Below are 72,089 nucleotides of genomic sequence, written 5' to 3' on the forward strand. Positions count from 1 at the left end.
AGGAGGGGTTTCATCAATCACATGCATTCCTCTAGGATTTTCAAATGGTTGAGCGGGAAGCTTACCCTTGTCTTTTTGAAGAAGTTGGTTCACTTGGTTAGCTATTTGTCCCATTTGATTTTCGAGCCTAGCTATGGATTGAGTATGGGAGTGAACCATTTGGAGAGTAGGTTGCAAGGATGTCAAGAGATGCTTGTTGGAATCTATGATTTGCTTGTTTAATGATTCCATCATTTGCACATTTAATGATTCCATCATTTGCTTGTTTGCAGCCACTATCTCATCAATTGGATTCACAGGAGGTTGAGTGGAGACATTTGGATTGTATGGAGGTTGGTAGCTTGAAGAGGCTTGGAAAGGCCTACCTTGATATTGAGAAGAGGGCTGATTTTGAGGCCCTTGATTTTGAAGTTGGGAATTTTGTGGGGCTTGTTGCCTCCACAAAAAATTCGGATGGTCTCGCCAACCCGGATTGTAGGTGTTGGAATATGGATTGTTCCCGGGCCGTGAGAACATGGCATTAGCTTGCTCTTGGTTGGGATTGGGAAATTGCTCCGGTGTGGGGCAATCTTCCGAGAGATGAAATGGACTATTACATGAGGCACAAACCGAACTTGCCGAATTTTGAGACACTGAAGGAGGAAGATGTGGTGCCATCAATTGGTAGAATTTATGAGCTATGGCATCCACTTGAGATGATTCCTCCCTTATTGATTTTTGTTGACAAGGATTGGTGTTCTTTGGAGTGGTTGAGGTCGGAGCCCTACGAGAATTGTGTTGAAGTGAATTTTCACTCAAATTCTCAAGTAAGGTCCAAGCCTCATCCGCATTCTTGGACATGAACATCCCACCACAAGAAGAGTCAACCATAAATCTATGGGTGTCGGTCAAACCGGCATAGAAAGCTTGCACTAATTGCCATTTTGGGATCAAATGATGAGGACATTTCCGAAGAAGATCTTGTAGCCTTTCCCAAGTCTCATGGAGTTGTTCTCCATCAATTTGAGAAAAGCTTAGAATGGAACGCCTCATTTGGTTGGTTTTACTCACCGGATAATACTTCTTAAGGAATTCTTGTTGCAATTGAGCCCAAGAAGTAATAGAGTTGGGAGCGAGGGAGTTCAACCAATATTTTGCCCTATCCTTTAGGGAGAATGGGAAAAGATGGAGATGAAGTGCATTGTCCGGAAAACCTCTCAACCGGATGGTCGAACAGATTTCAAGGAACTCATCAAGATGCTTATATGGATCTTCATTATCAAAGCCATGAAATGATGGAAGCATTTGAATGGTACTAGACTTGATCTCATATTGAGCGGCATCGATGTTTGGCATCACTATGCAAGATGGAGAAGCATAGGTGGTAGGGATGAAATGATCTCTAAGAGTCATTGGCTCGATATTAGGAATTTCAGCCCTTTCATTCCCCGGATTTCCTACGTTATCCCCCATTATATTGAATTCAGTTCCAAGGTCCCTTATAAGAGTGGGTTCCCTAAGGTTCCGTCTAAGAGTTCTTTCAAGAGAGTTAATATCAATGGGAGAATCGATTGTGGGTAAGGAAAGTGACCTACGACCGAACATCAACAACAAAGCATATACTCAACAAAGCAATTCATCAACCACAACTCCATATACGATGTTCCCTTTCTCCTCAATTATCAAGACAGAAAATGTAAATGGCCACGACAAGGACCGATGCTTGAATACAAAATATAAACAAGTTAAGAGCCTCGACAAGGGCTTCACAACTAAATTAAACACATACACAATATTCACAATGCGAAACTAGAAGTCAAGAGACTTACCTGGGGTCCTCTAGACTTACAATTTGCTAGCAATCCCACGGCGAGCTTCGAGTCCCTAGAATCTTACAACACGAAGATGATCAAAACATACAAGGAATATTCACAAGACACAATATGCACAATCAGACTAAATTTAACCCTAAACTTTGGTTGCTAAACCGTTTGCAGTCCCCGGCAACGGCGCCAAAAATTGATCGGTTGATCAACTATACATCAACCTTCGCAATAGCACGAATCATTGTAAACTAGGGCTATTGGTCGGGTAAGTCGAACCACTGGGACTGCGCTAGTCTTAAGACAACCTAAGTGTCTAAAGTCATTTTAGAGTGATAAGGGGTGTTCATAGAGGGTTTGTTTTATGGTCACTAAACTAGGAATTCAAAGTGCATAAAATAATAGTGTTAGTAAATGAGAGTTAGAGATAATAAAAGGGGAAACTAGAGAAGTGAATCCACCTACGCCCTAAATACATGCTAGATTAGGTCTAAATTTGGGGATAAATAGCATATATGCAATGGTCAAGAATTATGTAGCAACACATAGTTGCTTCATAACCAATAAGAAGTTCATGAGATTAAAACAAGAATGGTCTATCAAAAGACAACACATTTGGACTACCTAGACTAGGGTGTAGTATCAAATACATTAACTTAAGCAAAAGACCATCAAGCATTCAATCAAATGATGAAGCACATGAAGGTAAGAATCAAGCATAATCCATCAAAGGAGGTACCTAAGCAATGGAATATCAAGTTTCAAAATCAACATGGCTTGAAAACCATTCATAGTTAATATCTTCATTGTCACTATGAAAATAAAAGCAATAAGACTAATGTAAGAATCATCAAGACAAGCTAAATAACTCACATCAATCATTTAAACATGAATATTCATTACAAGAAGTAATAAGCTCTTAAACTATGAAAAGACCAAAGTTTATACATTATAATCCCCAAAATAGAACCTAATCTAGAACATGAACAAAAGGGGAGGCTTCATCACCTCCCTAGATGAGGTTTAGTTACCCATGAGTGAGCTAGAAGAAGGAAGAAGCTTGCCCTTTTCCTCCATTTTCGAGCTCCCTTCCTTTTGCTCCAAGAACCCTCTTCTTCTTGCTCTCTTCTCTCTCCTCTATCTTGTAGAATATAGCATAATGATATGTGTGGCCTTCCTTGCCTTATCTCCTTCAACAAAGCTCTCTCTCTCCTCCAAAAAAAACATCCCCAACCACCTCATAAAGAAGTAAGTAGAAAATGAGGAAACCAATGCACAAGTGGCTGCCAAAATGAGAATTCCCGAAGGCAATTCTGCCCCAAATTCGAGCACTCTAAGCAAGGCCTCGAGCGCTCGAATTTAGTGTAAAAATGCCCATGCTTCACTTGCTCCGCCCAGACCTACTTTGGTTAAACAGCCATAACTTTGCGCTCCGAACTCCGAATGACAAACCGTTTAAAGATTTGGAGAGCTGATTCAGAGCTTTAAAAACTTCATGTTTTGATCAAGACCCAAATCTCAAGTCTGGTTGGTCGAAAATGGGGAGAAAGGCAGTACTTCAGTGCTGCCAGGCAGTTCTGCGCACCTCTGGTAACAAGGCCATAACTCTCTGCTCCGAGCTCCGAATGATGAACCGTTTGAAGATTTAGAAAGCTAATTCAGAGCTCTAAATCTTTCATGTTATGATGGAAGTCCAGTTCTCGAGCTTTCTGGGTCAAAATGGCGAGCAAAGTCGTAACTCCACTGCTGATCTCGTGAAGCAATCTGCCCTAATTTCGAGCACTCGAAATTAGGCCTCGAGCACTCGAAAATTGGCCAGAATGCCCTATGCTTGGTTTGCTCATCCCGGACCTACTTTGGTAAAATGGTCATAACTTTGTGCTCTAAACTCCAAATGATGAACCGTTTGAAGATTTAGAAAGCTAATTCAGAGCTCTAAAAACTTCATGTTTTGGTGGAGATCCAATTCTCAAGGATGATTGGTCGAAAATGAAGATCAAGGCAGAATTTCATTGCTGCCAGGCAGTTCTGCGCACCTCTGGTAACAAGGCCATAACTCTCTGGTCCGAGCTCCGAATGACGAACTTATTGAAGATTTGGAAAGCTGATTCAGAGCTCTAAATATTCCATTTTATAATGGAAGTCCAGTTCTCGAGTTTGCAAGCTCAAAATGGTGAGCAAAGTCCTGACTCCACTGCTGCCAGAAATTCAGAATTGTGCCTTTTGATGGCCAAAACTCCACAAAGCCTTGATTTTGCTCCTTTTTTGGCAAATGGACCTGAAAATGCATAAAAACATAAAAATGAAGATAATCTACATAAATTAACATACAACGGACTTTACTAATGCAATTTAGGGCGCTTGAATATATAATATTCGGCGCTTATCAAAGCCCTAAGCTATGGATTAACAAATTTCTCATAAACTATGCCATTAAAACCATTTCATAATCTCATTTCCATTGTCACTATGAGAATGCTAGCCATACAACCATGAGAACAAATAATCTAAGACAAGATAATTGATTCAACATGATCATTTATAAGAAATAATATTCATTACACATTGTAAAATACTCTAGATTATGAAACTTAGCCCATACATACATTACATTCCCCAAAATAAGTCAAAATTAAAGCATGCTTACAAGGATGAGCTTCATCACCTCCCTAAATAGGGAGTCAGTTACCCATAGGAGCAATGGAGGAAGGAGAAGAGATGAGGAGGCCCTCCATTTTCGCACCTAGGAGCCACCCACAAGCCAAGCTCTCAAGAACACTCCTTTCTCTCTCTAGAACCTTACAAAAATGAGAGATGATCTTTTACCATCTATCCCCCCTCTATTATATCAAACTTAGCCTTCTATCTACCCCAAATTTGTTGTCCTAAAGTCCCTAGACCATTGTAGAGCAATCCCCTAATTAAGGGGATAACATTTGGTGAAGAAAAGTGAAGCCCATGCCTTCTTGTCTGCAGATCGGCGGGCGCCCGCGGGTTCTTGGCGGGCGCCCGCGGGTGTTCCTCAACTCTGTGCACCTTTGGTAAAACGGCCATAACTCCCTGCTCCAAACTCCAAATGACGAACCATTTGATGATTTGGAAAGCTAACTCAAAGCTCTAAGTACGTCATGTTTTAATGGAAGTCCAGTTCTCAAGTTTGGTAGGTCTAAAATGAATAGCAAAGTCGAACTTCACTGCTGCCAGACTGTTCTATGCACCTTTGGTTAAAAGGCTATAACTCTCTGCTCCGAACTCCAAATGAAGAACCGTTTGATGATTTGGAAAGCTAATTCAAAGCTCTAAGTATGACATGTTTTAATGGAAGTCCAGTTCTTAAGTTTGTTGGGTCAAAACTGACGAGCAAAATCAAACTCCACTGCTGCCAGGCTATAAACTTCAGCATTGCACACTTCGATATTCAAGAACTCGTCAAAACATCATTTTTATTCCTTTTTGGAAAACAAACTTGAAAATATATAAAAACATGCAAATGAAGATAATCTATATAAAATAATCAAATAATGGACTTAACTAATGCAAATAAGGGTGTTTGAATATGCAATATTCGGCACTTATCAGCAAACTCGGGAATTCTGAAATTCCTTGGATATTCAATTTCATCAACAAACTTTGGGTAAGCCTTCTTATAAGCTAGCCTTCCACCCTTCCGTGCGAGGACAAACTCTTGTCGGAGAAATTTTGCAAATTGGCCTCTATCAAACATCATGGGTTATGAAGGGTTATTGTCTGGCAACCCTTGCTGTTGATTGGCCCCTTGATGCTCCCTACTTGCCATTGGCAGTGGGTTGGGATCTGGAAGGTTTTTCCTCCAATAGATTCTTCCTCCTTGATCAGGAAGTGGATCCCTTAGAAAAGGTTACCCCCAACCGCAATAGGAATGGTCATGTGTGGCCTTGTAGGTGTAGCCGCTGCTGGCTGAGTGTTTATAAATAGAACATTTTACTGTCCTTGAGGAATGTGGTATGGAAACAACTGACCAGGCTGATCATGCCAAGTTTGTTGTGGAAACACCATAGGTGGAGGGTTCTGGACTTGCTAGAGGACAGGCATGGGCACTGATTGTGGAACGAACATCAGTGCCAATGGAGAGAACAGAGGTGCTACGGGAATGTGGATCTATGCCATTGGAACAGATTGCACCTGTTGCTAGTTTTGAAAGAATGGGTATGCATGTTATTGAGAGGTACTACCTTCAATAAATGTGCTCAGCTTATTGACTTGAAAGGACGATTGTTGAGTCCCTTTAGAATTATTTGGCCTAGAGGCCAAGTTTTGATTCAAACTTCTAAAAGACCATTCTATCATAGATTTAAACCTATGAGAAATTCAGTCTACCAAATCTTCTAACTTCTGCTCTTAAGAATGAACGGCTTTGCTTGATCCTGAGCATACCTATCTTGTTGGAAAGCCATCATGCGGAAGTTCTGACATCTGCCATGTGTCCATCACATCTTGATCCATTATTAACCATTTTTTAACCCACTCCCACTATTTTAGGGCCTGATAGTGTCCCATGAATCCATTTAATGGACCATTAAATCAATCATTAACCACCTGGTAGTTCTACTTTAAGCTACGTGTCAGTCTACCATTTGTAGCTTTCCCTAACTTCTTGCCTTTGACTGCCAAATGTACCACAATTTCTTATTTTGTAACTACAAACTAACACACCTCTTCTTTTATTACAACATTGTTATTCACATATGTAAGGATATTGTTTGTGCCTACTCTCCTCCTTAATTGTGGAAACTAATTCAACCCATTAGGGTCACCATTAGTCTTGAATTTAGGACTTGTTTGGCTCACTTTATGGTTGATTATACATACCTGAATTATATAGCCAACTAGTACTATACAATTCTGCCGCATGTGAACTTCTGTATTCTTCCTAGTGTCAGCTGAAATATTGCACCTCATCTGCTGCACCACACAAGTGTTGGGCCTTTAGATACCTTCAGCAAATGCCATGTGTCACCGTATTATTGGACCATAATTTGGCCCACTTGTCTCTCTTTCATTTGTCCACATAGATGCCAAAGTGGCTACCACTTAGGCTGTCATTTTTGTGTGTCCACGCTATATTAATCAAATTCTTTCTAATCGCTTAACCAAAAACATTGATTTCTTACATCATTTCAAGGATTTGCCAAGCACAATAAGAGCACTCTGAATCTCATAATATGAAAATGAAAGTGATTCAATTTGGGCGTAGAGCAAGAATGTACACAGCAATTGGAGATTGAGGCACAAAAAAAAAAAAAATTGAAATTAAAAGAGATCGAGGCATAACAACAAATTAAAAAGATTGAGATTCAACGGGAGCAAGTCGCTTGGGAAAGAAAAATGGTATAAAAAAAAAAAAAAAAAAATTCAAATGATGCTCTAACACCGGCGATCAAAATATGAATCCAGGATCAACAAAATACCAGCGGATCAAAGTATGAATCGAGGATCAACAAAATGCAATTATGTAGTGTTTCAGACAAAAGGGCAAACTATATGTAATGTCTAATATTTTATTTATATGTGGGAAAGCATTAATGTGTTTTTTTTTTTATACTTGTAGGAAGGAATTTAATGTACTTTTTCTTTATATAGAACACCCCCTCATTCTTGGTAGTTAAAAGCAGAAAATAAGCAAATTTGAAGGAAAAACAAAAACATAATTAACAAGCTCTACAAATACAATAAATAGAATATGTGTATGTGAATATATATAAGCTAAAGTACAACATGACACTAAAGTAAAGACACCAAATGCAACAAACCCAAAAGATAACATGGGACTTTTAAGTTACTTGATCGAATGGTCAACCATTTGTGTGTGTGTGTGATATTTTTTTTTTTTTTTTTTTTTTTTTTTTTTTTTTTTTTTGATATCAATAGACTACAAAGCTACCATGGACTGGCTTAGGTGAAATCTGCAGATAAATTTGTAAGCCAACAGTCAGTGCCTATCACTTAGTTGCATATAATTTGATTCTGAAACAACTTAGACATAATAAGAACTAAAAAGATTGAACCAATTCCAAGCAAACAAATTTATATAGTGAGAACTCGAATGTTGTGTTTGGCCGCATGAAATTGGAGCCTTGGAATTAAAATTGGTGGAATTAAAAAAAAAATGTATATATTAATTGAATTTTCTGAGTTGCTTTTTTTCAATTTTATCAATTCCATGCTCACCAAACATAGCGTTAAGGGTGTGTTCGGTTGTATGGAATTGAAGCCTTGGAATTGGTAAAATTTGAAAAAAAACACCTAAGAAAATTGAACCAACATTCTTTCAAATTCCACCAATTCCATGTAACCGAACACAACCTAAAGATAATTTAACCAAATTCTAAGCAAACAAATTTACATAATGATAACTCAAAAGATGATTTAACCAATTCCAAGCAAACAAATTTACATCATGAGAACTCAAAATATAATCTAACCAATTCCAAGCAAACAAATTTACATAATGAGAACTCAAAAGAATACTGATAAAGCCCCCCTTGTAATCCCTGCATGGCTACATTAGATGAGGGACTTCCTAATACATTCAAGATGCTCTCTGATCCCAGTTTTTCATACCTTGACATAGAGATCAACGCAAAGTAAAAATAACAAAATCTATTTAACAGAACAGATGAAACTCAGTGTGTCACGCAATAGTCAAAATAATCATAAACAATCCGAACAAAAGGACATACACAAATTGCCCACATGCAGGGTAGGGGTTCACCGACCCGCCGGAAACTCGCCAGAAACTCGAACAGTCAATAAATTATATTTCAATACAAGGTCCTCCATGTGCAGTTCACTAAATTAATCAACCTAATTATGCGCTAACTTAATGTTTTTTGTTCAACAAAGAAAACTTAGCAAGAAGTCATCATTATAATAAATATTTTCTGTTCCATAAAGAAGTCAGTCAAACTAGACCTGAGCCTTCACTCATGATCCAGAATCTAGAAATTAGATAACGATTCAGAATTTCAGATATCTTAAGCTTGAACCAAGAATGAGCAAAAGATTAGTAAACATGGCAAGAAAATCAAGAGTAATCGGATTCACATTGATTACCACAAGTGAAAGGACTTGCCGCATACCCTTGACACATACCTTCTGGCAAATGTTGAGTGATAATTCCTTCAGAGCTTCTAGTATTCAGGCAAAACATTCATGAAAATCACTTTACTACCATATAATATTCATCGATAAACAAAAGGGCACTTCAAATTGAGGCAGATATTTCAGGAATCGTAGTTTGTTATGAAAAGCTAACCAGATAATCAAAGATCAAAGCTCAACTGAACCTAAAATGCATCAAAATGTACTGAATCAAAAGGGCCTAAAAGAATGCTTGCATGCATGTGAAAATCAAAAGCCGTGTCTAGGATCAACTTGTGTAAAATTATGACAAGATCAGAGTCAATCAATTCAAGCAGCACATGGGAAGCAATCTAGAGATCAATCGACCAATAATTGTAAACAGGATCGCTTTAATGGGGGTTAAGATCTGAGACTAGCACTTATCAAAAACAAAAGAGATGAGACTAGCAATTCAGTCAAGAGAAAAAGATATAGCATGGGAGACGCTCTCACAGTGTAAGCGTCCCCTCAGCCGTTGGATTGAGAAAAGCTTCTTCAACCATCTCAATCCAACAGATGACGGGGCACTTTCACTGCTAATCTTACTCTTCAACTAGTATACTAGACTAGAACACAATTGTTTTAACATTTTAAATAAACAATTAAATAAGAGATTAAACATCTTGAAGCCATAAGGTGAAAACAATATACCCATACAAATATATATATATTAAAAGTGGGAAGATTCCCTTCAATTAGATACAAACACTAAACCAATATATAAAAATCTTCCCATCTCGTGTTAACATATATCAGACAAAATACAAACCAAGGTGCCCATTTTGGCCTGAATATGGGTGCAGAAATTTAAAAATATATAATAATAATAATAAATTTTTTGGAAGAATTATTGATCAATCTTCCATATCTCCGAGTATTAGGGAAAAATGTTCTTATCTTTCAAAAAATAGAACAGCATTCTTTAAAGAGTAATGGAAGATAAAATTAAACCATAAATTCAGGGAGAAACTTCAGGCATCTAAGTTGTAAAGGTCATAGAAAAGAGAGAGAAATTTAAAATTAACTTTGCCCAGCTTTCAGCAATATTAGCTGAACTTGAATGAAATTGCTCTTACACATTGCCAAATTAAAAACCACATGCACAATATCGTGCATAAATTACAACGAAATTGATTTGAAGAATCAATCAAGAAATGTATATTGGATCTTTAGTAAGACTCAAAAGATTAAGAAGATTATCTGGATGATATTTTCATGCTTAGAGCAAATCAGGACAGCATTATTAAGAATTTACAATCTTCAAGTCATAAGCCTATTGGGTCAGTGCCGGGGAAAAAGCAGTGGGAGATAGCTCCTCACTAATAAGCTACAACAAAAATAAAATATCCACCACCTCCTCTCTTATATACCAATATTTTTGTTACATCTCAAACCTACCACAGTACCACCACCCCAATTTTTCTCTCGAAAACAATTAAAAATTTTGAATCTATTTCTTGGATATTCTCCAGCTTATCTCTACGTTTTCATTAAAATCATTACAATTACTAATAATACATGTTTACACATTAATCCAAAAACTAGCTACTGAAAGTGTTCTACTTAGCTGTATTGTTAGTTTACCTATGGTCTTTGTTGCTGCTGTTCTTGGTGTGGTTGTTTCTTCTGTTGCTTCTGCGTATGTTTTATCAATTGAGCATACAGGAGCTCATTCCAAGTATCAGGAAGACCAGGAAGACACCAATGACTGCAATCCTGGAATCTCAATGGCGACCGTCTCTCCTCCTCTGTTAATTTCTGTTTCCTGTAAATTGATGGGTGTGCATCCTTGCGATAATCAGTCATTCTCGTAATGTTCAGGTAGAGAACTGGTGTCTGCATGCCTTTCATCACCCGCTCTAACGTTCTCATTTTCGGAGGATATTTTGCAAGATAAGTCTCATTTTTTATTGGCTCTGTCTCACTGTCACATTGCCCACCAGAATTCCAGCGTCCACCTCTGTAAATTGGAGATTTTGAAAGTTATAGAAAAAGGCAATTGTTTTTCAACTTTTATGCAACAAAGCTTCAGTTGACATGGAGTCCTAAGATTTATGAAACTTTGTTTCATTTGAATTACCTAAAATGAGAGACAGAGTAGCCCCTAAAGAACACCAGGGTCTTTACAGGATTTATATTGGCATCAATCCATCTTGCCCATGTTGTCAAAGCTTTCCGGAATGCCTCGACGACATTCAATTCACCATAAATATGGGAACCTTCTTGATAGTAACCCTTCCTACAATATATAATTAGCTTTATATGGGGAATCAAATTGGAAAATACTTGTATCAATGCAATCAAAGAGGCAGAATTATACCCTCTGGAAGTTTTCTCATGAGTCCACCAATGGCCAGTGTTAAAGACAAGGATATCTGCACTTTTGTATCGGTCAGATGACCTTTCAACCATATCAAGACGAAGCGTTTCCTTCTTCGATCCATTCGTGTCTGGCATTTCCCATTCTTGAACCAAAAATGGAGATCGAAAGAACTCAACTGAACAGTTGTAATCCTATTCAAATATCCATTTCAAAATTAGAAATGGATGTTTGTTATTTTGTTTAACAAAAGAAATCAAACTAATACAAAGTCTAAACTACTGTTTGGCTGGTGCATCTTTACTTTTAAATCTCAAGAGTTAAAATCAATACAATATTTGCTTTCAAAAACTAGATGAGTACTTCCACTTGTAAACTAAAAGATGACTGAAATAATGAAAACTAGAGGACGAAAAACCAAAACATACCTTAAATATAAAAGAGTATGAACCCTCAGTTCGAAATTCGCGTCTACCAGAGGCTTCAAAAACTTTGCTCTTATCTTCCACTGAATTTCTAAGTATACAAACCATTGATTCCCACATATTCCTATTCAGAGAATCACCCACATAAACTAACCGCTTTCCTCTCAATAGTTCCAGCATATCTTTGCCATTCAACCTACGAAACAAATTAAACTAAACCAAACTCAATTAAACAGAACCCACAAACTCAGACTAACAAATAAGTATAAACCAAACATACATGTAGGATACACCAAAAACCCAAATTGAAAAAATAATAATACTAATCTTGCAACATGCCTTGAAATGATACCTAACAAATATAAAACAGACATGTATATACACATTACCCAAGATGAAATAATACTAATTTTGCAACTCTCTTGGAATGCTGCCTAACAAATACATAAATCAGACACATATAAATATTAAAACTTGCTACATACCTTGGAATTCTGCAACCATTGGGTTGCCACCTGAACTTCTCATAACCATTATCACCCCTGCCATTGAGAAAACAATTGAATGGCTCATCAATGTGAGGACATGAGCCAGGCTTATATAGCGGATATGAATCATCCTTCACCCATTTCCCATTGAAAATATTACAATCACTCAACATATCCAACCAAGTCTCTGTTCTTTGTGTCACCATCAAAGACCCACTTGTTAAATTACTCTCTTTCTTCAACAAAACAGTATGATTCATCGTCGTGTTCTTCTCTATAACCCCTTTTAAGCTATCATTGTTCACATTTTGCAATGAGGAATTTAGTACCAAATGCTTATCCACATCCCCTTTTATACTAGCATTCGGTACCCTACTTGGCGAACTCTCATTGCCATGAAACTTAATAGAATCACCAATTGCCTTAGTTTCAGAACTTGGGTTTTCATAATGGGCTTCAGATGATGAATTACTACTGCCTTCAGATGGAGTGGGAATTTTCCCGGAAAACCCGTGATTTTCCTGGGAAAATTGGGAAGGGGAGATCTGGGATCTGGAAATAGAAGAGTTGTGAGAGGAGGTGTTGGTGGGGAAGAGGTGAGAGAAAATGGTGGTGAACTGAGATTTGTTCTTGAAGATGTTGGTGAACCATATGGAAGAGGAGGAGGTTGAAGGGGTGGTGAAGAAGAAGAAGATGGTGCAAGCGACGAATGCGAAGGTGAATGCGTAAGCAATGGCCATGAACCTCTGGGTTCCGAATGGAGGAGGAGAAGAAGATAGTGAGCTCTTCTTGTGGTCCCGTACTGTGTTAGTTTTTGTTGGAGAGTGCTTTGTTGTTGTTGATGTGGGTGAATCTGCCATGGTTGGAGTTGAGAGTTACTGAGATGTGAGAGGAAGAAAGAACCCTAGAGAGAGGAGAAGAGAGCAGAGGAAGTACCAGTTTTCGGGTCACGGGCACATGAGAAGGAGAGAAAGGAATAAAAAGAAAGGTAAATTACACTGCCTTCCCTAAGGTTTAGGCAATTTACATACACTAAAGCGTTTAACTTTTTCTTTTTCTTTTTCTTTTTCTTTTTTTGCTTTTTTTTTTTTGTTTTTTTTTTTTTTTAAGGATGGTAAGCGGTTGACTTTTATTATTTTAAGGGATTATTACTAATATATGGGTTTAAGGCCCAAATGTTACTCTAAAATAAAAACAAAGTCTTGATTTTCACTAAAATGATTGACCTTAGAGAATATTTCTATAAAATGGATTTCATTTTATGTTTTATACCACAAAAGAACTTATATTACTAAAATGACCCAAAGTAATGTTTTATTATAACAAAAAGCCTTAGATCATGAAATAAAATTATAGTAAGGTCTTTGAACAAAATATTAAATATATATTTTTTTCTTTTTAATTTTCTCACGGTAAAATAAAATTATACAGTAGTTTAATAAAGACTTATAGACTTCTTTAGACAAAAGATCGCATATATAAATTAAATTTACGAAACAGTATAGGCTCTAATACCAAAATTGAGTTGGATCCGACCGAAGATAGAAGCATGCAAAATAACATAAAATCAATTTAACAATTAGATCACAGAAATGACTGCCGAACCTGATATCGCTCTGATAACGTCTTGTAGAAACGCCTGAATACCGGCAAAGAACGGGCCAACAAGCCAACAGTTTGAGTCAACTCACAGAAGAAATTGCTAAATTAATACTAAGGCTGTTTGTACTGGTTGGATTCAAGAAAATTCTAGGATCTACACTGTCTGGCTAAATAATATCTATATATTGGATCTATTTGTCGACAGAAGTCTTTTGCCCGAAGGTACTGAAAATACTAAATAAGGGAAAAAAATTCGTTGAAAAAAAGCAAACTGGATAATTTATTTCATGGAAAATATATACATGGATACACACTGTTTATACATGGATACACTCTCACACTATATGTTACAAAGGAAATATACTGAAGGAAGTCACAAAAGAAAACACACTGAAAAACTGAAGGCTATGATGCTTGATGGTTAAAGACTTGATGGCTCTAAAACTCGATGATCTTCATTTGAGCAGAGAGGCTCCTTTTATAGCAGAAGAGAGGGATGAATCGGCGATTGAGATTGAAGATGCTGCATGGATGGTGGAGATTCAAGATGCTTTAGAGATAAGATGACATAAATTATTGTTGAACTGTTGATGTCTTCTTCTGGAGAATTATATCTACTTTTGCTGTTGAGAATCTGCTTTCGGTGGATCTGCTTTTGACTGTACACTGTTGAGAATCTACTTTTCTTGAATGCTGAAGCTTCTTTTTACTGTAGAGAAATTGTTTTTCACTAGAATTCTTGCATATTGGACAAATTTATGTCGGTAGTGCTATCTGTTGGACTGTCAACTCTTGCTCTGGCATACCTACGGGCCAGGTATTCATCAGTACTGTCTGGTGAGCTGGTTTTTTCATTTCTGTATGTAAGATTAAACTGTTCTAACAACATCTTTTCTTCATTTATTATTTCTTCAACTTCTGGGGATATCTCAATCTCTGGAGGAGACTTAATGACATGAGGAATTCTTGCTTTAACAAAAATTTCCATGTTGATATTATGATCATAGAGTCTGAAACCAGGATTGTAGCTTGGGTTGATTTGTTGATAGGCTTTATAGTACACCAAATGGTTGAAGGTGGCTGGTTCGATCTCATTGCGAAAGTTATTTACAAAATCAACATGTTGGGTAAGAATTTTGACTTCAGTAAGATCAGAATATATGTAAATTTGATGCTGTCCCAAAATTATAGCTCCATCATTTACCTATTCTAGGGGAGTACTATGAATTTGAAGGAGAATTGGACTTTCTGGCATAAAATTTTGGGTTAGTTTCTGTTCGAAGGCAATGGCTTAGTTTAAACGGTTGAGATAATTGCATAACGAATTTAGATATTCTAAGGGAGTATCCTTGGGTATGGTGATACTATAGATCATTTCTAGTTCTAACAGCTTACTTAAATAACAAATGGTTGTTTTGGTAGAGAAAAGGGTTTTTCTGGGTATTTAAAAAGGAATAAAGAAAATAGGGTGTACATCTAATAAGATAATGGCTATTGGTATGTCAGTGCCTGTTTGTATTAATTGTATGAAAGTATAGTTATAACGGGTGCCTTTGGGCAGACTGTTGTATCTAAGGTAATTTTGGATATCAACCAATTCCTTGAGCCCATCAGACTTAATTTCTTCAAGGATAAGATCTTTGATGTCATCTGGAAAGAGCTCAACTTGTTGTCTTAGGATTTCTCTGTATATGGGAGAAAATATGGGTAATAACTTGGCATACTTGGTTTGTACCTGCAAAAGTTGAACCTTCTGAAGATTTTCATCTTCATTAGTCCGTTGCTCAGAAATAGTTAGTTCTGTGGGATTTGCTGTCGTCTTTTGATAAGCTAAATTTAACTTTTTATAATGAGATATAAGCGTCTCATGTTCTTGTTGTAAATTCTGATACGCTTTATTAGATGATACGAAATATTCATATAAAGTGTTTAGATTTCTGACGAGGGTTCTATCGGGGTTGTTTCTAGAAAACCAAATATTATTTAAAATAAGTTTTTGGTCAGGAAAAAGATTATGTCTAGCGCGGAACTGTTGAGCTAGGTTTTGGATAATCAAAAGAGGATTAGAAGTGCTTAGTATAAGGCTATAGCTATTGTTGCTCTTGATTTCCATTCCTGCAAAAATTTAACAATCAATTAGTAAACGAGATAGAATATCTGCTAAATAATTGTCTTTTCCTTTAACATGTTCAAATATGGGCTTAAAACCTCTTCCAGTAATACAATCAATAAAGGAAATCCATCGTTTTGCAGACATCCGTTGTTGCTTTGCTTTATTTGCAAATTTTACTATGTTATCATAATCTGTTCTTATAAGAAATTCTTTATCAAGTAATATCTGAAATTTTTCAATAGAGTTGGTTATTCCTAAAATTTCTAAGTCCGTTGAGGATAAAATAGATTATGCTTTATTAAAAGTTCGACTAGCATGGCGACAAATTTGTTCTTCATCTTGAGAAGATTCTTTTGTTGGTCTTTGAAGAAGTAACCCTGCCCATCCTTGAGCTGATGCATCTGTTTGAATAATTTTATAACTTTTTTCAAGTAGGAGTTGTAAAGGTTCTAACTGAGAGACTAAAGATTTAATTTTCTTAACTAACTCTATATCTTGGGTATTGAAATACTTTTGACCATGTTTTCCTAGTTTTGAATATAAAGGTCTCACTAGTTGTCCTAATTTTGGAATAAAATTGCAACCATAGTTTAATAATCCTAAAAATGCTTGTAACAACTTGGTCTCTTCTAATTTTTCAGGAAAGTCTAAAATCTTTTTAACAATATGAGATTGTAATTCTACTTTTCCATCTTTTATGTATAAACCTAAGAATTCAATATCTTGTTTTTCTAATATCAACTTTTTACTACTTATAATGAGTCCTTGTGTTATAAACTCGTTGAATATAAGTTCAAGATATTTTCTATGCTTTTTTTTACTTTGACTAAAGACTAAGATATCATCGATGTAAACACAACAGAATTTTGAGTGTTTATTAAATATAGTATCCATTTTACGCTAAAATTCTTGTGGCGCATTTTTTAATCCAAAAGGCATAGCAAACCACTCATAATGTCCTTCAAGACATGTGAACGCTGTCCATTCAATGGATTCATCAGTCATACGAATTTGCCAAAATCCTGATTTACAGTCGAATTTAGAAAACCATTTTCTATCTTGGATTTGATTTATTAAAACATCTTTATTAGGGATTTTATAACTATCATCGTAAGTATTATCATTTAATCGTTTATAATTTATAACCATACGAGCCTTTCCTCTTTTTATTTCAGCATGGTTTCTAACCATAAAAGTTGGACTCCTATGTCTACTATTACTTTTTCTTATTACTTTTAGTAATAATAGCTCCTTAATTTGTCTTTGGAATTCCTCTTGATCGTCTAAGGTATGAGGATTATCTTGTGTCTTTATAGTTATAAAAGGATTTATTATATTTAATTTTGCTTCAATTTTATTTTTATACCAGTGTTTCTGAGGGTCTTCACCTAAGATTTCTGTGTTTTCAGCGAATCTTATAAGATTATCAATGTTTAGTTTGGGGTTTTTTAATATAGCTTTATTATTAAGGAAAATCTTTGATTTATCAAGATGACTAAGAAACATTAAGGCTTCAGATACGTCTTCTAAAAACTCGGATACATCAAATAAATTTTCCGTCGTTTCTTCTGTTATAGGTAAAGTATTAACTTATGTAATGGCTCCTTTTTCTTTTTGAGAAATATAAGGATCTCTAGATGAAATAAAAGTTCATTTATTAAAAAATTGTAAGCCGGTAGGGGTATACATAAATCCTCTGGTAAGTGAGTTTATAAAATTTAATCCTAAGATAAAATCATAGGTGCTAGGAATATTATTAACTACATAAGTCTGGGGTAAAACAAACTTTTCATTATTAATTAATATAGGAATGTTTTGAACACAATGGGTTATTGGAAGTTTTTCATTATTATACTGGCTTATGTTAACATTATAATTTAACTTTACTAAGGCTTCGTCTGGGACTAAATGTTTTTGAATTATACTTTTAGATGCTCCAGTATCAAGCATAGCTGAGGTTTGAACTAGTTTTTCTCTAAATTCTAATGTTACTGGAAATTGAATTAAACTAGATGGTTTATAAACTGAATTTATAGATTCAACTAAAATATCTTCCTGCTTATTTTTGTATTTTATATAACAATTATGACATAATAAAGTTTTACAATGATTTTCACAGTAATGACCTTTTTTAATAGATGTATTGCATTGTTTACAATTATAAGAAGAAAATTGAAAACTAACTACGTTATACTGATAAGATTGATTACTTATAGTATAAACGAAATCTTCTAGTGAATGAAGTCCTTATTCAAAGTCTTCATCATTATCTAAGCTCTCGATACTATATATACTTTCATTATCATCGTCAGAGTCATAAATACTTTCTAGTTCATATAATTCTTCTATCTGTTCTTCAATATCTTCAAGTATGTTGATATTTTCTTGTATCCTTTTAATAGGATTCTGTTTGTATCGATGAGGGCAATTTGGTCTAATGTGTCCAGGATCTCCACAAAAAAAATATTTGCAGTGTCTTTCTTTTGTCGATAAAGTGTTTACCTTATTATCCTTGTCTTTGTTGTCTTTCTTATCTTTATTTATCCTTTGCTTTTTATACCAAGGCCGCTTTCTGAATTGCCTAGGGTTAGTTCTGACATAAGGTTTTTTATTACGAAAGTTCTTGTAGGTTTTGCTTTTACGCAGATTATATTTTTTAGGTTTATTATGCTTATAATTGTAATTTTTCTGAGGCATACACCCATACTGGGGTGGAAAATCTATTTGTCTACACGTATAATAAAATTGTTTTTTGATTTGTTTAAACTCTTTACGTTGTTGGCATTCTGCTTTTAACATGGTATACACATGATTAACTCTGTCTCCTATGGTTAGCGTATCGCGTCTAGGGTTTTCTAACCATTTTTCCCATATTTTAGTTCCTACGCTTTCGGGTAACCTCTGAAGATAACGATTAAGTAATGTTTTATCAACTGTTTTACCAGTGGTTGCAAAATACTCAAAAAACTTATTGATATAGTTTTTTATGTATCTAAAATCACAAATCTGTAGTAATTCAAAATTACGTAAAGCTTCGTTTTGTTTTATTAAGGTGTCATCTAATAATCTTTCTTCACCAATTAATACCTTTTTAATGAGGCTTGTAAAGCCTTTAATGGTAAAATTATCACGTAAGATGGCATAATCATTTGGATAAATTACTTTATAAGGCTGCCACCAGTCATGAATGGTTCCTCTTAATAAGGTTTCACAATAGGTTAAGGCTTGAGTTCTATTGTCAAAATTGGTCAAAATAGATTGCCTAATACAATCTTGTTCCCAATTTTCGATTACCTTTGCCCAGTCTTGAGGATCGTGCCTTGCTATGTCTAATATTGTTCCTGATGATTGCGCTGGTATATTATCATATTGTCTATGATATTGTGTTAATGTGTACATATTTGGTATATTTCTATTTTCGACATAAGTTTCACGTGAGGGATTTAATCTTTGTCCAGTAGTAAAGTCATCACTTAAGGTATTACTACCTGAGGTGTTAGTCTTTCTTTGGTCACTCATTTCTTGGTCTATTGAATGAGATTATGATCCTTCTGGTGCTTTTCCTTCTCTATGCTCTATTACATTTAACTCTTCTTTTACTGTGTTTAATTCTAATGCTGTATAGAAAGATTCAAATCCGACACTTAGAATATTTTTCTTAATATCATCATTATTTCCTTGTCCTAAATAAATACTTTCGATAAGTTGGTATTTAGGTTCTGGATACTTGTCTTGCAACGCTTCAAATTCTAAATTATCAAAATCGTACATTATTTTATCTAGAATTTCATCTTCTAATCTATCATAAAGGACATTTATTTCTTCAGAAGATTCTATCTTTATTAGTGTAGTTAAGAAGTCTTCTTGAGTATCATCAACTAAATTGTCTTGTCTTTTATAATTACTAAACCTTATACTAGCATCTCCACTATTTGAAACATATATCATATTATTTTCAGTTATCTTTTTAGGTGTAGTAATAAATCATGGGTAATACTGCTTACTTTTCTGGCTTCTATTATCTGGACATATTTGCTGCTAAAAGGTTTAACTATTTCACTAAATTGGGCTTTAAATTTTAAGTTATTTTGATTAACTGCCTTTCCCATAAATAAAGTATTAACTAGTAGATTTTCAAATTGTCCCGTCATATTATATCCTTTTGTAGATATAGCTATCTTAATATGTTTACTGAATTCTCTAGTAGTCATTGTGTGATTGGGAATACATCCTACTATTGCGGCATTGTCGGCTAAGTCTATTTCGGCGCTAGCTATTTGTGCTTGTTGATGGTTATTCCATCAGTCATCATAAATATAAGCAAGTGCTCTAGTTCTGATTTTGGCTTTGTTTAATCCTCCTAATCCTATCATTATGACGCCTAAATGCATAAGTTCTAAATTATTATCATTTAATTCTTGGCATGCTTCTGGTGTTTTAAGGTCTAAAATAACTTGATTATTAACTGCACTTATTTTTCTCTGGCTAAAATGATTATATATCTTGCTCTCAAAATCTAATAAATTATTAGAATAAAGATTAATTTTATTTTTTACCTTCTTCATTCCTTGTTCTATATATTTTTTAGCATCATGTTCATTATCATATAAATCTTCTACTCTCATTATTTCTTTGGCTTTTCTAAGGATAATGTCCATTGTGGTATTTTCTTATGAGGTTGAGGTTGTAATAAATTTACACGCTTGGCTGTTATAGGAGAGGATTGATTATTGACTAACAATTTTATTTCTTTTATTTTATCTAATAATTCAGATAATTCTTTTGAAGATTCTCTGGGAATACTTTCTTGTATTACTTCTAATTTTTCTTCAAGTTTATTAACTTTATCAGATAACTGGAGTAATAACTGAATTAAAAAGTTATTTTGTCTAATATGTATATTAATTGATTGTACGTCTGTTTTAAAGCTTGCAAATTCTATGGGTTCTTTATCAATTTTGTAAAGTTCAGCTAACGCGGTTAAATAATCAGGACTACTGGTACTCATAAAACTATTGTAATAATTTTTGGATATCGGTTTTAAGGGATTTTAAAGAGTCTATGATTATTTTCTGGTTTTCAGCAATATTCTTAATATCACTATTGATATCTTTAATTGCGACTAATATTATCTTGTTATCTAAATTATTTAGACTAGAATTCTGTACTACTTGTTCTTTAATATAATCTAAATTTTCTCATAATCGTTTTATAGAAGTATCTAAATTATTAAAGTCAAGTCTATTCATAAACTAAAATTGTTGCCGTCTAGCTTCTAAAATATATTGTATTGATAGAATTCTAGATCTAAGTTCTTCAATTCTTCTTTGTAAACTACGTGTTGTGTCTCCTAATGCTAGCGCTATGTAGTAGTTCCTAAGTGCTGTTTGACAAAATTCTAATACTTGAATAAGTTGTTCCTTGGGTAAATTGTTCATAAATTAAACTTCTAGGGGTGAAAATATAAATTCAGCTTAATAAAGGGGCTAAAATAGGACTTGGTTCATGTATTTGTAAATATGCAAACTACGTTTGGCTATGGGAAATATACCTACACTAATACCACTTTATTGTAAAAGTCCCTTATTTTAACATATCTTAAGATATTTACACCTCCTACTATTAATGAAAATTTTAAAAATAAATTAAAAATCTTAAATAACCTTATATTTTGACATAAAATGATAAAATACTATTAAATACAAAGTATTAATTTTCTTACTAAATTTATATTATTAAATTTTACAAAAATAATTTTTTTATTATTGGTTAATGACATTTGATTATAATTATTTTTTAGGGTTTGATTAGGATTCATTTTTTAAAACAAAAATAAAATTAAAATTAAAAAACTAGGTAGGGTAATATAGTGTTTATAAGATTGGGGAAAAAAAAACGTAATAGAGTCTTTTGGTTTCACATATTGTTTTATTAAATTAGATAATGGTATTAAAGATATTTTACATTTGTAACGGAAGTCAAAGTAATAAATGTCAAATATGATTTGCTCTAACGGTCGGTATGTAATGTATTGGCTCGTTCGTAACCATTTTTCAAGTGTATGATATTGTTACACACATTTATGAACTGACCAGTTTACACCGATATTCGTCTAAATTCGTTACACCGCGACTGTGACTGATATCGTGATCGATACCTGACTGCGAACCATAAGTCAAATGCTGTATTCACATGTAATTTGTTCAAACCTCATCAAAGATCAATGTAATTTACCCTAAAAATGAGGGAATGAAATAGCAATTATTGTGTCAAATCCCACTGGGCTTTTGAGAATTCTCTTTTTAGGCTTTTGAATTATGATTTATGGGCTAATATTGCCTTCTTGAGTTATTCGTGGATCCAAGATCCGTTAAGTGTAGGATAATAGATTCACACAATTAAGAAAGGTAACTCATAATTTATTATAGGGTAAAATACAACTACACCCCTTGAGGTTTGTCAAAAAGACACACAGATGAAACGAAACTTAGCTTATTTTGGGACAAAGATACTCCCTCAAGTTTAATATAGTTACTAAAGACACCCCAATGGTAATAAATTGATATTTTTGCCCTTTGACTTTTAAATTGACCAATTTGAATGTTAAAATGACCTTTCTAACATTCCTAATCTATTTATTTCCTTCTCTCCTCTCCTCGGTTCTCTCTTCCTCCTCTTGCAACACCAATACACATATAGACACACACACATAACGGGGACGAGCTGTCGTCAAGGAAAATAACATCAATGAATTAAATGATGATGATGTTGACGGCGGCAAAGGCGGCGACAGTGGTTGCAACAGAGGTGGCGACAATTTTCAGATCCGCAAATCGCGTGAACTTCACGCGCCCACAATCGTCTTCTTCCTTCAATACCCACTGTAGCCGTCGCCGCCACAACACCCACCACCACAACCACCGTTTCTCCTATGCTTAGCTTTTTATCAAATTCTACTCTATCGCACCCACACCCTTATATACCATCATCATCACCGGACCACCACTCGTTTTAACACCATCCCACCTGAGAATTAACATCCAAAAGCCACACCCAATTTTCTTTTTCTGTGTTCATATATATATACCACTCGTTTCATATATATATACTAAAGAAATTTGTTGTGTTATTCTTTCTTGGTCTATTTTCTTTCTTTGTTCGGTGTGTGGCTGTGGCTGTGTATAGAGAGAGATAGACACGGTATTTTAAGAGAGGGGGCAAGGGTAATTTACTTATTTAATTATTTTAATATTTTATAATTAAAATTAATTAAATAGTGAATGGTAAAATTGACTTTTCATGTGATTTTAGGCTCTATTTGGATTGCAAATTTGATAAGAGGGTATCTTTGTCACAAAATAGGCTAAGTTTCATCTGAGTGTTATTTTGCCAAACCTCATGGAGTGTTAGTGTACTTTACCCTTTATTATATTACAAAATTATCCTCCCACTTCCTAATTTTATAATTATACATACAAAAGATTATATTAAAGCTACTCTTTGGGCAAGACTCCTCTATTGTGCAGTTTCAGAGAGTCATATGTACACAATCTTACCACCATATGAAGAAGTTGTTTTTTTATTATTATTATTTTGAAAGCATAACCTATGGGTCACAATAAGATAATCGATTGCGTCAAACTCCCACCCTTAAAAGAAAGATGACATTCAAATTCTAATTTTGTACCAATTTTTGTAGTAAATGAAATGACAAAATTACTTAGTAAAGTGTAAGTGCACTTTTTGTAGTAATTGTGTAGCGTGTATGTGTTTTTAGAGGATAATTATGTCATTTTATTTGTTATAAAATAAAACAAGAAAATTGAAGAAAAATGGATTATGAATAGTCAGAAGTGTGGGCTAAGGACCATACAGTGTAATGGTACCTCCTTATCTACTAAAATAAGGTTGAGAGTGCAAGTTCTTACAGGGACATATCAATTTGAAAGTTCCTACTGCTAAGAAATAATAATAAGAATAATAACAACAATTGAAAGGTTGAGAGTGCAAGTTCTTACAGGGACATATCAATTTATAAGTTCTTATTGCTAAGAAATAATAATAAGAATAATAACAACAATAGAAAAGGGAGTCTTTGCATACAAATGGAAAGGGAGTCTTTGCATACAAATTTAATATTTGGTTTCACTTGTGCAAAGTGATTACCCTCATGATTACATTCCAGCCCACATTTTTTTTTTTTTACTCTTAACAACTTGATCTTTTGTTATTATCACAAAAACGCTTACCACTTCAATATCTATATACCAAAATTTAAAATCCAACTAGAAAAGCATTTTATTTTTATTTTTATTTTTTTAGTCAAGATAAACATAATTCCTCCACTAGATCATCATCCACTAATATTGTAAAATGCTTTAGGCAACTAAGGGATTCTAAATTTCATCAATCATTGATAGATTCTAATGGGATTATGGTATTCTACACATAATTTTACATATCATAATTATTTTTTTAAAAATTCATAAAATTCTGATTAAAAAAGTAAAATTATTATTATAGCCTATGGTTACCATCCAACTCGAGAAATTTACAATATCATAATTATACCTAATCCTTAAAGCCTATCAACCGTGAATGATCTATCAAGTAAGTCTCTACTTCATATTCAACAGAAAATTTCAAAAGCATGTTACCCAAAGTATTGCAGGCATAATCGACGTTTGTGGTGGGACCATACCAAAAGGCCGTACAATTATTTATTTCAAGTTCAGTACAACAACGGCTAAAGAATTAGATGCCTTGGACTCCATTTGGACCTTTTTTTTAGTCTCACTAAAAATGCTGTCCACGTCTCTTTTGCTTTTGTTTGAGTTGGGTCCCACACAATACTTCTAGTAATGTAGCACTGGCACGCGGTTTTGAATCTTTTGTTTTTTAAGGAGGGAAAATCAAAGAACAAATTTGATAAAACGAGTTGATTGTCGAAGCCGGCGCAATGGGCCTGCTGATATATTTTATGAGCGGATTTTGAAGTGTTTAACTTTGACATGACATGAATTTTTTTTTTTTTACTGGAAACGGCAAAATGTTAGTACTGTTTAAGGCTCAAAATTGAGTTTTGCTGTCCCATAAAAATCCTACCGAATATTTCAAAATCTTACCAAAGGGTCTTTGGCCCAATGATATAACCTCCTCATCTTTAAAGCAGAGAAGAGAGATTCGAGTTCCAGCGTGAACCAAAAAGTGTGTGTGTTTACTTTATTATTCAAAAAAAAATTTTTAAATTTTTTTTAGTTGTCTAAACAAATTCCCTTCATATTTTATATTTAATTGTTTTATTTGATTAAGTTTCTTTCTAAACTCGCCCCTCCAAAATTCCCTAATCATTATCAAGGTTTTCATTGGAACTATCATGCGGTTCTGAAATGTACCATGTTTTGTTTTAGAGAGAGTGGAGGTGTGTTTTCAAAATATTTAATTTTTACCTATAAATTTGATGACAATGTTAATAAAGTGAAAATGGAACTTTTGAAAATAATTCTGAAGTAGTCAAAAGACCCTTCCTTGTGAGGTTCTCTCTCTAATATAGATAATTACTGTGTAAATTGGAATCTCAACCATAAAGCGGTTTTGTGATCAACAATGTACATTGTAGTACATTTGTAAAAAATAATTGAATTCATTGAAATCAGGTTATTTTTAGTTTTATCTTATGTCCTCCATGAATACCATTGAGAAAATTTAAACTTAGACCAAATAAAAGTAAGACACATCTTTTTATGTGTAATGTGGATGTCAGGTTTAAGTGTTTCCAATGGTCTGCAATGACTGATCAACAAAACAAGAGAAGCTATATATAATCCCATAACAAATGTATGTTTTCAAAATGCAAAACCCATTAGAAACCAATTAAACAAACTTATAGTTTTTATAATGTTTATGGACAGCCATAACGTAATAATGTTTGCTGAAAATGCCACCACCATAAGTAGATGGAAGTTGCCAGGATGCAAACTAACATACCGGGTGCAATAGTAAGAACACTTCACGGAACAAGAATCCATGTTTTCTTCTGTTCAAAAAATAGTGTTACCAGATCAAAAATTACTAATCTTTTAAGCAAGGTTTAGAGAAAATCAATATAGGCATAATACGAAATGAGGATACCTTTTGTCCAGAAATAAAATAGAGTATGCTCCAAAGTCTACCATTATATAAACTCCGAAAATATGGTTACACTGAAAATTAATTTTCGCACTTGTCGAACTCATAAGGGCAAAAGATAATTATGACTAATTCTAATAACATATTACAACAAAAAGATAATTATGACTAATTCTACTAACATATTACAAACATTTATAATTACATCGTGCTTCATCTAAGTTTAGACATTTTAGTTGGTGTTCCATCACACATAATTCTTGTGACTATCACCCTTGCCGCCGCCGCCGCCATGTTCGATGTGATATCAGACGGGACCTATGACTCTCAAAACTCTATCCATTTTTATAGAATTATCCCTTCAAAAAATGTATGGAATTTAAAAAATTCTCTCATATATTAAATATGAGAGAATTATCCCACGTTCACCCACCGTTACAGGAGCTACAAAAGAGAAGCCGAAAAAGAAGATGCTGAAAACTGCCGAGCAATTTCCAAGGCAACATGGGCCTCTGCATAATTCGATTGATCGAAGAGGGGTGTACGATCAATCGAAGATGACACTAAAAATGCAGGAAATGCATAAAATTGCTCGGAAACTTAAATGATCAACTTGAAACATAGATGAGGAGGCCCGAAATGACATGGGCCGGATATGACCCGCAAACACGACATCCGGTCCGTGCAGATGGGTCAAGCCCATAGAGAGACACTGCCATATGGGCCGAGCGCGAATAGCCCATCAAAGATGACCAAAACTAACAGAGGAACGGGCCTAGATCTAGCAGTACATTAATGTTTGTAAGTATCTATAAATAGGAGAAGTAATGGATAGAGGAGGAGGAGGAGAGATATTTTTCTGTTGAAGTGTAAGAGTTCTAGAGAGAGAAAGAAAAAACGAATTTCTTGCATCTTCAATTGGCGCCGTCTGTGGGGAGCGTGGAAGATTGATTGATCATTGATCAATATCGCGTGGATTCAGACCAATTCGTGGAAACGAAACTCGATCTTTGGGAGTTGGATCCAGATCTGAGCGATTGTGACCTACTCTGGAGGAATTTTAGTTCCTGTTGCTTTAGCGGAAGTGGCTTCAGATCTACGCAACAACTAGTTGTTCGAATTTGACGGATTTAGAATTCGGACAATTCAGATCTCGTCAACCGCAAGCATAATTCGGAGAATTCAAAACCAGATCTGAAAAATTCGCACTCACGAAGCTCAGATCTACTCACGAACTTGAGATTAATGCCTTTACTCCATTCAGGAATAATGATAGGTGAAAGCTCCAATCCGATGGAGGCTGTCCAGCAAACGAATCTTGAGGAGTTGATGAACTTGATCGAAGCTCTCAAAAAAGAGACTGCAGAATTGAAAGCTGGAATGCAACATCAGCAAATACCCGCGGTTTCGCGTCCACTTCCGGCCGGTGAAGGAGGTGTTCAATCTAATATCGCGCATCAAGGCGAGCAGGACGAGAACAATCACTCAGCTCTCCACCGTGATGAAAGGAGGATGGACGATTTGCCGCCAAATGTTCGTCGAGTTGAGGATCACGAAGGATCGACTCACGTTGATCCGCGACATGAGCAGATCAGACAGAACCAAGCCATGACCTTCGATCCGCATCGGGAAAGGTTCAACCGAGAGGAAGTGATAGAGGTTGATCGCCGCCGAGTTGTGTCGCCTTGGCAAAGAGAGCTCATAGAGGAACGGTCGTTCGATCCGTCTTACCGGCCCTCCATGGCTACAATCACTCATCGCGGTTCGGAGAGCAGAGCCGTAGCTCACAGAGCTACCACTGGGCTCTAGAGAGAGAATGAAGCACTCCGATCCGAGGCTCGGACGGTTGATTCACCATTCACTGACGAGATCCTGAATGCCCCGCATCCAAGGAAGTTTGCTATGCCAGTCTTTATTCTGTTTGACGGAACAACCGATCCGATCGATCATGTGTACCATATCCAGTTGAATATGGCCCTGAATACGGAAAACGACGCTTTAATGTGCAAATGTTTCCCTACAAGCCTAGCTGGACCGGCGCTCAGCTGGTTCAAGAACTTGCCTAGGAGCTCCATTGGTAGTTTCCGAAACCTGTGCGATCGGTTCATAAGCCAGTACTATGGGAACAAGCGTCTGTCGAAGGACATCTCGAGCCTATTCACAATGAGACAGCATAAAGATGAACGTCTCCAGGCTTTTCTCACCAGGTTTAATCTCACTAAGAGTATGGTGATCGAATGCCACCTTTCTACAGCGGTTCAAGCCTTCAAGTTAGCCATGACACGTGGCACTCCGTTCCATACCAGTCTGGTAGTGAACACGCCGACGACTATGGATGAACTCAATGAAAGAGCCGATGGCTTTGTGCGCCTAGAAGAAGAGGAGGCAGCCAATGCTCGGACAGCGTCGGTCGTGTCGACCGAGGAAAAGTCCAAGGCAAAGATCAGGCAGAAGCAGGCTCAGCCGCAACGCCAGACCTCCTGGAAGGCAGAAAAGAGGTCCAGGGAGGAAGAGCTGATCACTCCGCTGAAGGTCACTCTGGCGAGGCTATATCAGGAGAACAAAGATAAATTTCATCCACCACTGCCAATTAGGCAACCCCTCGAACAGAGGGATCAGACTAAACATTGTGCTTTCCATTCCGATTTCGGTCATCAGACTAACGAATGCAGGAATTTGAGAAGGCAAGTGGAGATGTTGATAGCTAGAGGGGAGTTCGCGAGTTATGTTCAAGGCTCGGCGATAGAGCAGAATCGACCGATGGAACAAGTAAAAAGGAGTCATAAACAAAGCTCCCACAATTCACAACCAGTTCGTATAATCAATGCTATCCACGGTCGACCCGAGCCCAGCGAAGATTCAGATGAGCTACTCCGAGCGCGCCTACGGCAGGCGCAGATGAAGAAAAGGGTCAGCAGTGTGAATACTCTGCACCAACAGATTACATCGATACAGATAAAGTTCGACAGGACAGACCTACAGCGTGTTCAAGTCCCCCATGAAGACCCGTTGGTAGTCAGCTTGACAGTGGCGGACTGCCTGGTGCGCAGAGTTCTGATCGATCCCGGAAGCAGTGCGAATGTCATGCCGAGGGACACATTTGATCGGCTCGAGATTAAACCAGAGAGGCTCAAGCCCACCGATGGCAAGAGGGTGGAGCCCGTCGGAATGGTGGAAGTAGAAGTTCAGGCTGCAGAACGAGTTCTTATGGAAACTTTTGTGGTTGTGGAGATTCACCCCTCGTACAATCTCCTGATGGGAAGAGGATGGATTCACAGAGTCCAAGGTGTACCCTCAACTCTGCATCAGGTCATGAGGTGCCTCGGACCCGATGGAAATAAGGTGATAGACATTCGTGGGGATCAGGTTGCAGCCAAAGAGTGTTATTCCGTCACACTAAAGTATGCTGGGAAAGGGAAGGCGCCCGTCCGATCGGCGAGCCCCAGATAGCAATTACAGGAACCTCCGCCTAAGCAGAATAGGGTAGAGGAGTCAGTTGACTTGACCGAAGAGCCCCTTTTGGATATGCAGATCGATCAGTTCAGGCCAGAGCGAACTACCAGAGTAGGAGTAAGACTGACCAGGGAAGAGCAGCAAGAGCTAATTGACTTCTTGTCTCATAATGCCGATGTATTTGCATGGAGTCACCTAGACATGCCTGGAATTAATCCCTCCGTATCCTGTCATTCCTTGAATGTCAATCCCAATTTCAAACCAATAAAACAGAAGCAACGAAGATTTGCTCCAGAACGTAACCAAATCATAGCCGAGGAAGTTGATAGGCTGCTTGATGCGGGATTCATCAGAGAAGTGCACTACCCTGATTGGTTGTCCAACGTTGTTGTCGTGCAGAAGAAGAATGGGAAATGGCGAGTATGCATTGATTTCACCAATTTGAACAAAGCCTGTCCGAAGGATAGCTTCCCGCTGCCAAAGATTGATCAAATGGTGGATGCCACCACCGAGTATGAGCGTTTAACCTTTCTGGACGCTTATTCAGGTTATAATCAGATCCCTATGGACCCGGCAGATGAAGAAAAAACTTCTTTTGTAACCGAGCGAGGGACATACTGCTACAAAGTTATGCCTTTCGGACTAAAGAACGCGGGAGCAACTTATCAAAGACTTGTTAGCAAAATTTTCAAGGATCAAATAGGAAAGATTGTGGAAGCCTATATTGATGATATGGTGGTAAAGAGTAGGAAGAAGGATGATCATCTGAAACATCTGCAAGATGTATTTGATGTGCTGAGGCGATATGGGATGAGGCTCAATCCAACCAAGTGCTCGTTCGGTGTGAGTTCCAGTCAGTTTTTGGGACACGTGGTCAACCGCAGAGGCATCGAAGTTAGCCCCGCTCAAGCAGAGGCTTTGATTAAGAATGCCGAGCCAAAGACGATCAGAGAGGTGCAAGCCCTCACAGGACGAATAGCTGCATTAAGTCGATTCATTTCTAAGTTGTCAAATCGCTGCAAGCCGTTCTTTGACACGATTCGGAGTCATGGAAGACAGGTCTGGGGAGATGAGCAACGACAAGCATTGACCCATTTGAAGGAATACATGCAGAATCCACCAGTCCTGTCAGCCCCGGATCCAGAAGAAAAGTTATTTCTATATCTTGGAGTATCTAGTGTTGCAAAAAGTGCCGTTCTGATTCGTTGCAAGGAAGGGGTGCAACACCCAGTATTTTATATCAGTAAAACAATGACCGAGGCAGAACGAAGATACTCGAAGGCCGAACGGGTGATACTTTCACTTGTAAACGCAAAAAGAAAGTTGAGGCATTATTTCAAATCCCACCCTATAGCTGTTCTAACAACTTTTCCAATCAGAGTACTTATGCACAAGCCAGAACTCTCGGGCAAAATGACAAAGTGGGCCATAGAGTTAAGTTCATTTGACATAACGTATGAGCCGAGAACAGCTGTCAAAGGACAAGCGGTAGCCGATTTCCTGCTATAATGTGACTCTGAGGATACGGAAGAAGACCTTAGGTGCGACTCTTGGAAACTTTATGTGGATGGCTCCTCTAACCAGATAGGGGCAGGAATTGGGGTTAAACTGCAAACCCCAGAGGGTACTTCTTTGAGTCAAGCACTCAGACTTGAGTTCCAAGCCACCAATAATGAAGCGGAATACGAGGCGTTGCTGAATGGGTTAAAGTTGGCCAGAGAGCTACAGGTCAGAAGTTTGACTGTTTATAGTGACTCACAGTTGATTGTTCGGCAGGTAAATGGTGAGTACGCGACCAAGGATGACACGATGGAGGCATATCGTTCTGCCGTTCTGCATAAAGCCAAGGACTTTGCAAAGATTGAATTCATACAGTTACCGAGGGAACAGAACGCAGAGGCGGACCGGTTAGCATGTAGTGCTTCGAGTTCTGGCGAGACATTGGCGAGGGTGATTCCAATAGGAATATTGACCCAGCCATCTATTTTCGAAGAACCTTTGGACTCTGACCCTTGGCAAGTCAATGTCATACCGTATGAACCGAGTTGGATTGACCCTATCATCACTTATATTCGAGATGGCGTTTTGCCTATGCAAAGGGTCATAGCTAGGAAAATCAAAAAGAATGCTGCAAAATACGCCATCGTGCATAACCAGCTGTACAGAAGGTCCTACTCTGGCCTATACTTGAAGTGTGTCACCCCCGCAGAGTCGCAGCAGGTGTTGCGAGCTATTCATGAAGGCGTATGTGGCAATCATTCTAGGGGAAGATCGTTAGCGCATAAAGCAATGACACAAGGGTATTTCTGGCCGAACATGTCAAGAGATGCAGAGGAGTTCTCTCGAAGGTGCGATAAATGCCAACGATATGGACCATTGATCCACCAACCACCTGAGGAATTGCACGTAATGGCCTCGCCATGGCCTTTCGCGCAATGGGGGATGGATGTGGTCGGTCCTCTGCCAACGGCAAGAGCTCAGAATAAGTATGTGCTACTGGCCACGGATTACTTCACTAAGTAGGTGGAAGCAGAACCATATCCAAGCGTGACTCAGACTCATGTGAGACGATTTATTTGGAGTAATATTATTTGCCGTTTCGGCGTTCCAAGGTCAATAGTCATGGATAATGGCACGAACCTCGACAGCAAACAAGTAAGAGAGCTGCTGGAGGAGTATGGAATTAATCAGAAGTTGGCTGCAGTAAGTCATCCCCAGGCCAATGGACAAGCAGAAATTACAAACAGAACAATTTTCGCCTGCATTAAGAAGAAGCTGGAGGACCATAAAGGGAAGTGGTTGGATGAGCTCCCGAACGTCCTATGGGCTTACAGAACCACCCCAAGGCGGCCGACTGGGGAGAGCCCGTTTGCAATGGCATATGGTACTGAGGCGGTTATACCGGTTAAGCACTTGGTCCCAACTATCAGAAGCTTAGCATGGAGTCGAAATCAGAACGACAGAATGTTAAGATTGAACCTCGATATGATAGACGAAAAGAGGGACGCTGCAGCAATAAGGTTAGCATCATACCAGCAAGTATTGGCGAATAGTCACAACAAAAGAGTGAAACACAGAGATTTTGCCCCTGGCGATCTGGTTTGGAAAAGAAAGGTAGGGATAGTCAAAAAAATGATGCCACCCTGGGAAGGCCTATACAGAATTGCAGAAGTCATAGGGAAGGGAGCATATACGTTAGAGACCATGGCGGGAAGATTGGTCAGCAAGCCCTGAAATGCTACGTCTCTGAAGAGGTACTACCAATAAAAGCTAAGTTTCGGCTTTATTGGGTGTTGTTTGTTGTCAATCAAGTACGTATGAATGTGCAAATTCCTGAAATTTATAAAAATAGCTTTCCTTTTCAAAGGGTTTTAAAAAAATGAAAAGCCAAGTGGCAAGCACTGCCAAAAACACGCACACGACAAAGTTAATATAAAAAATATATATATATATTGAAAATGGGTTTGAACAGAGCGTAGCACAAAGAAAAAAGAGAAAAAAGAGTTCTGTCATCTCATTTATAATAAGCATTGGAGTTACAAAAAGTGAAGTATTCAAGTCACATTGTTACAAAAGAGTATGGAATCGAAGAGTCTGGAGGAGTCCTAGCTAGCTGCCTCAGTACCGACAGCCTCCTGGTTGTGCTGATCCGCTTCCTCGGTCTCGTCAGCCATCTCACCCTCACGAGGTGGGGAATCAAGATGAATAACAGAGTCATTCTGCTGGGGGCCAACGTCAGCAGTGACTATAGGAGATACCACAGTTGACGAATGAAGAGCGGTTATAGGCTGAACGGTAGGAGGAGCTGTAGTGATCCTAGAGGAAGCAATCTCCTGACATTCATCAAATATGTGCTCGGCTTCGGTGGGTTCTGGGTCAACATAGACCCCCAGATGATCAATCCCCAAATCCTTATCAATCTCATCCGGAGTTGAGCTAGTCTGTCCCTCAGCCGGAACTCGGTCGGAGAAACCATCTCGGAATCCCTGAGTATATCTAAGAGCTCCGACTCTTGAGAATCGAGCATGAAGAGCCAGCATTCCACCATTCACTCTGCTGATGGTATCAATCAGAGCGTTGCGCTCGTCCAGAGCTCTTTTCTCAAAAGCCATCTGAGCAGACTGTTCATCAGCCAGAAGGCGCTGGAGCTCTGCCTTTTCGTCTCTGATTGAATCACGTTCAGTCTGCCAGACACTCTTCTCAAGCTGGAGGGCATCCTTCTCATCCTGAAGAGAGTCGTTTTCCTTCTTCAGTACATCTCTTTCTTTTTCGGTTTCTTCAAGCCGAGCCAATATCTCGGTATTCTTGCTGGCGAGAAGGTCGTTTTCCTTATTAGCCACATCCAGGCTATCAGAGAACTTACGGGCCCTGGCGTTCCCCATTTCCACCTGCTTCTGCATAGCCATCATACCGAACAAAGTCTGCATAGATATACATGAATACTAGTTAAACCGATAGCCTGGTCGGACGAAGGCAAGACCAAATAGTATGAGAGGATTCATGAGTTAGAAAATAAAAGTCACCTCCATGGCAGATTGGGGAAAGCGACTGAACACATCCTTTTGGGACAGACCATTCGCCGCCTCAAGGTCTTTCGGAGTCCACATGCTCCTATAATACGCCATGGCGGTCTGGCCATCCTTTAACATGGTCTCGTTCGGCTTCACGAACGTCCCATCCGTTCGGGTGTACCGAGGAGCCCATGGTGGTAAAACAGGAATAGAAGGAGAAGCTGAAGCAGAAGCAGAGGCACCAGCTGCAACAGGCCCGGAGGGGGCAGGAGCTCTGACTGGGCGATGCAAGAGAGCACTCGGCCCAGAGACTCGGGTCCTTCTTATAAGAGGTTCTTCCTCAAGGTTGACTCCACCGTCAGGATGAGGCCTTTTGCCTCGTTCTTTGTCCCGAGCACTGATCGGTTGGTCAATCATACATCAACCTTCGCAATAGCACGAATCATTGTAAAATAGGGCTATTGGTCGAGTAAGTCGAACCACTGGGACTGCGCTAGTCTAAGGCAACCTAAATGTCTAGAATCATTCTTAGAATGATAAGGGGTAATAAGGGTTTGTTTGTTTGTCACTAAACTAGAAATGTAAAGATGCATAAACTAGTAGATTGCAAGGAATGTAAAGAAGTGAGATACAAGTAGAAAAGACTAGGGAGATGAATCCATTACCTACTCTATTAACATGCTAGTATGTGGTTAACTTGGGAAACAAATTAGATATATGGCAATGATATGTAGCAATACAAAATTACTACACTATCTCCAAGAATTTCATAGAATCAAGATTTAAGCATAATCCCTCAAAGTTATACATGCTTGACTACCTAAATGAAATTGTAACTTCACATATTCACTAAGCTAGGGACTATCAAACCCCTCAATAACTATGATGATAGCACATGGAGCTAAGAATCAAGAATAAATCCATCAAAGGGGGACCCTAAGCTATGGACTAACAACATTCTCAAATACATGCCAATTAAAACACTTTCACAATCTTGTTTCCATTGTCACTATGGAAATGAAAGCAATACAACCATGAGAACATACACTCTAAGAGAAGATAATATATTCAACATGATCATTTATAAGAGTTTATGTTCATTACATCAAATACAAGCTCTAGACCATGGAAGTGCTATATATATACATATTTCCCAAGATTAAACCAAAACTAAGACATGCTTACAAAGTAGGGCTTCATCACCTCCCTAGATAGGGAGTTAGTTACCCATTGCCAAGCTAGAAGAAGGAAAAAGCTCCATCTTCATGGCCATTTTCGTGCAACCTTCTTGGAGCTTGAAAAACACCTTTCTTGCTCTCTTCTCTCTCGTCTATCTTCCCAAAAATGAAGCTTAATGTAAATGTATGGCTCTCCCCTCTTTATCTAGATAAGAAATCCACCCAAAAAGCCCTCTCTCCTCCAAGAAACATCCCCAACCAACTCATAAAGGAGGGCTTCCAAAGTAGGTAAAATCTGAGCACAAGTGGGCTGAGTCGTGTAGAATTCTGCCCTAATTTCGAGTGCTCGAAATAGGGCCTCGAGCACTCAAAAATTGGGCAGAATGCCCTATGCTTGGTTTGCTCCGCCCGGATCTACTTTGGTAAAATGGCCATAACTTTGCGCTCCGAACTCCGAATGATGAACCGTTTGAAGATTTAGAAAGCTGATTCAGAGCTCTAAATTCAGCCTTGTGCCTTTTGATGGTCTAAAATCCACAAAGTCTTATTTGTACTCCTTTTTGGCAAAAGGACCTGAAAATATATACAAACACACAAATGGGGATAATCTACATAAAATAAGCAAACAATGGACTTAAATAATGCAATTAAGGGCACTTGAATATGCAATATTTGGTGCTTATCACACCCCCAAGCTTACATTTTGCTAGTCCCTTAGCAAAACTAGAATGAAAAACTTAATGAAAAGACAACCATGGGCATGCTACTACAAAAATATCATCCATGGTAAAATGAGATATATATATAGCTCAAAAATAACTTGAAACAGAAAAAGAGCTGGAGATGGGGTCATTGGGAAGACTACCTTGCATATATGAAGCATTGATACTAAACACATTTCAACATGCATGCATCAACATCATAGTCCATATAAATAACTCAATTGTCATCTCTTAAATGGAAATCAACTCTAACTTCAGTGAAAGTGGATTGGATTCTCAACATGCAGCTTTTACTTTCTTTTCCAATTTCCAAGCACAAGTTTTCAAATCATTGAATTCCCCTTTAAATGAGGTCCCTAAGGCATGATTTTACTTACAAGACAACTTTTGTTGCTTGTTGACAATTTATTGCAACTCGTAAGCGAAACATAGAATGGTTGTGCAATGCTAAAGTCCCTTAAGCTTTCTAACCAACCTATGTAGCAAGCGTTAGGCTAACAACTCCCAAACCAGATGGCTTTAGGGTGTTAAGTGTAGAGACACTCCAAAGGGCTTAATAGCTCAAGTTGGAAAGGCTATGAACTCTAGCGAACTATGTTTATTACAATTTTTTTGAATGACCGTGCAATGTTTAAGTCCTTTAAGCTTTCTAACCAACCCTTGTAGCAAGCGTTAGGCCAACCACTCCCAAACCAGACGGCTTTAGAGTACTAAGTGTAGAGACACTCCTAGGGCTTAATAGCTCGAGTTGGAAAGGTTACGAACGTCAACTGGTCATTTTTTTCTTTCTTTCTCAGTGTTTTTTTTTTTTTTTTTTTTTTTTTTTTTTTTTTTTTTTCAACTTAAATCATGCCAAAGATATTCATCTATCAGGTTCATCAAATCAGATTAACTAGGCCAAGGTCAAGGTTGATCAAGTTGCATGCCTCACAGTTAAGTTTTTAATGTGCATCTGTGCATTGTGAAGCTTATAAGAGTGTAAATCCAGTAAAAATCTAATTGAGACATTTATACAGACTAATTTGAATCTACATGATCATTTCAACTCAAATTTTTCTTTATTTTCAAAAATGTCAATTGCTTCTATACACAAGGTATTAAACATATGCTTCATCTCCGACAAGTGTCAAGTTATACTATCATTGCTTAGCAAAAATTATGAAACCAAAAATGCATAAATGCACCCCAAAACTTAAATGTCACATTGTCCTCAATGTGAGAAGACAAGTAAATCAAAATAAGAGCAAAAAGGGGGGAAAGGAACAATAATACCAAGTGGAGTGACAAAGGCGAAGATGTTCAACTATGTGAGTGCGCAACTGCGTCCCCCAAACTTGGACATGAAGACCTATCAAAATACAACTAAAATATACATGTAAAAGCATAGGTCTCTTAAGAAAAACGGGAACAGAAAAAATAATATGAACATGAATGTTATTGAAAGATAGAAATCTATACAAAAACATAAATTGGCACACATTAGCCACAAGTTTAAAATGGATAGCAAAAGAATGCCAAAAGTATGCCATTTTACTCTTCTTCTTTTTTTTTTCACTTTTTTTTATTTTATTTATATGAAAACATGCATGAGGGTTGGATGTGTGGGGGGTTGTGGGGGGTGTTGGAGTGAGGATAGTTGATGGAGGAGTTGCCGAGAGTTGGTTGGGTTGGGGTGAGGATGGTTAAGGTTTTGGAGGAGGGTGGTGTGAACCGAGAGGAGTGATGGGGTTGGGTTGCTTGGTGTGGGTAGGTTGGTGGCAGGGTGGTGGTTAGTTGGCATGCAGGGGTGGTTGCATGCTTGGGTTGGCCTGGATGAGATGGCCGAGAGGAAGAGAATGCGATGAGGGTGAGGCAACGAGTGCTCGGGGCGTTGGCATGAGGTGTTCGAGCACTCGCTAGGGGGAGCTCGAGTGCTCGAAATGGAGCCAGTAGGTTCGGTATGTTGGGGTTGGCTATGGAGAGAGAAAGAAGGTGGAGTTCGAGCACTCCAAATAGGATCGACGAGTGCTCGAACTGAGAGCAGTGAGTTGGGTGGGTTGGTGCATGAAATTCGAGCACTCAAACTAGAATTTAGAGTGCTCAAAAATGGCTCAGTAGGCTAGGGGGTGAGCTCAGCTGTGAGAACTGAAATTTGGAGCAATCCAAATGGAATTTAGAGCGCTCTAAAATTGGGCAGTGGTGCATGCAAGATTGGTTCACAATTGGAGCACTCTAAAATGGAGCTAGATTGCTCGAAATGAAGGCAGTGACTTCGGCAAGTTGGTGTGGTAATTTGGAGTAATCCAAATAGAAGCTAGAGTGCTCCAAAAATGGGCAGTGAGCTTGGGATTGATGGTGAAGACATTTGGAACAATCCAAATGGAATTTAGAGTGCTCCAAAATGGGTAGTAGCTCATGGAATTTTGGTTAGATCATTCAAGCATTAGAATCTTGGCCCAATGAGCATTTTGAGTGGATGCAATTGCTGAAACAAATGTGTCAAACTTTGCAACATCTTGCTAATGCATGAATATAATTGGAAAAATTTTCAAAATGTAACACCTTTCCAATGCATGGATGATTTTGAGAAAATTTTCAAGCCTTGGAACATCTCTTCAATGCATGGATGGGATTTGGTCTCTTCAAATGCATGGATGAATGTAGGAGAAAATTTTTAAACCTTGCAAATTCATTCCATTCCAAAGCATGAAAAATTTTGGAGAACCATGATCCAACAATGCATTGAAAATGAGAGGTTGTACACATGAGTTGCATGCCAAAGATCCTATAAAATTGCTAGAAAGCGATGGAAATTTTCGGGAATGAAAATTAGAGCTGAGAAGGTCTAAGAGGCCAGTCTAAAATTGCGGAACACAACTGAAGACCATTTCAGAAAAATCAAATTTTTGGCTTTTCTAAACCATTTCCCAAAAAATTTCAAGGCACGAGCAATTTGAGAAGGTAGGGAAGCTTGGAACATCAAAAGAATTTCTTCCCTTGCTTTGCTAAATTTAATGTCGATAGCTAGACGAACCAGGATCGGGATCCATTGGAGAGATGGATCCTTAACGCTCCGTATGCAACTTGCCTTCTTCATATGGTCTCAAACTTGGATCAATGAATGGTGAGGGATATTGATCCTTCCGAAGAGAAACAAGTTTGGCCTTAGAGGATTTGAGCATATCAAGTTTCAAAATCAACATGCCTTGAAAAACATTCATAGTCTATATTTTCATTGTCACTATGAAAATAAAAGCAATAAGATTGATCCAATAATCATCAAAGATATGACAATGAACTTACATCAACCATTTACACATTAAAATTCATTACAAGAAGGAATATGCTCTTAAACTATGAAACTTCCACACATTATACATTATAGTCCCCAAAAGTATAGCCTAATCTAGAACATGATCAAAAGAGGAGGCTTCATCACCTCCCTAGATGGAGGTTTAGCTCTCCATTGATACAAAAATGGAAGAAGAAGAAGAAGAAGAATACCACTTCATTTTCGAGCTCTACTGTAGCACTCAAGAACACTCTCCTCCTTGCTCTCTTCTCTCTCCTCTAATCTTGTAGAATCAAGCTTAATGTAAATGTATGGCTCTCCCCTCTTTATCTAGATAAGAAATCCACCCAAAAAGCCCTTTCTCTCCTCCAAGAAACATCCCCAACCAACTCATAAAGGAGGGCTTCCAAAGTAGGTAAAATCTAAGCACAAGTGGGCTGAGTCGTGTAGAATTCTGCCCTAATTTCGAGTGCTCGAAATAGGGCCTCGAGCACTCAAAAATTGGGCAAAATGCCCTATGCTTGGTTTGCTCCGCCCGGATCTACTTTGGTAAAATGGCCATAACTTTGCGCTCCGAACTCCGAATGATGAACCGTTTGAAGATTTAAAAAGCTGATTCAGAGCTCTAAAAACTTCATGTTTTGGTGGAGATCCAAATCTCAAGGATGGTTGGTCGAAAATAAAGATCAAGGCAGAATTTCATTGCTGCCAGGCAGTTCTGCGCACCTCTGGTAAAAAGGCCATAACTCTCTGCTCCGAGCTCCGAATGACAAACCGTTTGAAGATTTAGAAAGTTGATTCAGAGCTCTAAATCTTTCATGTTATGAGGGAAGTCCAGTTCTTGAGTTTGCTAGGTCGAAATGGCGAGCAAAGTCCTGACTCCACTGCTGCCAGAAATTCAGCCTTGTACCTTTTGATGGTCTAAAATCCACAAAGTCTTATTTGTACTCCTTTTGGCAAAAGGACCTGAAAATATATACAAACACACAAATGGGGATAATCTACATAAAATAAGCAAATAATGGACTTAAATAATGCAATTAAGGGCGCTTAAATATGCAAATTTGGCGCTTATCAAGCACCCCCAGCGGCAGCAGGGGTAGTAGTGATTTGTGGAGACGTGCTCGGGTTGGTAACAGGGGTGCTGACAACAGGATCAATAGCCACCGTACTCGGGATGGTGTCAGAGATGGTGGCTGAGGAAGAGGCTGATGCAGGAGAGGAGGTTGCTCCAGCAGCAGAAGTGGCTGGGGGAGTATTTTTCCTCCTACCAAAGGAAGGAATCTGAAGCCTGCTCATGGTATAGCCGAGGGATGAGAGCGCTAGAAGGTTGTCTGAAGTGAGGAGGTCTGAGCAAGAAGAAATACGTGCTGGGGGAGTATTTTTCCTCCTACCAAAGGAAGGAATCTGAAGCCTGCTCATGGTATAGCCGAGGGATGAGAGCGCTAGAAGGTTGTCTGAAGTGAGGAGGTCTGAGCAAGAAGGAATATCGTTCAAAACGTATTTCTTCAAGTAATTACTCCTATCCCTGCAAACACTGTAGCTCAAGTCATCACAAGGTATGCCTAAGGAGCGACATAAGAAAGTACAAAAGCGAGGAACACATGTTTCGCAGGGACAATCGTTTTTATGAGATTTGAATTTCTTATATGAGGAGACAGAACAAATGCCAAAGGCGCTCGGGATTGGGTAATCCTCTGCAGCCGGCGAGGACCAAGCCCCACTAACACCCACAATGTTATCCCTCCAACCCTTTTCAGACTTGATTGTATCCATACATATGGACATCTTGTCGATCGGGTAGAGGTGGTAGAATGGCTCGTTAGTTCAAATCTTACTGACCTTATAGCAAAGAAGAAGATCTATGAGGTCAAGGTCCAGACTTCTGTCACGAATCAACAGTAGCATAACGAATATGATTCTAAAGAAATTGGGGTTTACCTGCAGGGGGGATATCCCCAGTCTATTGAAAACATAATTAAAGAAGGGATACAGAGGGAACCTAACGACATTCAGTTGAAGGTTTGTAAATAAAACCTCACCGGGAAGAAGGCCGGCACCGGTCATAATATTAACATCCTTAGGGCAAACCCTAACCTGGATGTTGTCAGGAAGTCTAAGTCTCATACGAAGAACATCTAGATCTACAACCATGGTGGAAGCGATTGAAGGATCTAAAAGGGTAAAAAGAAGTCTGCCGAAAGTAAAAAGGAATAAAACTAACCTCTGTGGTAGAAAGCAACAAAGAGCAATGCAAGATCGCTGGAAGAATGACTCTTGAAGAATTTCACCGGAAGAAATGTAGCACTGTTCTAAAAGGATGAGCGAGAGATTTGACTGATGATGGAGACGGTAAAAAGGCATGAAGTGGCATTCTAGAGCCTTATAAAGGCAAGGTGGACCCGAGGGCCGAAGCGTCAGGAAGGCGAGAAATTCATCGAGCCCCGGAACATTGATTCCAGATCTGACCGTCCGTTCCCCCATATGGGTTTCTCGAGCCGTCAACATCATGATGAGACGCCATCAATAATTACCCCCTTATTAAACAAGGGGTAATTATGGGGGCAGTTGAGGAGGCCCGAAGTGACATGGGCCGAATATGACCCGCAAACACGACATACGGTCCATGCAGATGGGTCAAGCCCATAAAGAGACACTGCCATATGGGCCGAGCACGAATAGCCCATCAAAGATGACCAAAACTCACAGAGGAACGAGCCTAGATATAACAGTATATTAATGTTTGTAAGTATTTATAAATAAGAGAAGTAATGGATAGAGGAGGAGGAGAGATATTTTTCTGAGAAGAAATAAATAAAACAATAATTAAATCAATGAGAGTTTTGAGTTAAACTTATTTGAGTCTATTGAATCTTTGAATGAAAATATCATTCTAACCACTTACAAGTTTTCAAAGGATATCGAATTTTGGTGGAAGTCGGTCACAAATTAAGATTGAAGAAATGAGTTGGGATTTTTTAACTCTAATGCAATTTCAGCTCAGGAGATTTGCAAAAGAAATAAAAATTTCATTGTACAGAGAAACAAGAGTTGAGGAGTAATCTTTGATTCCGGTAATAAACCCTGTAAGTATAGCAAACTCAACAATGGAGGGCAGAGTTGGCATTTGATGGAATAAATTAAACCCAAATGAAGCAGTAAATGGAACTACTACTATATTAGTAGTAGAAACAGGTGATAATGGGTTTGGACAGAGAATAGAAACAATACACGTACCTCTTGAAGACAACAAGCAAGTACCGGATCGAATCCTTGGCCCATCTGAAACCAAGATCCAACCGGTCAAAAGCTGATCTGGTAATACAAGAGCCTTTTGGGAGGAAATCATGGTATATTGATTGATTCTCTCAACTGGGTTAGGGGCAGATCAAGATCCGATTGCACAGTGAATCGAATACCGAATCATGAGTTTAAGCTTCGACTCCTATCGGATCTCTTTTCCCTTTGAAAGCTTTTTGACTTATAGCCGCCAAAAAGATATGCTACCAAAGGGTTACTGAGAAAAATACCGGAGGAAATAGAAACCCAGAGACATGAGAAAGAACGAGGAAGTTGCTACACCCCGTGTCCCTTTATATAGTCCAATTTTACATTTCAGTTTTTAAAGCAACATCTTTTATCATGCTTTATTAAATGAGCAAAGAATGCATTTTCAAAATTACCCTTCTTAACAAATTTTTAATTTTCATTTACCCTTTTTTTTAAAAAATTTTAGCTGAACAAAAAGTCATTATATTTAATAAGTCCACTTATTTTGAAAATAGTATGAAAAAATTATTTTTAATATGATCCACTTAGTTTGAAATTTTAATTAATTTAATTTTTTAGGAATAAATTAAGAATGTAATAAAAATAATGTATTGATTTTTGAATGTGACAACAAAAATAAGACAGCAAAAAAAAATAATGGACTATTAATATGCAACAGATGGAATATTTTATATATATATGGTTTGCATTTCTTCATGTAGCAGCTACACAAAATAATTTTTTTAATATTTTATTTATTTAGAGGCTACATTATTGTGATTGGTAGCTGAAATCTACAGTTTCTTTTGGGTACGGAGATAAGCCGAAACCTTCCTGAACAAGTGTAGATTCATGAACTGAACAGTTTCCAGGTACATCACCAGTTGGGCAATAGCCTAGCTGGTACAAACTTGGTCCCATTCGAAATTTTGTGGACTTGAGCAATATTTTTCTAATTTTGGTTTGAGCTCTGAATCAAGTGATTATTGAGTCTATCTTCGTTAATTTTTCGTTGTTTATCCAATGATGTGCTCGATAGCACCCATAATTTTTAAAAAATTACCATTTTACCCCATTCAATTTTAACAGATTTATATAAATCGAATTGGATTAAATTTAATGCATAATCTCGGAGTAATAATTGTGAGATTGGGAAAGCTAAGTCAAAAAGGTCAAATGATACCTTTGGACACTAATAACCTACGAATAATCATGAATTAGGTCAAACTAAGTCACGATCGCCATAAAACAGCTTATACAAAGTTTAAAACTTAAAATGGAAGCGGCACGCAAAACGAGACGAGACCAAAATAAATAAATCAAAAAAAAAATCAAAAAAACCTAGAAAATGATAAATAAATAAATAAAAAATCAAAAACGCTACATCTCATTTGGTTTGAAATAATGGGTTACAACCGGTTATAGTTGGTACCTCGGGTAGACAAGGTGGCTTGACCCACAATGATAGACACATGGAATACCACAAAGATAGGGGTCTGGCTTTATTGTTTATGTTTGAACAAAGTTGGGTATGAATTAGAGGATGAGACTTGAGGTTCAGCAACTAAATTTAACCTAAATTTGAATTTGAATAATATTATTATATATATATTTAATATATTATGTATAATATTTAAATTATAATCGTTCTTTTTCTTTTCAACTTTTCTTATTTAAATATTAATTTATTCTATATTAATGTTTTGGATAATTAATTTTTTAAGAATTTGTTTGTAATTTTTTAAAAATTTGTTACTTAAATTTATTTTCTAATCTAAAACTAATTAAACATCACTTTAAATTTTTAATGCCAAGATTGACCATATCAATAACCCACTTTCTAATCTAACATCTCAACCCAAGTTGAAAATTTCAAGTATAGGGTGGGCTTGGGTTAAACAGTTAATATTAGAGGTAGTGTTAATGTTAGTGTTGCATGCAATCTTTTTGGTTGAAAGATAGAAAGTAAAGTCGTCCAAAAAAACCTTTTCTTTATGTATTTTTCAGTAAAATAGACATTCCTTCCAATTATGCATTTTCTCCTTTTAAAATAATAAAACTCATCATTTTAAATTTAAATGTGTATTATTAAGTTGAGAGATTTTTTTAAAAGTTAAGAGTAATTATGAAAAGAATGCTTTTAATTTGTTTTAAAAGAGAAATGAGACAAATAATTTAGGACATCTTTAAATATATATATATATATATAGTAATATACTAATATGAATATGAAACAGAGCCATTATATACTTCGATATCCAGTTTGAACTCTCTACCATAATGTTTTTTTTTTTTCAATTATTATTATTATTATTATTTTTTTTTCAAGATCAACAAAGTGCTACATGATTGTAAATAATAATCGAATCCATTATATTCCTTTCATGGAGTTCATTGAAATCAGTTGTTTCTAATTTTATTTGATGCCCTCCTTGAAAACTATTAAGGACATTATAAATTATTATTTATAATTTTATTAAACAAGATAGTTATAATATTAATTAATTTTTAATATTTTTACTAAAATTTTACAAAAAAGTCTTGCAAACATTCTAGTAATATTTTGTGTCATTACTCTCCGTCCTTACATTAAAATTAAAGTTTTTTCATATAACAAGAATTATCATCACATGCTATGATATATGACTATATGTGTGTGTATATATATATAGAGTATTAATTTTTTTTTACCAAAAAAAAAAAATAAGGTTGGACTTAAGTCACACAATCCTTCTTAACATGTATCGCTCTCACGTTCCGCGCATGCTCTCGCTCAAATTATCACTACTTGTGACTCTCATACTCCAACTCTCGAATTTGCTCTCGCTTTCACAACCGTTTTATGTGACTTAGAGTTGGACGCTTTGATTTTTTTTTTTTTGGTTAATTACAATGACACCCCCTGAGGTTTGTCATATTGACAGCCATATACAACATAACCCATTTTTGAACAAAGACACCCCCTAAGTTTACAAACTTGAACAATGACACCCCATTTTAAAAAAACGGAGCCAAACACATCCTTAAGTGATATGAAATGTCTAATATGCCATACGATATATTTTAATCCTCACCTAAAATGACCAAACTACCCTCTCATCTCCTCTCTATCTGTCGTTTCTCTTTCTGTCCAACTTGACCAAACACAGCCTTATAATTGAATAAAATATTTGACAAAAAAATGTGCTCTATAGATGTCCACCCAAAATGCACGGATGGTGAGGATGGGCTGGTTCGGGCAAGGTGGTGCCGGCGATGGGCTGTGGGGAGGACTCAACCGTGATGGCAGCGGCGGTGGACTCGGTCGTAGATGATAGCGAAGGCGGCTTGCGGCTGTGGAGAAGGCGAGGACCGTGGAGCAGTCGGCCGTGAAGAAGAAGATCGGTTTTGATGGAGGCGGTTGCGAGCTTGGTTTTGATGGCAGCTGACTCGGATGGTGGGGAGATGGGGACGGCAGACAGTTGGGCCGTGGGCGACGGCCTGGTTCGACTCAGAATGGCGATGGGCTTGTGAACCTCGACGTAGAGATGGGCTGGCTGTGACGGCGATGGGTTGGTTGCGGCTTCGGCTGTGAGCTTGCGGATGATGGTAGCGAGCTCTCTCAAACCCTGTACTTTCTCTCTCTCTAGCCTCTCTATGCTCCAAGCAAACAACGGCAAGAATGGAATGCGCCGGAAAATATGGAGTTCTCTCTACCCATCCACCATCATCACCACACATGCACCACCCTGTTATCTTTTTTGCAATTTTTTTTTTCACCCAAACCCTAGCTCCATCTATCTTCAAATTGACTCAATAATCTACATGACACTAACTGAAATATTGGAGCTTTGTTTCTAATCATCAAATAGACCATATATGACTCAAGGAGGGTAATAGATTGCGGCTGTGGATGGCTCGGATGAGGGTGACAGCGGGATGGTGAGGAGCTCGGCTGTGGGCTATGCGGGCTTTGATGCTCGGTGGGGAAGAAAGGCTCACAGGAATGGGAAGATGGAAAATTTGGAAGAAGGGATTTTTTGATTGAGGGTAATTTGGTCATTTTACATGGTTAAAGGGTAAACATGTACTTTCATCATATTTGGGGTATCATTGTTTAAGTTTGCAAACTTGAGGGGTGTTTTTGTCTAAAAAACCGCTAAATTGTATATAACTATCAATAGGGCAAACCTCAGGGGTGTCGTTGTAATTAACCCTTTTTTTTTTTTTTTTTTTTTTTTTCAAGATTGGTATTTTGTTATAGAAGACTTGTACGGCAGATTTTTTTTAACAAACCCACCAAGCTGTATTCGATTTATATCATCTCAGTAATAACGGATTGAAGAATAAATTGTAATTATAAATCAAGCATTGAAATAAGGAAGACCCTTATGTAAACCGATTGAATTTTGATTCGAATTTAACTCAATAACTCAAGGATTTAGTTCAAATTGAATATAAATTATGACTAATTCAATCTGATATAATTTTATGTTATATAATATTTACATATTATTAAACTATTATCATCATTATTTTTTCTCTTCTTCCCTCTTTTTAAAGAGTGACAATTCGTGTTCACAAGTCATATTCATGCCATGTCATGACATGAGGTATTATGTTATATGAATACGATATGATTATTAATTATGTTAAAAAAAATTGATAAAAATACGGTATAATTATTACACGTGTAGCCCATTTAATAGATGGGTAAGATGTGACAAGACACAAAATGATACGGCAAGACATATTTTTAAGTCATTTTAAACATGAACAGAACACAGTCATTTTTAACACACAATTATTTGACATATTTAGTTAAAATGGGTTACTCCACATTTTGTTAAAACGGGTCACTCGGGTTATAAACTAATTGGTGAGTTAATCATGAACTGTTTAATTATTGTATCAATTTATGTCCCGTTCTAGTCGTATTAGCAAGCGGGTCAAATATTGCCATTACTAATTTTTTTTGATATCTGTTTACAAACTGCTCGGTAATCAGATCGTGATCGTCTTTGCAATCCTTTGTTTCCCTTGGGCCTGGATACTGGATTTTGCCTTTCTTTATATTCTTAACATATATATATATATATATATATATATATAACAAGATCCAATCTTTAGTTTGATTTCACATGAGTGCCAGGTCCGGAGGCATGCGTTAGATGTCACGTTGAGCACCCAGTCTGGAGGCATCCGAATGAGAACTCCCAAATAAGCAGGCCGACCAAACCACAACAAAACATTGCAAGTTCGACTAAAGGAAAATGTTATAAAAGGAAACTTGTCCCACATCAGATCCAAATGGATAATTGAATGAGTATAAAAATGCTTTAGATGTTAATCCTCCTTAATATTTTAAGCTTTTTGATTGGATCACAAAACACCCACCCATTCATCTTAAGGCTATGTTAGGACCAAAAACATTTCTCATTTCCATACAACCAAGCTCATACCAGAACACAGAAACTAGTATAGAGGAAGAAATTATATTTTCTTGTTTGATTACCATGGAAAATCAGAGGAAAAATATATCAAACAAAATAAGAAATTATTAGTTTACATGTGATTCCCTTTTTCTTTCTATTAGTTCTGAACCACCAATCAGAGTGTCTTAAATCCATACCGTCAAGCATATAGTCTTAAATCCATACCGTAGCAACAATAGTCACAACAACAATGTTACGGGCGCCATGACATTATGATACATATTAAAAGAAACTGTTTCTTCTATCTATTGTCTAGAAGAAGAGCAAACGATCATCTAATGTTTGCCGAAAATGCCACCACCATAAGCAGATCTGATCATATCCCAATGTTGGTGCAATAGTAAAAACACTTACTAGCAACAATCCATGCTTTCTTCGGTCAAAAACAAGGTAAAGTGTGGCTCCAAAGTCTGTCATCACTACTATGGAGAAGAGCAGAGTTAATCTTTTGCATAAAAGGAGGTGAGGATGCCTTCTGTCCAAAAATAAGGTATAGTATGGCTCCAAAATCTATCATTATAGATACTATGGCAATGAATAGGGTTACTAGACCAAAAATTAATCTTTTGAGCTAGCTGTAATTTCTGCAAAATGTCCATAGATACTATAGTAGTATCTATGGAGATGAATAGGAGAGAAAATCAATAATTAATTTTTTGGGTAAGGTATAAAAAAAATCAATCACTCAAAAAGTGGGTATGAACAAGAACATATAATAAAGACTTTCATATCGCAATAAATACTTTATCTCTGCATAAAGGCTTGCTTCAGAACCTCAATATTACGATGTTCATGGCATACTCATCTCATACCATATCGGAGATAAATATTTCATCGTATAGAGAAGAGGGGATTAAGATACAAAAATTGCATGGTCCGGAACGTAAAGGGTGAGGCTTTGGTTTTGGAGCAACAATTTCTAAAATTGCGGCAAATGGTTATCAGATCAGGTGCAAGTGAGCCCCGAATCAAAATTCTACATCCTGCCGGTCAAAAATGATAAAAATGAACATGAAAAGGGAGTTTTGAAACTAAAAATTATAAACTCATTGAAACCGAAGCCAAATTCGTCTTTATGAGTTTAAGGAAAATCCTGAGACTGCTCGGTCGGTCAAATAATTGAAGGACCGTGGCCTTAAAGCTTTATTCAAGCCATGCACCGCGTTCTATCCGCATATAGTCCGGCAGTTCTACTCTAACATGTTTTACTCATGCACGGAGCCGAAAGTGATTAAGACAACCAAGGAGCGATAGCAATTGCCGAGGCAAAAAGACAAAGATTATGCAAATATTAAAAATGAATTAGAGAAAACAGAGAAGGCGACAAAAAGAAACAGAGGAAGAAGGTTATACGGCGTGAAAAAAAGAAAAAAAAAAAAAAAAAAAAAAAGAGCAGAAGAAATCAAATATGAAATGATGAATGAGATAAAAGTTGAATATAAAAATAGCTTTTATATCTCAAGAAGTAACTCAAGACATTTCACTATACAGAGAAACAACAGTAACCTTTCATCCTCGCAATAAACCCAAGAAGTATAGCAAACTCAACAATTGAGGGCAGAGTTGGCATTCGATGGAATAAATTAAACCCAAATGAAGCTAGTAGCAGAAACAGGTGACAATGGGTTTAGACAGAGAACAGAAACAATACAAGTACCTCTTGAAGACAAGAAAGTACCGGATCGAACCCTTGACCTGTCCGAAACCAAGATCAAACTGGTCGCAAGGTGATCTGGTAATACAAGTAACTTTTGGGAAGTAATCATGGTATATTGATGGACTCTCTCACCTGGGTTAGGCACAGATCAAGATCCGATTGCACTGTAAATCGAATACCGAATCATGAGTTCAAAGCTTCGACTCATATGGGTCTTTTTTCACATACAGCCGTCAAAAGAATATGATAGGAAGGGAACCCTAGAGGGAGAAAGAGAGCCCAAGGGAGAGATGGGGAAAGAGAGACGAAGTTGCTCGTCTGGAGTCAAGAGACAGCATTTCTTAAATAGAGATAAAAAGGGTTTTGCATCTCCCCATATTAAACTAGATACTTAGAAAGATGAATAATTTAAAATTTTTCTACAAAAAGTTAGTGTTATTATCATAACTAGATAATTTTCTTTTACCAAAGTTTAACACTTTGAATTATATTGTTCTTTTCTTTTTTATTTTTTAAAAAATTGGTATATATTTGTATTATATAAGACTTGTATGGGACTGAATGGAACATTACATTTTTTTTATTTTTTATTTTTTATTTTTTTTGTCTAAGGCAAAAACAACCACAACACAAGAAACCAAAAGAACCACAACCTACTAAGACCCACCCTCTGCCACCACAAAAGGGACGATAGAAGGAAGAATAGAAGACAACCACATATCGGACATAATCCCAGACCGCAAAAGAGCTGCCAAAGCATGAGCCACCCGATTACCCTGACGACGCACATGAGTCAATTGAGTGGCTTGAAACCGTCGTAAGTCGCGAGCGATATCAAAACAAATAGAAGCAATTTCTGACGGGCAAGACAGCTGACATAACACCCCGTCCACCACAACTTTAGTATCCAATTTAAACCATGCAGAAGAGAAATACAAATTAATAGCGCAAAGAAGCGCACGCTGACAAACCAACGCTTCTGCCTCTAAAGCTGAAACAGTAGAGAAAGGACGGAAAATAACTGCACGAAGCATTGCACCCCTAACATCCCGGAAAACAGCAGCGCCACCCCCTTGCGAAGACTGCCTACAAAAAGCCGCATCAAAATTACACTTAACAAAACCCGATGGAGGGGGACTCCACGACTCCACCAACGCACCAGCCAACTGAGGTTGCACTGAAGAGCAGAGGAAACGAGCATCATGAAACTCCCAAAAACTAGCAACAGCCTTTTGCACCACAACCTCCGGCCGCCATAAAACCCCCTCAAAAACCAACCGATTCTGGGCTTTCCAAATACCCCAGACACAAAAGGAGATCAGGCTAAGAACATTCGCAAAATCCGAGGAGACCATAGCCTTGTGCACCAAAAAACGCCAGCCAACTTGGAACGAAGAAAAAGACAAAGCAGAAAAATCAAAGCGCAACGGAGATAACTTCCACACCTGAAAATAATGAGGGCAAGAAAAAATAAGATGCACCACGGACTCCTCCTGTAACCCACAGCAAGGACAAAGAGGAGACACCGCACACCCGCAAGCTAGCAACGCAACACGAACTGGCAAGGCATGAAAACAACATTGCCAAAGGAAGTGTTGCACCTTAGACAGTGTCCAGCAGCGCCAAATAGAAGACCAAGAACCAGTAGGAGAAGCAACCCCCAAAAAAGAAGTCCCTGACATGGCCAACTGATAAGCCGATCGCACCGAAAACTTACCCGACCGCTCAAGAGACCAAATGATCTCATCCGGTTTATCTCATCGACTAATGTGAATCTTAAGAATTTCCTGCACCGTAATGGGTGAGAAAACTTGAGAGAGAACATCCAGCTTCCACGAAGACGTAACAGGATCAATCAACTCTGCCACTGAAGAAAAGGGAGTTGGGACCTGGGGTGGTGGCAGTTTGTGAGGAATCGTAAGGACCCAATGATCATTCCAAATATCCGTGGATAGGCCATTTCCAATCAACGATCGAACTCCCTGACATAACAAGGCCTGAGTAGACCAAATACTACGCCATCCCCAAGAAGGATTATAACCCAAAGGAGCCTCCAAGAACGACGAAGAAGGAAAATACTTTGCTTTGAAAAGCTGATACAGCAGTCCCTGTTTACGGACCTGAAAATGCCAAGCATGCTTAGATAAAAGAGCCAAATTAAAAGCCTCCAAATCGTGAAACCCTAGACCACCCGTCTGTTTATTCCGGCACAAAAATTTCCAATGAAGCTAATGAATTGCCCGAGATTTATCTTTAGAACACCACCAAAAAGAATGAATATACTTCATTAAATCATGACACAACGTAATGGGTAGCTTAAAGGAAGACATAACATACTTAGGCAAAGCACTCAACACTGCCTTAATTAACACCTCTTTCCCACACGTAGACAGAGCTTTCGCTTTCCAAAAAGATAACCGGTCCTGGATTTTAGTTAAGAGGAAGTTAAAAACATCCCTCTTGGAACGTCCCAAAATGGCCGGCACCCCAAGATGTCGACTGTGAAAACCCGACAACGGCAAACCCAAAGCATAACTAAGAGATTGCCTCAATGACATAGGAGCATTACGTGAGAAAAAAACTGAGGATTTAGTAAAATTCACCTGTTGCCCAGATGCCCACTCTTAATCAGCCAAAATGCGTTTCAACACCCCAACTTCTGCTGAATCAGCAGCACAAAACACAATAGAATCATCAGCAAAAAACAAATGAGACACAGACGGTGCTCCCCGACAAATACAAACTCCAGATTACAATCGAGCATCCTGGGCCCGCCAAATAGCCAGCGAAAGAGCTTCTGCGCAAATAATAAACAAATATGGGGAAAGAGGATCGCCTTTATGCAAACCCCTGGATGGTTGGAAAAAACCCACCGAGTGCCTATTAATTTTCAAAGAGTTAGAGATCGTGGAAATGCAGGCTGAGATCATTTGAATCCAATGATCATTTAAGCCTAACCAGGCCAGCATATGAAGTAAGAAATCCCACTCAACTCTATCATAAACTTTACTCATATTCAGTTTCAACGCTAACCATGCCTTACTTCCCTTATGCTTATTTTTCAAATAGTGTAAAATTTCATGTGTAATTAAAATATTATCAGTAATATGACAACCTACAACAAATGTACTTTGGGAAGCATCGATAAAGGAATCAATAATCCATTTCAAGCGGTTAGTTATAATTTTCGCAACAATGCGATAAGACACATTACATAACGAAATGGGGCAGTAATGACTAACCTGCGTTGGAGAGGGAATTTTAGGAATTAAAATAATATTGGTACGATTAAAACTAGTCAGCAAATTACCAGTAGCAAAGAAACTAGAGATTGCCCCAACAATGTCCCGTTTAAGAACCTCCCAATATTTCTGATAGAACAACGGGGTCATCCCATCCGAGCCAGGAGCTTTCAATGGTTGCATAGAAAAAACTGCCTGCTTCACCTCTAACTTTGTCGGGGCCAACAACAAATCAGCATTCATCGCATCAGAGATCCGGACCGGCACATACCGCAAAAATTGATCAATATTCGAAGGAGAAGAAGACGTAAACAAATCCTGAAAATAAGTCAGAAAGATCGACTGAACGGCATTCTCCTCAACCACCCAGTGATTCCCAGTATCAAAAACCCCGGAAATGGTATTGCGGCTTCTCCGCCTTTTAGCAATGACATGAAAAAAGTTAGTATTACGATCCCTCTCTTATAACCACAGGAGACGAGACTTCTGTTTCCAATACAATTCTTCTTCTAACCAGCAAGACATTAAAGAATGTTCCAATTGAACCACTTCAGCATGACAGTAAGTAAAAGTGCGAGCTCGCAACTCGCGAAGCCGAGCAACCAAACAATCAATTTGAGCTCGGGAATTAAGATTACGCAGCTTTGCCTAATGAATAAGATCAGCTTTACAATGCCGTAATTTCTGAGTCCACTGAAATTGAGCTGAACCATGGATCGGAGTAGACCAAGCGGAATCAATAATCTGCCGACAGTCATCCGAGAGAGTCCAACGAGCATCAAACTGAAATTGCCGTTTTCGAGCCCGACGCTCAGGGATAGGCGTCAAAAGTAAAGCATAGTGATTAGAACCAATCACAGAAAGATGGGATAAGGTAGCTCAAGGAAAATTAGAAAGCCACTCCTTAGTCACCAACGCTCGATCCAACCGTTCTTGAATATTAACAGACCCGTCCCACTGGTTAGACCATGTAAAAGGAAAACCCTAATACCCAAGATCTACTAAAGCATATCAATCAACCAGTGTACGAAAAGACCGAAGTTGCCACTGAGGCCTAACCCGGCCCCCATGCTTTTCAGAATTATGTAAAATATCATTAAAATCCCCAATAATAATCCACCGAGACGACCAATAACAAGAACGACGAATAAAATACTCCCATTGCGCAGCCCGGTCCCTATCAACAGTACTGGCATAGAGAAGAGAAAAATACCAAGGAACCTGATTGGGAGACAGAATAGCAATAGTAATAGAGAAAGAATTTTTTTCCACCACCCGGAGGTGAACATTATCAGTCCATCACAGAGCAAGACCACCAGCAATCCCTTCCGGTTCAACCAATCACCCATGGGAAAAACCCAACACCCGTTGCACAGCCAAAATCCGCCGCAATGATTTTGTTTCAAGAACACCAAGAATATCCGGACAATAGTTAAGTTTTAAACACTTAAGTTGTTGAACTGTGGAAGCAGACCCCAAACCGCGACAATTCCAAACAATAATATTTGGTTGCACAGTATGAGAATCAGAAAAACACACCAGTTGAGCAGTAGAAGACGAAGCATAAGAAGTAATGGAATGTACCGTACTGGAGGCCAGAGGAGAGTGGGAAGAAGCTGCTCGGTGAGCAGGTATAAGGCCAGAAGCCATAATTGATAAAAGAAGTAGCCAAACCAAGATAAAAAGTAATACAAACCCATCACCCAGGCCCAAAAACACAGCCCAGACCACAAAGAGCGGCCCAAAACTAGCAGTCCAGGTCAGAAAGAGAGGCCCAAAAAGAAAGAGCCACACAACACCACGTGTGCACATCCCAAAAAGCAAGCCCCCGACAACCCACAGACCGGACCAACCACACTGCCAGCAAGCAACACCACCAGGGGCGGAGCCAGGATTTTAATTCAGAGGGGGCGCAGTGTAAAAATATATATATATATATATATATATAATTTAAATAAGAAGAAAAAAAAATACATACTATATATATCATTCTTAAGTGCAAAAAGAAAAATGTTTAAGAAGTAGGGGGCCAAAAAAAAATTAAGAAGAAGAAGAAGAAAAAGGGAAGAAAAATGATAAATTTGAAAGGGAAAAAAAAATATAGAGAGTTTGAGTACAGAAGGAAAATTTAACTTTTTTTAAGGAAATCAAAGGAATATTAAGGCAAAAGAAAAAGGAAAGAAAAATTTAAAAGATAATTTTAGAAATTTAAAATTTTAGGGGGGGCATTATATAGAAATTTCCTTATAATTATACAAATTAAAATAAAAATTACTATATTTTATAGTAGGCGGGGCCAGGTCAGGAGGGGCATGTGCCCCCTTTGGGCACACACTAGCTCCGCCACTAAACACCACCGCACAAACCACACCAACCGATTGCTACAAGCACCCCAAAAAGTAGGGAACAAGAGACCTAAACACTGCCCCAACACAGCAAAACACAAACCACTCAACAATCCACAAATCAGCTCAAACCAAAATCTCGACTGACAAACCCCAAGCATGGAACGAACACCACAATTCAGTGCAGCTGACAAACCCCAAACAACCAACCGTACAAAACAGAACAAGCAAACCCACCACAGCACCAACGCGAAGAGTCAAACAACAACCCTTGCACACCGCTGAAACAAAAAATGAAGAAGCACACACCCTCACGATCGGAGGGAACTCTCACACAACGGAGAGATAAAGGAACTCTCACACTTTTTAAACCAATTTGAGCACCTCCAACATGTTCTAAAGTCATCTCAATCAGTTCTAGAGCATTCTAGAACAAGTACATCCGGTATTAGAAAAGCCCAACTTGTTATGTTGTATTCTGAAATTGCTTCGAAGTATATGCAAAGATCCAATACTTGACTTTCTGGACTTTATTAAGTTGTCAAACAAATTTGCAATTGAGAAAATAGTGTATCTTTGGAAAAGTTGGAAAGATTATGGAACATATTAGTCTAAGTGTCTGATGAGATATCTCGAATGTGTCGTGGTTAAATAATCAAATTAATACAAATTATATTTTACTTATCAAAAAAAAAATACTAATACAACTTATTTTTAAATTATGAACTATATAAGACTTGTATGGGACTGGACGGAACATATTAGTCTAAGTGCCTGATGAGATATCTCGAATGTGTAGCGATTAAATGTCCAAATTAATATAAATTATATTTTATTTATAAACAAATAATAATAATAATACAAATTATTTTTAAATTATGAACACGTCACAGACATGTCCAAAAAGTGTTATATAACACCTTCATGCTTTTTAGACTTTTCTCAATTTAATCATAGTTGTGAACGTTTTTGTAACCCAACCAATGGGTGGATTTCTCCACATTGTTCTAGGGAGTCTGATCGGTTGGTCAATTAAACATCAACCTTCGCAATAGCACGAATCATTGTAAAATAGGGCTATTGGTCGGGTAAGTCGAACCACTGGGATTGCGCTAGTTTAAGGCAACCTAAGCGTCTAGAATCGTTTTAGAATGATAAGGGGGAATAGGGTGTTTGCTTGGTTTGTCACTAAAGCTATGAAATTAAAATGCATAAAATAGTAGATTGCAAGGAATGTAAAGAGGTGAAATGCAAGTAGAGAAGACTAGGGAGATGAATCCGTCTCCATCCCTATACACATGCTAGATTAGAACTAATTAAGGGGAAAAATAACATATAATGGTCAAGAATTACATAACAACACATGGTTGCCATGTAATTGATCAAGAAGTACATTAAGTCTCAAACAAGTATAATCTATCAAAAGGGTAAACATGCTTAGACTACCTAACTAAGGTGTAGCTTATACACATTTACTTAAATGAAAGACTATCAAGTTCTTGACAAAATGATGAAGCACATGGAGCTAGAGGTTAAGCATACACCATCAAAGGATTTCCTAAGCAATGGTCTATCAAAGTCACCTATCAACATGCCATGAAACCATTTCATAACCTTGTTCCCATTCTCACCATGAAAACTCAAGCAATAAGATTCATATAAGACATCACCTAACAATCAAGATAATGAACTTGAAGAAATCAACCATACATATATAAACATTCATTACAACAAATTAAAGGCTCTTAGTTATGAAAAAGACCATAGAAATATACATTGCAATCCCCCAAAATAGACTACCCTAGGACATGCTTACAAGGGAGGGACTTCATCACCTCCCTAGAGGAAGAGTTAGTTACCCATTGGAGTCTTAGAATGAAGAAGAAGCTTGAACTCCATCTCCAATTTTCGAGCTCCCTCCTTTAAGCTTCAAGAACACCTTCCTTTCTTGCTCTCTTCTCTCTCCTCAAAATGAAGCTTAATGATATGTGTGGCCTCCTTCCCTTTATTAGATATCTTATCCACTCCAAGAGGCCACCAACCAACATCTCCAACCACTTCATTAAAGAGGAAAACAAAATGAAGAAACCAAGGTGCAAGTGGGCTGAAATGAGCCATTTCCAAAGGGCATTCTGCCCAAATTTCGAGTGCTCGAAATAGGGCCTCAAGCACTCGAATTTAGTATAAAAAGCTCCATGCTTCACTTGCTCCGCCCAGACCAACTTTGATGAAATGGCCATAACTTTGCGCTCCGAACTCCGAATGACAAACCATTTAAAGATTTGGAGAGCTAATTCAGAGCTTTAAATACTTTATGTTTTGGTGGAGATCCAATTCTCAAGGATGGTTGGTCGAAAATGAAGATCAAGGCAGAATTTCATTGCTGCCAGGCAGTTCTGCGCACCTCTGGTAACAAGGCCAAAACTCTCTGCTCCGAGCTCCGAATGACAAACCGTTTAAAGATTTAGAAAGCTAACTCAGAGCTGTAAATATGCCATTTTATAATGGAAGTCCAGATCTCGAGCTTTCTGGGTCAAAAGTGGCAATCAAAATCGAGCTTCACTGCTGCCAGAATTTCAGAATTGGCTCCCCTCTTTTGTAGACATGTTACTCCACCCAAAAAGCCCTCTCTCTCCTCCAAGAAACATCCCCAACCAACTCATAAAGAGAGTATACAAAGTTAGAAAATTTCTGAGCACAAGTGGCTGATCTCGTGTAGCAATCTGCCCTAATTTCGAGCACTCGAAATAAGGCCTCGAGCACTCGAAAATTGGCCAGAATGTCCTATGCTTGGTATGCTCTGCCCGGACCTACTTTGGTAAAACGGCTATAACTTTGCGGTCTGAACTCCAAATGATGAACCGTTTGTAGATTTGGAAAGCTAATTCAGATTTCTAAAAACTTTATGTTTTGGTGGAGATCCAATTCTCAAGTCTGATTGGTCGAAATTGAAGAACAAGGCAGACTTTCATTGCTGCCAGGCAGTTCTGAGCACCTCTAATAAGAAGATCATAACTCTCTAATCCAAACTCCGAATGAAAAACTGCTTGAATATTTGGAAAGCTGATTCAGAGCTCTAAATCTTTCATGTTATGATGGAAGCCCAGTTCTTGAGTTTGGTAGGTCAAAATGGCCAACAAAGTTCGGGCTTCACCGCTGCCAGAATTTCAGAATTGGCACCTTGATATTCAAAAACTCTACAAAACACCCTTCTTGCTCCTTTATTGAAATTGAACCTGAAAATGCACAAAAACATACAAATGAAAGTAATCTACATAATTAAACGAACAATGAACTTAACTAATGCAATTAAGGGCGCTTGAATATGCAATATTCGGCGCTTATCAGAGTCCGACTTCGGGTGAATTGCCCCCAATTGTTCTAGGGAGTCCGACTTCGGGTGAATTGCCCCCAATTGTTCTAGGGAGTCTGACTTCTAACTTTCACACCCATTAACTTTTAATATAACATGATATGAAAAAAAAAAAAAATAGTAATAGTTGCTGAATACTGTTGTAATTATTAACACTAAATGCCAATGTCCTTTTGGAATTCTCTATTTTTTCTTTTCCTTTGCTTTAGTTTGCATCAAAAACAAATTCTTTAATCAAGCTACTAAGCTGACTTAGATTTATATCATCTCATTGAACAATAAATTGTAATCATAGACCAAATATTGAAATAAGGAACGCTTATTAATTGATCGAATTTTTATCCGAATTCGATTAAACAACTCAGATATGGATTGAATATTTAATTTGATAACCTATTAATAATTCAAATTTGTTAGCTAAACAAATCAAATATGGATTATAATCAATTCGATCCAATAATAATTCAATCCGATATAATATATTATATTATACATGTTCACATATTATCAAGATATTCTAATAATTGTTTATTATTCTCTTTTGGCATTAATTTATTTTACAAAGAAAAAGAAAGGAACAACATGAGTTGAATTATTGGATCATTTAATAACAAATCGGATATGAATTCATTCATAAAAATATCGGTCAAGTTATCAGAACCGATCGAGTATTACCTTATCTGTGACGGCCCAAGTTTTATAACCCGGTGCGTCAGTGATGACCCAAAAGTTGACCCGGTAACGGATCTGAAATGCGAAAGCGAAAGATAAAACCAAAGTCTATAGAAATATAAATCATCCCCAAGACACCAATGTGACCTTCCATGAAGTCACGGAAATCAAAGAAAACGAATGAGCAAACGAGAGTCAAAACGGGCAAAATCCGTTAATAAAGGGCAAAATGGTTAATTTACAAATAAGAAGGGAAATTTGACTCCAAGCAAGTCAAATGAGGTCCACATAACCTAAATTAATCATTTCACAATATTCTAAAAGGTTCTAAGAACTTTGGTCAAGAATCCCACAAGACTCCCATTCTCGTTTTAAACAAAATCTGACATTGTCTCATTAAAATATGAATAACTCCCATTGTGATTTGAATCTGAGAATGGAATTGGTACTATTGGAAAGTTGACTCAAAATCTTTGAGTTTAGACTTAAGAATCACCCAATTTTGGACTAGGAATGAAGGAGTTATGATCATTTAAAGTCAAAGAAGCAAAGCTGATACAAAGCCTGAAAGAGAAAAAGAGCTGGGCATTTAGGTCGGCTGAAATGACCCCAGAATGACCAAAAATTTGAAAAATGAAGGAAAAACACTTCGGTCGGCCGAAATGATGAATCGGTCAATCGATTGTGGCCAAAACAGTACCTAAGCTACTGGAATATGCATTTAAACTGTTTAAATAAATCCCAAAAGCTATCGGTCGACCGAAATGACATTTCGGTCAGCCGAAATGACCCAAAATGGGGCTAAAAGACCTGTTATACACCAAAAATGTTGAGGCTTAACCCAAACCTCAATTCCTATCATGAATTGGTCCAAAAATAACATTTTAGAGTTGTGCAAGTGTGTGAGTATACTCACAAGTGTAAAACATGTATATAAATGTAATACAATGGCTTAAAGCCTTATTACAAGTTAAATTCACAAAATCATATGCTAAACCTCCAATACTCATGAAATATTCCTTCAAGGTAAAAACAAGGAACTACATGACAAAAATGCAAACTATAGGATAATTGGCCCTTGGCCATAAATCATACATATCAAATAGGTTCCAAATAGTATATCTAAGTATACTTTACATATTATAAGGCAAAAATGGCATATTGAACCTAGCTATGTATTATAACTTTATGAAATCTTAAACATGCTAACACTTGCATGTGAACAAAAATACATTTAAAAGAACTTCGAATCCACAAAATGACCTAGGGGTATTGTGCATCCCGAAACCACGTCTTCTTGCCTGAAACAAGGTCGCATTCAGCGAGGGGTGAGTAACCTGTATTACTCGTAGGGAATGAACATACATAAACCTAACGTTTTACAAGTTTATATAAATTAATCCTTGTGGTTCATTCCACCTAACGTCTATATCAAAAGTGCAACCCAAGGAACATCCTAAGCTACTTTAAAACATTTATAGCATAAACCACATTTTTATGCAATTAAACAGTATAGAAGCATACGATACAACGCAACAATATATAGATTATCAAAGTTATCAACTTGAAATCCAAAATGCGAAAACAACTAAAGAGGGTCATGCCACCTAACGTCTATGTTCCAAATGAATCTATAGGATAATTCCTAACCTACATTTAAACATTATAGCATAAATGTACTTAACAACATTGAAATTGAAATAATTCATTAAAAATCACAATACCTAAATGTACTTAACAACATTAAATTGCCAATAACCAAAATCACAAGTCACAATTAAACATTGGTTGTCAACTTGAAATTGAATACGAAATCAAATAGTGGAAGACTTGGACATCAAATCTCGGAGTGAAACCAAGACCTAAACGGTTATTTCGGACACTAACCAGCTGGGGATACCATCCTAATGCGCATTATAAAATGGGGAGACTTCATACCTCCCACTCTAGCCATGTCTTTGTAACAATGTCCCAAGTGACTCCAAAATCAATAAAAGTTCACAACTTATACGCAATTAAATAATGCATGAAACCACCTTCCATGCACAAGTAGGTTGAAACCACATAATCCATGCCTTAGAGTTTTAATTCTAAAATGACATATATATAATGTCAAGTCTTTACTATGATATAATGTACAATACAATATTATCTACTTAACAATTTAAATCATGCTTCCATGGTGAACTTTAAACACTAATTCTACGACATTGTAGCAATAAGTTTATAAGGCTAATAATATCGATAATTCACAAGAATATCATATTACTACTACATAGTAACAAGTTAGCAATTTAACTTCCAATAGTGCACAATAAGTATTCCATATTCATAATACTATGAAATCACAAGTCAACAATATATTCAATATTAGAAACATGTTCTCATGAATATAAACATAACGACCATGTTATTCAATGCTTAAAACATAATCAAGTGAATACACAACAAGTCCAAGTCCATGATTTAAACATAGAAACAACTTCTAAGACATAATTAAATCCATGGAACAATTAAATAGAATTTAATTAAATAAAAATAATTAAATTCTCTAGATTTCAAATCAATTTCAAATAGCCTCAATTTAATATATGTTAATAAACATATCAAGACCTAATTTAATAGCATGCCACAATTTAATTCCATCACATATACAACCATGTGAATTAAATCTTACACAAAGAAAATAATTAAATTAAATTCTAGATTATGAACAAAAGCATGCATACAAGTTGTATAAGCATCAACAACATGTAAGACAACAAAAATATAAACCTATAACATCCCCCACCCCTATTTGAGATGAAATTTCAAATCCTACCGAAAAGAAATCGCTTCGAATCCGAAAATACTCCTACGTTATGTTGGGGACAACAAGGTGAACATTAAACCCCAAGGAGGTACCACCAAAATCTAAACCCGAACTCAAAAATGGTCGAAAACGGATTCTAATAAGGGGGAAAGAAAGATCTCACCAAGGTCTACAATAAATACTAAGGCACTACGGCATTTACCACAAGGGAAGAGGTCGAAAAAAGAAGAAAAAGGGTGGCAGCCCAAAGCTTCCATGGATGGCCAGCCAAGGAGGGAGGAAGAAGAAGAAAAAATTCACTTTTTCTTATGTCACCCCCTATTTATAGAAAAACCCTAAAAGTGTCCCGAACGGGTCTCGTCAGGTCCGGAAAAGTAGAATTTGCGCAGACGCACTCAAACGGTAAAACACTGATAAGCGCCGAATATTGCATATTCAAGCGCCCTTGCTTGCATTAGTTAAGTCCATTTTTTGATTTATATGTATATATTTTCTCCAGTTCTTTGTTTCTATGCATTTTTCAGGTTTGTCTACAAAAAGGGAATAAAATGGAAGCTCAGAAGGCTTATTGAAGAGCAAATCATTTTGGGCTTTTGCATCCGGAAATCTCCAAGAGGAATCTGCTGAAACAAGTCTACGAAGTCCTTCTACAATGAAAAAGGGGTGAATGATTCTCAATAGGCCAAGGCTAAATCCATGTAGAAGAATTCAGCACAGAAGAAGAAGAAAATGCATTCTGATGCATTTTCGAGCGCTCGAAATCAGAACAGAATGGTCCACGGCAATCTTCGAGCGCTCAAAACCCATTCTTCGAGCGCTCGAAGGAACATGCAGACCCACTTGTGCCTTGATTCCCTCAACTTCGGATTTCCCTCTTTTATGAGTTGTTTGGAGATGTCTTTTGGTGGGAGTGGAGCCTTGATTTGAGGAGGTTTGGTAGACATATTGTCTACAAAAAGGGAGGGGGAACCATATATCAATGATCACATATATTTTGCAAGATTTTGTGGCTAGAAGATGAGCTCGAAAATGGGAGTGGCATCCAGGCTTCTTCTTTCCTCTAGTCCATCCATGGGTAACTAATTCTCCATCTAGGGAGGTGATGAAGCCCTCCCTTATAAGCATGTTCTAGTGTAGATTTTATTTTGGGATAACAATGTATAATCTTTGGCCATTTTATGATTTAGAGCACCATACTTGTTGTAATGGATTATAATGTCTATAAATGATCCTTTTGAGTTTACTATCTTGTCTTAGCTTGTTCTCTCTTTTGATCATATTGCTTGCATTTTCATGGTGACAATGGAAATAAGATCATGAAATGGTTTTTAATGGCATGAGGTTGGAGAACCTTGATAGTCCGTGGCTTAGGTTTTCCCTTTGATGGTCTATGCTTGATTCCTAGCTTTATGTGCTTTCATTATTTATTTAAGAGCTTGAAAATCTTTGGCTTAGTGAGCATGTTGAAGACTACACCCTAGTTTAGGTAGTTCAAGCATGTGAACCTTTGATGGATTATTTTTGCTTATTGATTTAATGAACTTCTTGAGGATATTATAGTAACCAAGTGTTGTTATGTATCATGACCATCATATATGTTGTTTTTCCCAAATTAATCTTAATCTAGCATATGTATAGGGTTGGGAGCGGATTCACTTCCCTAGTCTTCTCAAACTTGTATTTCTATCTCTTTTATTCTTTGCACGCTTTTATTTTATGCAATTTACATTCTTAGTTTTAGTGACAATCCAACAAATCCTCTATAAACCCCCTTATCATTCTAAAAATATTCTAGATACCTAGGTTGCCATAGACTAGCAGTCCCAGTGGTTCGACTTACCCGACCAATAGCCCTATTTTACAATGATTTGTGTTATTGCAAATGGGTTGATTTAAAAATGATAATCGATTCGTCGATCAAACACTGTGAACAAAAAAGAATTGAAATGAGAAAAAATGAATAACGGAAGAAACAACGTCAAAAACTGAGTCTCGTGCAGAAAGATATGCCCCGAACAAGTTCGGCGGCAACCGGGGTCAGAAACCTTAAAACTGGGGAAAATGACCAGAAGACAATTATAAGAGTACACGAATTGATGAAAAGTGAAAATGAATCCCGTATGAGGATCCAGGCTCAAAACGAGGCATTTTGTAATAACTTTCATTAATTACACAATGGCCCCTACAAAAAGTGATAACTGCGAAACTAGCCCAGAATGAAAAGATATTTTCTTAAAAAACCCTGAAATAAATATCCTCAAAATATATTTATGAAAAGCACCCCAAGAAACAAAAATGTTTCTGAAGAATCCTTTAATCCACGCTCCTACGGGAAATGAGACAACCGACGAGCTTTTCTTCAAAAGTAAAGTTACGCGTTTCGAAGAAATCAACTAGAATGAAAACTCAAGAAGTCAAAACTCAACTCTGAATATGAAAAGTGAGGTTATGCCAACAAAGTGACAAATGGGGAAAAAGACGAAAAGTGAATAGTGTCCAAAAAAATGGAAATGTGAAAATGATGCAGTCCTTTAAAGAAGTTGTCAATCCAAAGGAAAGAGTCTTGGAGACCATTCCCAAGCACTCAAATCGACACTAAGTGACGAGAACTAAACTTAGAAAAGAAAAGATCAATAGAAAGAAAAAAAAAATATCCGTAAAAATCTGAGAAAAAGGAAATGAAGGAAAACGATCAGGTCGTTACATTATCCTATTCAATTTAGATCAATTTACAGGTCTACCTTTATGTGTAAGGGAAGATGTGTTGGAAATGGGGGCATTAAAAACATAAACTTTGGATGTGATTTTGAATAGATTCCGCTAAGAATTTTTTACGGATCTATAGACGAGCGCGTTCCTCTTCACAAGGAGATGAACGTGGTTTATTTATTTCCTTAAACTCGTTTCCTGGTGAATGAGAAATTAGATCCAAAGTGAGGTGCTTGATAAGCCTAAATGAAAAAAATGTTGAAACCAATTGAAGTTTAAATAAGTCAAGCTTGGGTTTGGGCTTGGGCTTAATTGTAAAGTCTGGTTATTCTTTTTACTAAATGGAATTTTGAATTGGGCCTGTGTTTGGGCTGGGCTTATTTAAATGTGTGGTTGGTTTTTTGAATTTAAATTAAAAACCACTTTTTAGTTTTTTCCAAAGGATCGCACCTTTTTCCGAACTATCATAATCCATGGTTGCACCTACCCGAAAAGGCACCTTGCTACCTATAAATACCACCCTTTGGGTTATTTGCAAATCACACCAAAATTCAGAGAATTCTTCTATTCTTCTGAATTTTTCTTCTTCATCCTTCTTTCTTTAGTCTGTGGGTTTGAGCCCTCGTATTTGGGTTCGACCCTCAGTCAGTGAGTCAGAGTCCGAGTTCAAATCAGAGAGTATTACACCGAGCCGGTTTGCCTATTCCTTTGGTTTGCAGTGCTACTACCAAAGGAAGACAAGTCGTTGTATCATGGAAGATAGACGCAACTGAGTCCGTTAGAACCATAGCGGGGCGAATCTGTCTTAAGGACATAGAATCAAATTCTAGCCTTGACTTTTAATCACATTCTTTTATTTTATAGTTTTTATTTTATTATATTAAACTATATATATTATAAGAAATTATATATATAGATTATTATAATAATTATATATATATACACACACAAATTATATTTTTAGATAATATTTAAATAAATAATACTATAGTTTATGGTATAGTTAGACCATATTTTGGACAACAATCTTAAGACAGATTCCGCTTATACTATAGTTTAATTATTTAAAAATTGTTGTTGTTTTATTTCTGTAAATTTGGCTGTGGTCCGTATATTTAATATATATCAAACAAATAGCAAATACGAGTATTACTATGCCTAATGTTCCCATTAGACATGGGGAGAAGCCCGAAAAATTCAATGGGGCGGAGTTTAAAAGGTGGCAGCAGAAAATAATGTTCTACCTTACAACTCTAAATCTAAGCAAGTACCTAATTGAGACTGCCCCAATGCTAGATGAGGGTGAGACTGACATTACCAAGCTAGGAGTTGTTGATGCATGGAAGTATAGAGACTTTTTATGCAAGAACTACATCCTCAATGGATTGGACAACACTTTATATAATGTGTATAGTCCAATAAATACTGCTAAAGAGCTCTGGGAGTCACTAGACAAAAAGTATAAAACAGATGATGCTGGCTTGAAGAAGTCCGTGGTCGGATGATTTCTGGACTTCAAAATGATCGACTCCAAGACAGTCATGAGCTAAGTGCAGGAGCTCCAGCTGATCCTACATGAGATACATGCTAAGAAGATGACTTTAAGTGAATCCTTTCAAGTAGCTTCAATCATTGAAAAGCTGCCATTTACTTGGAAAGATTTCAAAAACTATTTGAAGCATAAGCGCAAGGAAATGGGTATTGAAGACCTGATTGTCAGGCTAAGAATTGAAGAAGATAACCGCACATCTGAAAATAAAGTTGGGAATTCTTCAATGGTGTCAAAGGCGAATGTAGTGGAAGCTAGACAGAAGAATAAGAAGAGGAAGTACTTTGGAGAAGGTCCCAGCCAAGGAAACTCCAAGAGGTTCACTGGGAAGTGCTTCATATGCAGCAAACTAGGACACCGAGCTAAAGACTGTCGTAGCCGTAAAGCACAACATAACCCCAAGAAAAAGACCACTAAGGTGCACATTGTTGAGGAAGATAAGTTGATAGCTGATGTGTCAGAGCTAAATCTTTCAGCTGTGGTTTCTGAAATCAACCTTGTGAGCAACAGTAGAGAATGGTGGGTGGACACAGGAGCTACTCGTCATGTTTGCTCTGAAAAGAGGATGTTCACTACCTATAAAGCTATAGATAATGAAGAACAACTCTACATAAGGAACTCTTCTACTGCAAAGGTTGAATGATAAAGAAAGATCAAGCTACTAATGAACTCAGGGAAAGAGCTCACTCTTAATAATGTGTTGCATGTACCAGATATCAAGAAGAACATGGTCTCTAGGTCACTCCTAAACAAGAATGGGTTCAAGCTAGTCTTTGTATCTGACAAGTTTCTACTGACTAGAATGGGGTGTATGTAGGCAAAGGGTATCTAAGTAATGGACTTTTCAAGTTCAATGTAATGACTGTTATACCCAAAGCTATTAATAATAATAATAAAGCTAATGTTTCTTCTACTTATATGATTGAGTCATCTGATGTGTGGCATGGTAGGTTAGGACATGTTAATTATGATACGATTCGTAGATTAATTAACATAGATTCTATACCTAAATTTAGTATTTATTTAAATAAAAAATATCAAACATGTGTAGAAGCAAAACTGACTAGAACCTCATTTCACTCTATAGAGTGAAATATTGAACCTCTAGCATTAATTCACAGTGATATCTGTGACTTTAAATCTGTGCCAACTAAAGGTGGGAAAAAGTATTTCATTACTTTTATTGATGATTGCATAAGATACTGTTATGTATACTTGTTAAGAAACAAAGATGAAGCCTTGGAAATGTTTAAACATTACAAGAATGAGGTTGAGAATCAACTTGGCAAAAAGATAAAGGTGTTTAAAAGTGATAGAGGTGGTGAATATGAAGCACCATTCGCTGACATTTGCTCAAAACATGGTATTATTCACCAAACTACCGCTCCTTATTCACCTCAACAGAATGGTGTTGCTGAACGCAAAAATTGTACCTTAAAAGAAATGATGAATGCTCTGTTGATAAGTTCTGGTTTAACCCAGAATTTGTAGGGGGAAGCTTTGCTTTCTGCTAATTATGTTCTCAACAAAATATCTCAAAAGAAAACAAATGTGACACATTTTGAATTATAGAAAGGTTAAAAACCTTCCTATAAATTCTTAAAAGTGTGGGGGTGTTTAGCTAAGGTTGCGGTTCCTACTCCTAAGAAAATTAAGATAGGATCAAAAACCTTTGATGGTATTTTCATAGGCTATGCACAGAATAGTTGTGCATATCATTTCCTTGTGCATAAATCAAACATTCCTGATATCCATGTCAATACAATTATTGAGTCAAGGAATGCTTATTTCTTTGAGGATATATTTCCTTGTAAAAATTCTCTTAAAAGAAATCATGATATTGCTAATAGCAATATACTAGATAATATAGACTAAGAGTCTATAGATGATGAAAATAAGGAAGAACTTAGACGTAGTAAAAGAGCTAAAATGTCTAAGTCATTTGGTCCTGATTTTCTAATATATATATTGGAGAATGAGCCACAAAGCTATAAGGAAGCTATGTCTTCTCCTGAACCTCCTCTATAAAAAGAAGCCATAAATAGTGAAATTGAATCCATCTTACAAAATCATACTTGGGAGCTGGTGGATCTTCCTCCTAGTACTAAACCTTTAGGGTATAAGTTAATTTTCAAGAGGAAGATAAAGCCTAATGGTTCAATTGATATATATAAAGCCAGACTTGTTGCAAAGGGATACAGGCAAAAGGAAGGCTTAGATTATTTTGATACATATTCACCGGTCACAAGAATAATGTCCATTAGATTGTTTCTTGCTATTGCAGCATTGTAAAATTTAGAAATACATCAAATGGATGTTAAGACTGCATTCTTGAATGGTGAATCAAATGAGGAAATCTATATGGAACAACCTAAAGGTTTTCTAGTTCCAGGAAAAGAAAAGAAGGTATGCAAGCTTGTAAAATCTTTATATGAATTGAAACAATCACCTAAACAATGGCATGAAAAATTTAACAAAGTGATGTTGTCAAATGGTTTTAGAATTAATGAATGTGATAAATGCGTTTATCTGAAAAACACTCAAAATGGATATGTCATTGTATGCCTATATGTGGATGATATGCTAATAATAGGTAATAATGATGTTATAATCAAAACTACTAAAAAGATATTCTCCAAAAATTTCGATATGAAAAATTTACGCATAGCTGATGTCATACTAGGAATCAAGATTTCTAGAACATCCGATGGTCTAGTATTATCCCAATCTCACTATATTGAGAAAATATTAGACAAGTTTAATAAAGAAGATAGTAGTCTTGTAAAGACTCCTGTTAATGTAAATCTTTATTTATCAAAAAATACTGGTCCTAGCATATCATAACTTGAGTATTTTGGCATTATAGGAAGCCTAATGTATTTGATGAATTGCACACGACCAGACATAGCATACTCAGTTAATAAATTGAGTAGATATACAAGTAATCTAGGAAAGAACCATTGGACTGCAATAATCAGGGTTCTAAGGTATTTAAGATATACCATAAGTTATAGATTACATTATTTAGATATCCTGCAGTACTTGAAGGTTACAATGATGCTAATTGGATATCAGATACGAAGGATTCTAAATCCACAAGTGACTATGTCTTTACTATTGGAGGAGGTGCCATATCTTGAAAATCTTCAAAACAGACTTGTATTGCCAGATCCACTATGGAATATGAATTTATTGCTTTGGATAAAGCTGGTGAAGAAGCTGAGTGGTTTCGTAATTTCTTAGAAGATATTCCAAATTGGTCTAAACCTGTGCCCACTATATGTATACATTGCGATAGTCAATCAGCGATTAGAAGGGCACAAAGTAATATGTATAACTGTAAGTCTCGACATATACGTCGACGACATAATTCCGTTAGACAATTGCTCTCAAGTTGGATAATCTGAATAGATTATATCAGGTCAAAAGATAATTTAGTGGATCCGTTTATAAAAGGTTTGACAAGAGAGCAAGTGAATAGTTCATCGAGGGGAATGGGATTAAAACCGAAAGCTAATGAGTCATCTTAATGGAAACTCAACCTATTTGACTGGAGATCCCAAGATCTAGGTTCAAAGGGACAACAAAAATTCTGAATGGCTCACCAGAAGCACTGGGAAGATTTAATCTTCTACCCATTACTATGATGAGACAGTGTTACCTACAGTGATGAGTAGGATAAGCTATGCTTTTAATGACTCTTATACCTTAAAAATTCAAGTGGGGTATTGTAGGATACACTTAATAAGAAGTCACCTATATGAGTGTGAAGTAGAGCCGCTTCTATGAGAACTTTTAAGGCTAAGTTTTCTAGAGCACTAATGAAATACCATGAGTTGTTCAGGGCCATATGAACACAACCATGTTTGTGGGGGAAGGAACTGTGCGTTTGCTATTGTCTTGGTTTACATCAACGGCTGAACAGTTCAAGACATCATGTTCACTGGTTAGCCAGTAAATCCGATAATAATACATTAGGGAAGGTTCAAGGCAAAAAACTACCTATCTTGATGCAGTTACTTTCTAATAGTATTCTCTCTAGTGTCTGTATCTTCTTTATTTGCAATTTACGCAAATTTCCATTTATGTGGGGGATTGTTGGAAACGGGGGCATTAAAAACATAAACTTTGAATGAGATTTTGAATAGATTCCGCTAAGAATTTTTTGCGGATCTATAGACGAGCGCGTTCCTCTCCGCAAGGAGATGAACGTGGTATATTTATTTTCTCAAATCCGTTTTCGGATGAATGAGAAATTAGATCCAAAGTGAGATGTTTTGTAACGACCCGGTCATTTTACTTCCTTTTCGGTAATTTTCTTTTTTCGTCTTTTCCTTATTTCGTCCTCTTCTCGTTATTCACTTTTACTTGCATAGCCTCACTTTTTGTGCTCAAATTTGATTCTGGCCTTGCACACATCTATGGTAATTATTTTCCAAGATATCTACATTTTTACTTTTGTCGAAATGCATGTTGATTGTTTACTTTCCTTGTAAAGGGTATAAATGCATTATTTTTTTGGTAAATATTCATAACTTGAGGGGTTTTAGTGTAATTATGCAAAGTAATTATTTTTCATCTTAGAGACCACTTTGCAATTTAATTTGGAAGATATTTTCAAAAAGGACTTGTTTGTAATTTTTGAAAAGTGTGATAAGTGTCACACTCTCATTGGTCCACTTGTTGACATTTGTGTGGAAACACTTTGTTGCCTTGGATGATGACATGTGGAGGGTGGAGATTCACCCACTTGTTGGCCTAGGATTGGTGCACTTATTGGCATGGATGGTTGACAAATGTAGGTTCAAAATTAAGTCTTGGAAGTTTACATAGGATGTTGACAAGTGTAGGCTTGAGATTAAGCCTAGAAATGAACCATAGATTCATGACAAGTGTAGGTTCACCATTTAGTCTTGCATTGTGTGTGTGTGTGAGGTAGTGTAAGAGCACATAGTGAGTGGAGGATTTCTAGCCCTTCCACTCACCATTTTACACTTGATCATTTTCATTTTCACTTGTCTTCAAGAACCCTAACCTAGCCACCATTGGAGAAAAGCTTGGTTAATAGCTTTGACTTCATTTTTGGCTTCCTTCCATTCACCCTAGACTTAAAACCTTGGAACACAAAAGTTTCCTCTCACTCTCCTCTTCATTAACCTTAAACTTGTTTTCCATTTTGAGCTTGGTTACTTGGATTATAGAGATTCAATTCTCTATTGAGGTAGGGGTGGTTGTATGTTTATCCTCTTTGGGTTTTATATATATTTGAGCTTAATATATATTGATTACATGCCTTTTTAAATTCTTGTACTAGCATGTAAATAAAGATTTTATATGCTTGACTTAGGATTGTGGATTAAAGCATGTATGTGACTATTAAATTGTATAGGTAGGCTATTGTCTAATAAATTGCCTAATACTTATGATTCCATTGAGGTTTTATTTCGGATATCTTGAGATTACATTTATGATGTTAAGTAATATAGATTTCATTGAAAGCTTAGTATGAAAATCTTGTGTGTGGCACTTATAATTACTTGTAGGTAGATTACTATATTTCATGATTTGCAATTATGGCCTATATTGATAGTAAATTGATATAACATGATGTGTAATATCATTGACTCGCCACTTTAGACATGTAACCTTAAGACATGGGTTGTGTGGTTTTACCCTACTTGTGCTTGGTAGGTAGTTTCATGCATTGAGATTGCATAAATGTCATGAACTTGTTGATTTTTGGAAGCTTGTAAGGATATGAGATGTTGATGGCTAGGTTTGGCTCTAGTACGGGGGATAGGAATTCTCCTAA

At 37.1% G+C, this 72,089-nt stretch overlaps 3 protein-coding genes and 1 long non-coding RNA gene across 6 annotated transcripts; all 4 read right to left on the minus strand.

Annotated features, from left to right (window-relative positions):
- Nucleotides 1-10,173: 10,173 nt before the first annotated feature.
- Nucleotides 10,174-13,169, minus strand: LOC132311273 (protein trichome birefringence-like 1). Its single transcript, XM_059809109.1, has 5 exons — nucleotides 12,194-13,169; nucleotides 11,712-11,904; nucleotides 11,284-11,477; nucleotides 11,044-11,202; nucleotides 10,174-10,923 (listed from the first exon to the last, which is right to left on the minus strand). The coding sequence occupies exons 1-5, from the start codon at nucleotides 13,054-13,056 to the stop codon at nucleotides 10,548-10,550; spliced, it is 1,785 nt and encodes a 594-aa protein (XP_059665092.1). The 5' UTR covers nucleotides 13,057-13,169; the 3' UTR covers nucleotides 10,174-10,547.
- An 18,457-nt stretch (nucleotides 13,170-31,626) lies between these two features.
- Nucleotides 31,627-42,739, minus strand: LOC132311274 (uncharacterized). Of its 3 annotated transcripts, none has more exons than XM_059809112.1 (2): nucleotides 42,412-42,739; nucleotides 31,627-35,754 (listed from the first exon to the last, which is right to left on the minus strand). In XM_059809112.1, the coding sequence occupies exon 2, from the start codon at nucleotides 33,917-33,919 to the stop codon at nucleotides 33,098-33,100; it is 822 nt and encodes a 273-aa protein (XP_059665095.1). In that variant the 5' UTR covers nucleotides 33,920-35,754; nucleotides 42,412-42,739; the 3' UTR covers nucleotides 31,627-33,097. The 3 variants fall into 3 exon arrangements, with proteins under 3 accessions (XP_059665095.1, XP_059665094.1, XP_059665093.1); XM_059809111.1 differs by having other exon boundaries at nucleotides 31,627-37,251; XM_059809110.1 differs by having other exon boundaries at nucleotides 31,627-40,140.
- A 5,318-nt stretch (nucleotides 42,740-48,057) lies between these two features.
- On the minus strand, nucleotides 48,058-50,442 carry LOC132311275 (uncharacterized). Its single transcript, XR_009482918.1, has 2 exons — nucleotides 49,576-50,442; nucleotides 48,058-48,502 (listed from the first exon to the last, which is right to left on the minus strand). It is a non-coding gene; the product is annotated as an uncharacterized LOC132311275 (long non-coding RNA).
- A 118-nt stretch (nucleotides 50,443-50,560) lies between these two features.
- LOC132313917 (uncharacterized) lies at nucleotides 50,561-51,257 on the minus strand. Its single transcript, XM_059812852.1, has 2 exons — nucleotides 50,622-51,257; nucleotides 50,561-50,566 (listed from the first exon to the last, which is right to left on the minus strand). Exons 1-2 carry the CDS (start codon nucleotides 51,255-51,257, stop codon nucleotides 50,561-50,563), a joined length of 642 nt encoding a protein of 213 aa, XP_059668835.1.
- Between the last annotated feature and the right edge of the window lie 20,832 nt (nucleotides 51,258-72,089).

The sequence above is a fragment of the Cornus florida genome, unplaced genomic scaffold (genome assembly GCF_030987335.1).
Source record: "Cornus florida cultivar Cherokee Brave unplaced genomic scaffold, ASM3098733v1 CherokeeBrave_3.0.0_Hap2_Chr06, whole genome shotgun sequence".
Lineage (NCBI taxonomy): Eukaryota > Viridiplantae > Streptophyta > Magnoliopsida > Cornales > Cornaceae > Cornus > Cornus florida.

Bases quoted from the DNA above. Each gene is read 5' to 3' on its own strand.
- LOC132311273 (XM_059809109.1), bottom strand. From the start codon at position 13,056: ATGGCAGATTCACCCACATCAACAACAACAAAGCACTCTCCAACAAAA. The intron at 11,203-11,283 runs GTATAATTCTGC...TATATATTGTAG, and splicing joins CATGAGAAAACTTCCAGAGG to GAAGGGTTACTATCAAGAAG. The intron at 10,924-11,043 runs GTAATTCAAATG...TCCAATTTACAG, and splicing joins TACTCTGTCTCTCATTTTAG to AGGTGGACGCTGGAATTCTG.
- LOC132313917 (XM_059812852.1), bottom strand. From the start codon at position 51,257: ATGTCAGGGACTTCTTTTTTGGGGGTTGCTTCTCCTACTGGTTCTTGG.
- LOC132311274 (XM_059809112.1), bottom strand. From the start codon at position 33,919: ATGCAGACTTTGTTCGGTATGATGGCTATGCAGAAGCAGGTGGAAATG.